Source organism: Triticum urartu, chromosome 6, assembly GCF_003073215.2.
Source record: "Triticum urartu cultivar G1812 chromosome 6, Tu2.1, whole genome shotgun sequence".
NCBI lineage: Eukaryota > Viridiplantae > Streptophyta > Magnoliopsida > Poales > Poaceae > Triticum > Triticum urartu.
Genome location: NC_053027.1, coordinates 523,362,498 through 523,434,586, shown reverse-complemented (window position 1 = coordinate 523,434,586; position 72,089 = coordinate 523,362,498). Strand labels below are relative to the sequence as shown.

Genomic DNA, 72,089 nt, shown 5'->3' with positions numbered 1-72,089 from the left:
TGTAGGCACGGCGAGACGAAATAGGCACGGGCCTGTTACGGAGGGTTTACGGAGTGCCTCCGACATGGCAAGGTTTTATTGGATTATAAGGAAGGAGATTGGCCCCATCCACCTGAAAATCACGGGGCGGTGGAGAGATTTTATAGTAAACCCGGTAACAGTCCCGTAATAGGCCCGTGTGTTTAGCATTTTTGCCGCGAGCATAGTGCCGTGCTGACGCTCGCGTTGCCTTGCATTGTGCACGTGCGTCGCTAGGTTCACTGCATGCAGCAGTAATAATGGAGTAGTAAGCGCATGTACGACCCTTAAACCGTCCGCATCTTGGATCACGGAAATCATTTAACGCGGTCCTGTATCGGTCCGCAGCACGGTCCGGGTGTATTCTTTTTTCTTTTTCTTTTTTCACTTCTGCTTCAGTGCAACCTCCTAAACACATCAAAGGTAAAGATTTCTCCACACCTCTTCATAATAAAGAGTATGATGGTCTTTTCTAAAAAAAATACGTCGCGCCGCCTGACATACTTTTTTTAGGCAAGCGGTGCTTGCCGATTGGGCCAGCAAAGTGGCTGCGCTGCTAAGACATGCCTTGATGCGAATAAAGGGTGCATGTTGAAGAGAGTTCAAAGCCAGTGGAGCTAGCGAGTCCGAGTGATTAGTGAATTAGACGAAATTATAAGAACAAGTGGCAGATCCGATTTATTAAAATGATTTCTGGATTGTTTTCGAACTTGAAAAACTTTTTAAATTTTGCAAAAACGCCAACATTGGGAATCTCGAAACAGTTTTGTAAAAAAGGCACACAATTGGAAACGTTAGCATCTTTCAAAGCAATTTTTTGTAAATTTCAACATTATTTGAAAAACATGAAAAATACGAACATTGTCAATATTATGAACACATCTTTGCAAACGAGAACATTTTGTGAAATTCCCTTACATAGTTTTTGAACTTGAGAACAATTGTGAAAATTGGAACATTTTTTGAATTTGTTAACAAAATTTTCTTCACACTTTTAATTTTTTCGCATCAACAAATGTTCAGAATTTCAGAATTTGTTCGTATTTAAAAAAAATTAGAGTTTCAAAATTTGCTCGTGTGATTTTTTTAAAAATAATTCAGAATTTCTAAAAAAACTTTCTTATTTTTTAAATGTGTTCATAATTTCAAAGTGCGCTTCAAGTTTTCAAAGATTATTCGTGTTTTCAACAAAAAATATCATTTCAAAACATTGTTCACAAATTAAAAAATATTTGCATATTAAAAAAAGTTCATGGACTTAAAAAATATAAGCATTTCCACATTTTGTTTTAAAAATTCGAAAAAGTTTCTATTTAAAAAAATTGTTCATGGACTTTAAAATATATCGGTATTTAAAAAATGTTCTCAAGTTTCAGTGAACGTTCCAAATTTTGCAAACGTTCTGTGCCGCTTCCGTGTGTTCATAAAAGACTCGCGCTAGGTTTAATCTAAGGCAACTGGCAGATGGAGAGGCTATCAACACTTAATCATAGCTCCAGGGTCACGAGATTGAATCCCGATAGCTTGTCATATGTTTTCTTGAATTTTTACGCCATGCACTATTTCGGTTCCTATTAGTGGGTCGGCCCAGTAGGAGTGGATTTGTCAAATGTCCATATTACTCTTTATACGTTTAGGGAGGCGGTTGTACCGAAGAGGGAGTCTTTTCACTTCTTGAGAAAACGTCCTCGAGGCTATTTATTAGTTAGTGGCGACTTTATACCTGATTGAACATGCTCAATTTTGAAAACTAGGAATTGCATTCTAAATGGTGAAGCACGCGGGGGGGGGGGGGGGGGCTCTCCCCCTCTCTCCCGGTGGCGCTGGAGCACCGCCGGGGGAACCATCGTGACAACAATCTACTCCAACAACTTTGTCGCCGTCATCACCAACTTTCTCGCCCTCTATGCAGCAGTGTAATCTCTCTCTTCCGCTGTAATCTCTACTTAAACATGGTTCTTTATGCTAAATATTATTATCCAGTTATGTGTTGCACCTCTATGATGTTTTAGTAGATTCTTTTTGTCCTATGGGTTAATTGTGGTATGGTGTGGTTGATATGAATTATATATTATTATGGTGTTGTTGTATGGTGCCTTCTGTGTCGCGCAAGCGTATGGGATTCACTGTTGTAGGGTGTTACAGTTGTTGGAAATATGCCCTAGAGGCAATAATAAATTAGTTATTATTATATCATATTTCATTGTTCATGATAATCATTTATTATCCATGCTATAATTGTATTGATAGGAAACTCAGATACACGTGTGGATACATAGACAACACCATGTCCCTAGTAAGCCTCTAGTTGACTAGCTCGTTGATCAATAGATGGTTACGGTTTCCTGACCATGGACATTGGATGTCATTGATAACGGGATCACATCATTAGGAGAATGATGTGATGGACAAGACCCAATCCTAAGCCTAGCACAAAAGATCGTGTAGTTCGTATGCTAAAGCTTTTCTAATGTCAAGTATCATTTCCTTAGACCATGAGATTATGCAACTCTCGGATATCGTAGGAGTGCTTTGGGTGTGCCAAACGTCACAACGTAACTGGGTGGCTATAAAGGTACACTACGGGTATCTTCGAAAGTGTCTGTTGGGTTGGCACGAATCGAGACCGGGATTTGTCACTCCGTGTAACGGAGAGGTATCTCTGGGCCCACTCGGTAGGACATCATCATAATGTGCACAATGTGACCAAGGAGTTGATCATGGGATGTGTTACGGAACGAGTAAAGAGACTTGTCGGTAACGAGATTGAACAAGGTATCGGGATACCGACGATCGAATCTCGGGCAAGTATCGTACAGATAGACAAAGGGAATTGTATACGGGATTGATTGAATCCTTGACATCATGGTTCATCCGATGAGATCATCGTGGAGCATGTGGGAGCCAACATGGGTATCCAAATCCCGCTGTTGGTTATTGACCAGAGAGTTGTCTTGGCCATGTCTGCATGACTCCCGAACCCATAGGGTCTACACACTTAAGGTTCGATGACGCTAGGGTTTATAGGGAAAGTATGTACGCGGTTACCGAATATTGTTCAGAGTCCCGGATGAGATCCCGGACGTCACGAGGAGTTCCGGAATGGTCCGAAGATAAAGATTGATATATAGGAAGTATGGTTTTGGCCACCGGAAGTGTTCCGGGCATCACCGGTAGTGTACCGGGACCACCGGAGGGTCCCGGGGGTCCACCAGGTGGGGCCACCAGCCCCGGAGGCATACATGGGCCAATAGTAGGAAGGGACCAGCCCCTAGGTGGGCTGGGGCGCCTCCCACCAAGGCCCAAGGCGCCTCCAAGAGGAGAAGGGGGCAAACCCTAGGGCAGATGGGCCCTAAGGCCCACCCCAGGTGCGCCTCCTCCTCTCCCCCTTGTGGCCGCCACCCTAGATGGGATCTAGGGTTGCCGCACCCCTTGGGGTGGGAACCCTAGGTGGGGGCGCAGCCCTCCCTCTCCCCCTATATATAGTGGAGGCAAAGGGGCAGCCCAACACACGAAGTTCTTCCCCTGTTGGCGCAACCCTACCTCTCTCCCTCCTCGTCTCTCGTAGTGCTTGGCGAAGCCCTGCTGGTGTCCCACGCTCCTCCACCACCACCACGCCGTTGTGCTGCTGCTGCACGGAGTCTTCCCCAACCTCTCCTTCTCCCGTTGCTGGATCAAGGCGTAGGAGACGTCACTGGGCTGCACGTGTGTTGAACGCGGAGGCATCGTTGTTCGGCGCTTAGATCGGAATCAACCGCGATCTGAATCGCTACGAGTACGACTCCTTCATCCGCGTTCTTGTAACGCTTCTGCTTAGCGATCTACAAGGGTATGTAGATGCACTCTCCTTCCCCTCGTTGCTAGATTACTCCATAGATTGATCTTGGTGATGCATAGAAAATTTTAAATTTCTGCTACGATCCCCAACAGTGGCATCATGAGCTAGGTCTATGCGTAGTTTCTATGCACGAGTAGAACACAAGTTGTTGTGAGCGTCGATTTTGTCAATTTACTTGCCGTTACTAGTCTTATCTTGATTCGGCGGCATCGTGGGATGAAGCGGCCCGGACCGACCTTACACGTACTCTTACGTGAGACCGGTTCCACCGACTGACATGCACTAGTTGCATAAGGTGGCTAGCGGGTGTCTGTCTCTCCCACTTCAGTCGGATCGGATTCGATGAAAAGGGTCCTTATGAATGGTAAATAAAAATTGGCATATCACGTTGTGGTTTTGGCGTAGGTAAGAAACGTTCTTGCTAGAAACCTATAGCAGCCACGTAAAAACTTGCAACAACAATTAGAGGACGTCTAACTTGTTTTTGCAGCATATGCCTTGTGATGTGATATGTCCAAAAGGATGTGATGAATGATATATGTGATGTATGAGATTGATCATGTTCTTGTAATAGGAATCACGACTTGCATGTCGATGAGTATGACAACCGGCAGGAGCCATAGGAGTTGTCTTAATTTATTTATGACCTGCGTGTCAACATAAACGTCATGTAATTACTTTACTTTGTTGCTAAAGCGTTAGCCATAGTAGTAGAAGTAATAGATGACGAGACAACTTCAAGAAGACACGATGATGGAGATCATGATGATGGAGATCATGGTGTCATGCCGGTGACAACGATGATCATGGAGCCCCGAAGATGGAGATCAAAAGGAGCAAAATGATATTGGCCATATCATGTCACTATTTGATTGCATGTGATGTTTATCATGTTTTACATCTTATTTGCTTAGAACGACGGTAGCTTAAATAAGATGATCCCTCGCAATAATTTCAAGAAAAGTGTTCCCCCTAACTGTGCACCGTTGCGAAGGTTCGTCATTTCGAAGCACCACGTGATGATCGGGTGTGATAGATTCTAACGTTCGAATACAACGGGTGTAAGCCAGATTTACACACGCAATACACTTAGGTTGACTTGACGAGCCTAGCATGTACAGACATGGCCTCGGAACACGGAAGACCGAAAGGTCGAGCATGAGTCGTATAGAAGATACGATCAACATGAAGATGTTCACCGATGTTGACTAGTCCGTCTCACGTGATGATCGGACACGGCCTAGTTGACTCGGATCATGTTTCACTTAGATGACTAGAGGGATGTCTATCTGAGTGGGAGTTCATTAAATAATTTGATTAGATGAACTCAATTATCATGAACATAGTCTAAATTGTCTTTGCAAATATGTTGTAGATAAATAGCTCATGTTGTAGTTCCCTGTTTCAATACGTTCCTAGAGAAAGATTAAGTTGAAAGATATTGTAAGCAATGATGCGGACTAGGTCCGTAGTCCGAGGAGTGTCCTCACTGCTACACAGAAGGCTTACGTCTTTGATGCACCACTCAATGTGCAAACCCCTACAACGTCATCTGTGGATGTTGTGAACACGTGACAGACACATTCTGATGACTACCTGATAGTTTAGTGCACCATACTTTACGGCTTAGAATCGGGATTCCAATGACGTTTTGAACGCCATAGAACATATGAGATGTTCCAAGAGCTGAAATTGGGATTTCAGGCTCATGCCCGTGTTGAGAGGTGTGAGACCTCTGACAAGTTCTTTTGCCAACAAGACGGAGGAGAATAGCTCAGCTAGTGAGCATGTGCTCAGAATGTCTAGATGCTATAATCACTTAAATAAAATGGGAGTTAAACTTCCAGATAAGATAGTGATTGATAGAGTTCTCTGGCCACTATCACTAAGCTACTAGATCTTCGTGATGAACTATGACATGCAAGGGATGGAGTTGATCCCGGAGCTGTTCGCAGTGCTTAAGACCGCAAAAGGTAGAAATCAAGAAGGAGCATCAAGTGTTGACGGTTTAACAAGACCACTGGTTTCAAGAAGGGCAAGGGCTAGAAGGGAAACTTCATGGATGGCAAACCAGTTGCCGCTCCAGTGAAGGAACCCAAGGTTGAACCCAAACCCGAGACTAAGTGCTTCTATTGTAAGGGGAACAGTCACTGGTAGCGGAATTACCCCAAATGCATGGTAGATAAGAAGGCTGGAAACTTCAACAAAGTATATACGTGTTATTAATGTGTACCTCACTAGTACTCCTGGTAGCACCTGGGTATTGGATACCGGTTCAGTTGCTATTATTGGTGACTTGAAACAAAAGCTACGGACTAATGGAGACTGGCTAAGGGCGAGGTGACAATGTGTGTTGGAAGTGTTTCCAAAGTTGATGAGATCACCATCGCACGCTCCATCTGCCTTCGGGATTAGTATTGAACCTAGATAAATGTTATCAGGTGTCTATGTTGAGCATGAATATGATTAGATCATGTTCATTGCAATACGGTCATTCATTTAAGTTAGAGAATAATGGTTATTCTGTTTACATGAATGATACCTTTCATGGTCATGCACCCTATGTGAATGGTTCATTGAATCTTGGTCGTGGTAATACACATGTTCACGCCAAAATATGTAGAGTTAATAATGATAGTACCACTTTCTCGTGGCACTACCGCTTAGATCATATTGGCGTAAGATGCATGAAGAAACTCCATGTCGATGGATGTTTGGAGTCACTTGATTTTGAATCATTTAACACATGCGAGCCATGCCTCATGGGCAGGATGACTAAGACCCCATTTTCAGGTACAATGAAACGGGCAAGTGACTTGTTGGAAATCATGCATGTTGATGCATGTGATCCAATGAGAATTGAAGCGTGTGGAGGATATCGCTATTTTCTCATCTTCACTGACGATTTGGGTAGATATAGGTATATCTACTTAATGAAGCGCAAGTCTGAAACGTTTGAAAAAGTTCAAGAGATTTCAGAGTGAAGTTAAGAATCATCATAACAATAAGATCATGTTCCTACGATCTGATCAAAAGGGGATTTTCTGAGTTATGAGTTTGGCAATCACTTAAGACATTGCGAAATTGTTTCACAGTTGAAGCCACCTGGAACACCACAAGGTAATGGTGTGTCCGGACGTCGTAATCGAACCCTGTGAGATATGGTGCGATCTATGATGTCTCTTACCAATCTACCATTTTCATTTTGAGGTTATGCGTTAGAGACAGCTGCATTCACTTTAGATAGGACACCATCTAAGTCCGTTGAGACGACATCATATGAACATTGGTTTGGCAAGAAACCAAAGTTGTCGTTTCTTAATGTTTGGGGCTGCGATGTTTAAGGCTTCAGCTAGAGAATCTCGAACCCAAAAGCAGGCAAACACATCTTCATAGGATACCCAAAGGTGACAGTTGGGTATACCTTCTATCTCAGATCCGAGGGCAAATTGTTTGTCGCTAAGAACGGGTCCTTTCTCGAGAAGGAGTTTCTCTCGAAAGAATTGAGTGGGAGGAAGATAGAACTTGATGAGGTTGTCGAACCTTTATTTCAACCAGAGAATGATGCAACACAGAAAGATGTTTTCTGTGGCACCTACGTCTGTTGAATAGGAAGTTAATGATAGTGATCATGAAGCTTCGGATCAAGTTGCTATCGAACCTCGTAGGTCGACAAGGATATGTACTACTCTTGAGTGGTACGGTAATCCTGTCTTAAATATCATGTTGTTAGACAACAATGAACCTACGAGCTATGGAGAAGCAATGGTGGGCCCGTAGTCCGACAAATGGTTATAAGCCATGAAATCTGAGATAGGATCCATGTATCAGAACAAAGTATGGACTTTGGTGGACTTGCCCGTTGATCGGCAAGCCATTGAGACAAATGGATCTTTAAGAAGAAGACGGACGTGGGCGGTAATGTTACCGTCTATGAAGCTCAACTTATGGGAAAGAGTCTTTTCACAAGTTCAAGGAGTTGACTACGATGAGAATTTCTCACCCGTAGCGATGCTTAAGTCCGTCGGAATCATGTTAGCATTAGCTGTATTTTTCGATTATGAAATCTTACATATGGATGTCAAAACAAGTTTTCTTACCAAGTTTTCGTGAGAAAAGTTGTATGTGATACAATAAAAGGTTTTGTTGATCCTAAGGATGCTAAAAGGTATGCTGGCTCCAGCAATCCTTCTATGGACTAGAGCAAGCATCTCGGAATCGGAATATATGTTTTGATGGAGTGAGTGGGAGCACTACAACATTTCTGATAAATATATGTGGATGACATATTGTTGATCCGAAATAATGTAGAATTTCTGGAAAGCATAAACGGTTGTTTGAAGAGTGATTTTCAAAGGAAGACCTGGATAAAGCTGCTTACATATTGGGCATCAAGATCTATAGAGATAGATCAAAATGCCTGATGATACTTTCAAAGAACGCACACCTTGACATGTTTTTGAAGGAGTTCAAAATAGATCAGTCAAAGAAGGGGTTCTTACCTGAGTTGTAAGGTGTGAAGTTGAGTAAGACTCAAAGCTTGACCACGGCAGAAGAAAGAGGAAGGACGAAGGTCGTCCCCTATGCTCTTGTCATAGGCTCTATACGGTATGCCATGCTGAGTACCGCACCTGATGTGTGCCTTGCCACATGTCTGGCAAGAGGGTACAAAGGTGATCTAGGACTGGATCACCAGATAGCGGTCAAAATTGTCCTTAGAGGAATAAGGAAATGTTTCTCGGTTATGGAGGTGATAAAGAGTTCGACGTAAAGAGTTACATCGATGCAAGCTTAACACCTATCCGGATAGCTCTGAGTAGAGATACCGGATACGTATAATGGAGCAACAATTTGGAGAAGCTCCAAGTGGAACATGGTAGCAGCATCTACGATATGACATAAAGTTTTGCGAAATACATAGGGATCTAAATATGGCAGACCCGTTGACTACAACCTCTCTCACAAGCATAACATGATCAAACCCAGAACTCATTGAGTGTTAATCACATAGTGATGTGAACTAGATTATTGAGTCTAGTAAACTCTTTGGATGTTGGTCACATGGCGATGTGACCTGTGAGTGTTAATCACATGGCGATGTGAACTAGATTATTGACTCTAGTGCAAGTGGGAGACTGTTGGAAATATGCCCTGCAGGCAATAATAAATTAGTTATTATTATATTTCATTATTCATGATAATCGTTTGTTATCCATGCTAGAATTGTATTGATAGGAAACTCAGATACATGTGTGGATACATAGACAACACCATGTCCCTAGTAAGCCTCTAGTTGACTAGCTCGTTGATCAATAGATGGTTACGGTTTCCTGACCATGGACATTGGATGTCGTTGATAACGGGATCACATCATTAGGAGAATGATGTGATGGACAAAGACCCAATCCTAAGCCTAGCACAAGATCATGTAGTTCGTATGCTAAAGCTTTTCTAATGTCAAGTATCATTTCCTTGGACCATGAGATTGTGCAACTCCCGGATACCGTAGCAGTGCTTTGGGTGTGCCAAACATCACAACGTAACTGGGTGGCTATAAAGGTACACTACAGGTATCTCCGAAAGTGTCTGTTGGGTTGGCACGAATCGAGACTGGGATTTGTCACTCCGTGTAAACGGAGAGGTATCTCAGGGCCCACTCGGTAGGACATCATCATAATGTGCACAATGTGATCAAGGAGTTGATCACGGGATGATGTGTTACGGAGTGAGTAGAGAGACTTGCCGGTAACGAGATTGAACAAGGTATCGGGATACCGACGATCGAATCTCGGGCAAGTATCATACCGCTAGACAAAGGGAATTGTATACGGGATTGATTGAATCCTTGAAATCGTGGTTCATCCGATGAGATCATCGTGGAGCATGTGGGAACCAACTGTTGGGGAACATAGCATAAATTCAAAATTTTCCTACGTGTCACCAAGATCTATCTATGGAGTCATCTAGCAACGAGGGAGGAGTGGATCTACATACCCTTGTAGATCGCGCGTAGAAGAGTTCAAGAGAACGGGGTTGATGGAGTCGTACTCGTCGTGATCCAAATCACCGATGATCCTAGCGCCGAACGGACGGCACCTCCACGTTCAACACACGTACGGAGCAGCGACGTCTCCTCTTCCTTGATCCAGCAAGGGGAAGGAGAGGTTGATGGAGATCCAGCAGCACGACGGCGTGGTGGAAGTAGCGGGATTCCAACAGGGCTTCGCCAAGCGCTGCGGGAGGAGGGAGATGTGTCATGGGAGGGAGAGGGAGGCGCCAGGCTTGGGTATGGTTGCCCTCCCTTCCCCCCACTATATATAGGGCCAAGGAAGAGGGGGGGCGCAGCCTTGGCCCTTCCTCCAAGGAAGGGTGCGGCCAAGGGAGGAGTCCCTCCTCCCCAAGGCACCTCGGAGGTGCCTTCCCCCTTTAGCACTCTTCCTTTCCCTCTTCTCTTGGCGCATGGGCCTCTTGGGCCTGGTGCCCTTGGCCCATATAGGCCAAGGCGCACTCCCTACAGCCCATGTGGCCCCCGGGGCAGGTGGCCCCACCCGGTGGACCCCCGGGACCCTTCCGGTGGTCCCGGTACAATACCGGTGACCCCGAAACTTGTCCCGATGGCCTAAATAGCACTTCATATATATAAATCTTTACCTCCGGACCATTCCGGAACTCCTCGTGACGTCCGGGATCTCATCCGGGACTTCGAACAACTTTCGGGTTACCGCATACTAATATCTCTATAACCCTAGCATCACCGAACCTTAAGTGTGTAGACCCTACGGGTTCGGGAGACATGCAGACATGACCGAGATGACTCTCCGGTCAATAACCAACAGTGGGATCTGGATACCCATGTTGGCTCCCATATGTTCCACGATGATCTCATCGGATGAACCACGATGTCAAGGACTTAATCAATCCCGTATGCAATTCCCTTTGTCTATCGGTACGATACTTGCCCGAGATTCGATCGTTGGTATCCCGATACCTTGTTCAATCTCGTTACCGGCAAGTCTCTTTACTCGTTCCGTAACACATCATCCCGTGATCAACTCCTTGATCACATTGTGCACATTATGATGATGTCCTACCGAGTGGGCCCAGAGATACCTCTCCATTTACACGGAGTGACAAATCCCAGTCTCGATTCGTGCCAACCCAACAGACACTTTCGGAGATACCTGTAGTGTACCTTTATAGCCACCCAGTTACGTTGTGACGTTTGGCACACCCAAAGCACTCCTACGGTATCCGGGAGTTGCACAATATCATGGTCTAAGGAAATGATACTTGACATTAGAAAAGCTTTAGCATACGAACTACATGATCTTGTGCTAGGCTTAGGATTGGGTCTTTGTCCATCACATCATTCTCCTAATGATGTGATCCCGTTATCAACGACATCCAATGTCCATGGTCAGGAAACCGTAACCATCTATTGATCAACGAGCTAGTCAACTAGAGGCTTACTAGGGACATGGTGTTTTCTATGTATCCACACATGTATCTGAGTTTCCTATCATTACAATTCTAGCATGGATAATAAACGATTATCATGAACAAGGAAATATAATAATAACTAATTTATTATTGCCTCTAGGGCATATTTCCAACAGTCTCCCACTTGCACTAGAGTCAATAATCCAGTTCACATGATATGTGATTAACACTCAAGGTCACATCCCCATGTGACTAACACCCAAAGAGTTTACTAGAGTCAATAATCTAGTTCACATTACCATGTGATTAGCACTCGATGAGTTCTGGGTTTGATCATGTTATGCTTGTGAGAGATGTTATAGTCAACGGGTCTGAATCTTTCAGATCCATGTGTGCTTTACAAATCTCTATGTCATCTCCTAGATGCAGCTACCATGTTCTATTTGGAGCTATTCCAAACAACTGTTCTACTATATGAATCTAGTTTACTACTCAGAATAATCTGGATTAGTATCAAAGTTTGCATCGGCGTAACCCTTTACGACGAACTCTTTTACCACCTCCATAATCAAGAAAATTCCTTAGTCCACTAGTTACTAAGGATATCTTTGACCGCTGTCTTGTGATCCATTCTTAGATCACTCTTGTACCCCTTGACTGACTCATGGCAAGGCACATTTCAAGTGCGGTACACAGCATAGCATACTGTAGAGCCTATGTCTTAAGCATAGGGGACGACCTTCGTCCTTTCTCTCTATTCTGCCGTGGTCGAGCTTTAAGTCTTAACTTCATACCTTACAACTCAGGCAAGAACTCCTTCTTTGACTGATCCATCTTGAACACCTTCAAGATCATGTCAAGGTATGTGCTCATTTGAAAGTACCATTAAGCGTTTTGATCTATCCTTATAGTTCTTGATGCTCAATGTTCAAGTAGCTTAATCCAGGCTTTCCATTGAAAAACACTTTCCAAATAACCCTATATACTTTCCAGAAATTCTACGTCATTTCTGATCAACAATATGTCAACATATATTTATCAGAAATTCTATAGTGCTCCCACTCACTTTTTTGGAAATACAAGTTTCTCATAAACTTTGTATAAACCCAAAATCTTTGATCATCATCAAAGCATACATTCCAACTCCGAGATGCTTACTCTAGTCCCTAGAAGGATTGCTGGAGCTTTGCATACTTATTAGCATCTTTCAGGATTGACAAAACCTTCCGGTTTGTATCACATACAACCTTTCCTCAAAAAAACATCGAGGAAACAATGTTTTGATATCCTATCTGCAAGATTTCATAAATAATGCAGTAATCGCTAATATAATTCCAACAGACTCTTAGCATCGCTGCGAGTGAGAAAGTCTCATCGTAGTCAACTCCTTGAACTTGTCGGAAAACATCTTAACGACAAGTCGAGCTTTCTTAATGGTGACATTTACCATCATTGTCCGTCTTCCTTTTAAAATCCATCTGTACTCAACAGCCTCACGACCATCGAGCTGTTCTGTCAAAGTCTACACTTTGTTTCCATACATGGATCCTCTCTCGGATTTTATGGCCTCGAGCCATTTATCGGAATCCGGGCCCACCATCGCTTCTCTATAGCTCGTAGGTTCATTGTTGTCTAGCAACATGACTTCCAAGACAGGATTACGTACCACTCTCAAGTAGTATGCATCCTTGTCATCCTACGAGGTTTGGTAGTGACTTGATCTGAAGTTTCATGATCACTATCATAAGCTTCCACTTCAATTGGTGTAGGTGCCACAGGAACAACTCCCTCTGCCCTGCCACACGCTAGTTGAAAAGATGGTTCAATAACCTCATCAAGTCTCCACCATCCTCCCACTCAATTCTTTCGAGAGAAACTTTTCCTCGAGAAAGGACCCGATTCTAGAAACAATCCCTTATTGCTTTCGAATCTGAGACAGGAGGTATACCCAACTGTTTTGGGTGTCCTATGAAGATGCATTTATCCGCTTTGGGTTCGAGCTTATCAGCCTGAAACTTTTCCGCATAAGCGTCGCAGCCCCAAACTTTTAAGAAATAACAACTTAGGTTTCTCTAAACCATAGTTCATACGGTGTCATCTCATCGGAATTACGTGGTGCCCCTTTTAAAGTGAATGTGTTTGTCTCTAATGCCTAACCCATAAACTATTATGGTAATTTGATAAGAGACATCGTGGTATGCATCATATCCAATAGGGTGCAGTTATGATGTTCGGACACACCATCACACTATGGTGTTCCAGGCTGTATTAGTTGTGAAACAATTTCCACAATGTCTTAATTTTGTGCCAAACTCGTAATTCAGATATTCATCTCTATGATCATATCATAGATATTTTATCCTCTTGTCACGACGATCTTTCAACTTCACCCTGAAATTACTTGAACCTTTCAATAATTCAGACTCATGATTCATCAAGTAAATGTACTCAACATCTACTCAAACCATCTGTGAAGTAAGAACATAACGATGTCCACTACACGCCTCAGCACTCATTGGACTGCACACATCAAAATGTATTACTTCCAACAAGTTGCTTTCCAGTTCCATTTTACTGAAAAACGAGGCTCTCAGTCATCTTGCCCATGTGGTATGATTTGCATGTCTCAAGTGATTCAAAATCAAGTGAGTCCAAACGGTCCATTTGCATGGAGTTTCTTCATGCATATACACCAATAGACATGGTTCGCATGTCTCAAACCTTTCAAAAATGAGTGAACCCAAAGATCCATCAACATGGAGCTTCTTCATGCGTTTTATACCGATATGACTTAAGTGGCAGTGCCACAAGTAGGTGGTACTATCATTACTATCTTTTGGCATGAACATGTGTATCACTACGATCGAGATTCAATAAACCATTCATTTCAGGTGTAAGACCATTTGAAGGTATTATTCAAATAAACAGAGTAACCATTATTCTCTTTAAATGAATAACCGTATTGCGATAGACATAATCCAATCATGTCTATGCTCAACGCAAACACCAAATAACAATTATTTAGGTTTTAATACCAATCTCGATGGTAGAGGGAGCGTGCGATGCTTGATCATATCAACCCTGGAAACACTTCCAACACATATCGCCAGCTCACCTTTAGCTAGTCTCCGTTTATTCCGTAGCTTTTATTTCGAGTTACTAACACTTAGCAACCGAACCGGTATCTAATACCCTGGTGCTACTAGGAGTACTAGTAAAGTACACATTAACATAATGTATATCCAATATACTTCTATCGACAGCCTTCTCATCTACCAAGCAACTAGGGTAATTCTGCTCCAGTGGCTGTTCCCCTTATTACAGAAGCACTTAGTCTCGGGTTTGGGTTCAACCTTGGGTTTCTTCACTAGAGCAGCAGCTGATTTGCCGTTTCATGAAGCATCCCTTTTTGCCCTTGCCCTTCTTGAAACTAGTGGTTTCACCAACCATCAACAATTGATGCTCCTTCTTGATTTCTACTTTTGTGGTGTCAAACATCGCGAATATCTCAAGGATCATCATATATGTCCCTGATATATTATAGTTCATCACGAAGCTCAAGCAGCTTGGTGGTAATGACTTCGGAGAACCATCACTATTTCATCTGGAAGATCAACTCCCACTCGATTCAAGCGATTGTTGTACTCAGACAATCTGAGCACAAGTTCAACAATTGAGCTTTTCTCCCTTAGTTTGCAGGCTAAGAAAATCGTCGGAGGTCTTATACCTCTTGACATGGGCATGAGCCTGAAATCCCAATTTCAGCCCTCGAAACATCTCATATGTTTCACGACGTTTCAAAACGTCTTCGGTGCCTCAACTCTAAGCCGTTTAACTGAACTATCACGTAGTTATCAAAATGTGTATGTCAGATGTTCGCAACATCCATAGACAACGTTCGAGGTTCAGCACACTGAGCGGTGCATTAAGGACATAAGCCTTCTACTGTCTGCATAATTGCTACTATCAACTTTCAACTAATTTTTCACTAGGAACATATCTAAAAAGTAGAACTAAAGCGCGAGCTACGACATAATTTGCGAAGACCTTTTGACTATGTTCAGGATAATTTAGTTCATCTTATGAACTCCCACTCAGATAGACATCCCTCTAGTCATCTAAGTGATTACATGATCCGAGTCAACTAGGCCGTGTCCGATCATCACGTGAGACGGACTAGTCAACATCGGTGAACATCTTCATGTTGATCGTATCTACCATACGACTCATGCTCGGACACGGCCTAGTCAACATCGGTGAACATCTTCATGTTGATCGTATCTACCATACGACTCATGCTCGACCTTTCGGTCTCTTGTGTTCCGAGGCCATGTATGTACATGCTAGGCTCGTCAAGTCAACCTAAGTGTTTCGCGTGTGTAAATCTGGCTTACACCCGTTGTATGTGAACGTAAGAATCTATCACACCCGATCATCACGTGGTGCTTCGAAATGACGAACTTTCGCAACGGTGCACAGTTAGGGGGAACACTTTCTTGAAATTTTAATAAGGGATCATCTTATTTACTACCGTCGTTCTAAGCAAATATGATGCAAAAACATGATAAACATCACATGCAATCAAATAGTGACATGATATGGCCAATATCATATTGCTCCTTTTGATCTCCATCTTCGGGGCTCCATGATCATCTTGTCACCGGCATGACACCATGATCTCCATCATCGTGTCTTCATGAAGTTGTCTCGCCAACTATTACTTCTACTTCTACAGCTAACGGTTAGCAATAAAGTAAAGTAATTACATGACGTTTATGTTGACACGCAGGTCATAAATAAATTAAGACAACTCCTATGGCTCCTGCCGGTTGTCATACTCATCGACATGCAAGTCGTGATTCCTATTACAAGAACATGATCAATCTCATACATCACATATACCATTCATCACATCCTTTTGGCCATATCACATCACATAGCATACCCTGCAAAAACAAGTTAGACGTCCTCTAATTGTTGTTTGCATGTTTTACGTGGCTGCTATGGGTTTCTAGCAAGAACGTTTCTTACCTACGCAAAAACCACAACGTGATATGCCAATTGCTATTTACCCTTCATAAGGACCCTTTTCATCGAATCCGATCCGACTAAAGTGGGAGAGACAGACACCCGCTAGCCACCTTATGCAACTAGTGCATGTCAGTCGGTGGAAACAGTCTCACGTAACAGTACGTGTAAGGTCGGTCCGGGCCGCTTCATCCCACGATGCCGCCGAATCAAGATTGGACTAGTAACGGTAAGCATATTGAACAAAATCAACGCCCACAACTACTTTGTGTTCTACTCGTGCATAGAAACTACGCATAGACCTAGCTCATGATGCCACTGTTGGGGAACGTAGCATAAATTCAAAATTTTCCTACGTGTCACCAAGATCTATCTATGGAGTCATCTAGCAACAAGGGAGGAGTGGATCTACATACCCTTGTAGATCGCGCGCGGAAGCGTTCAAGAGAACGGGGTTGATGGAGTCGTACTCGTCGTGATCCAAATCACCGATGATCCTAGCGCCGAACGGACGGCACCTCCGTGTTCAACACACGTACGGAGCAGTGACGTCTCCTCTTCCTTGATCCAGCAAGGGGAAGGAGAGGTTGATGGAGATCCAGCAGCACGACGGCGTGGTGGAAGTAGCGGGATTCCAACAGGGCTTCGCCAAGCGCTGCGGGAGGAGGGAGATGTGTCATGGGAGGGAGAGGGAGGCGCCAGGGCTTGGGTATGGTTGCCCTCCCTTCCCCCCACTATATATAGGGCCAAGGGAGAGGGGGGGCGCAGCCTTGGCCCTTCCTCCAAGGAAGGGTGCAGCCAAGGGAGGAGTCCCTCCTCCCCAAGGCACCTCGGAGGTGCCTTCCCCCTTTAGGACTCTTCCTTTCCCTCTTCTCTTGGTGCATGGGCCTCTTGGGGCTGGTGCCCTTGGCCCATATAGACCAAGGCGCACCCCCTACAGCCCATGTGGCCCCCCGGGGCAGGTGGCCCCACCCGGTGGACCCCCGGGACCCTTCCGGTGGTCCCGGTACAATACCGGTGACCCCGAAACTTGTCCCGATGGCCGAAATAGCACTTCCTATATATAAATCTTTACCTCCGGACCATTCCGGAACTCCTCGTGACGTCCGGGATCTCATCCGGGACTCCGAACAACTTTCAGGTTACCGCGTACTAATATCTCTATAACCCTAGCGTCACCGAACCTTAAGTGTGTAGACCCTACGGGTTCGGGAGACATGCAGACATGACCGAGATGACTCTCCGGTCAATAACCAACAGCGGGATCTGGATACCCATGTTGGCTCCCACATGTTCCACGATGATCTCATCGGATGAACCACGATGTCAAGGACTTAATCAATCCCGTATGCAATTCCCTTTGTCTATCGGTACGATACTTGCCCGAGATTCAATCGTTGGTATCCCGATACCTTATTCAATCTCGTTACTGGCAAGTCTCTTTACTCGTTCCATAACATATCATCCCGTGATCAACTCCTTGATCACATTGTGCACATTATGATGATGTCCTACCGAGTGGGCCCAGAGATACCTCTCCGTTTACATGGAGTGACAAATCCCAGTCTCGATTCGTGCCAACCCAACAGACACTTTCGGAGATACCTGTAGTGTACCTTTATAGCCACCCAGTTACGTTGTGACGTTTGGCACACCCAAAGCACTCCTACGGTATCCGGGAGTTTCACAATCTCATGGTCTAAGGAAATGATACTTGACATTAGAAAAGCTTTAGCATACGAACTACATGATCTTGTGCTAGGCTTAGGATTGGGTCTTTGTCCATCACATCATTCTCCTAATGATGTGATCCCGTTATCAACGACATCCAATGTCCATGGTCAGGAAACCGTAACCATCTATTGATCAACGAGCTAGTCAACTAGAGGCTTACTAGGGACATGGTGTTGTCTATGTATCCACACATGTATCTGAGTTTCCTATCATTAGAATTCTAGCATGGATAATAAACGATTATCATGAACAAGGAAATATAATAATAACTAATTTATTATTGCCTCTAGGGCATATTTCCAACACCAACATGGGTATCCAGATCCCGTTGTTGGTTATTGACCGGAGAGTTGTCTCGGCCATGTCTGCATGACTCCCAAACCCGTAGGGTCTACACACTTAAGGTTCGATGACGCTAGGGTTATAGGGAAAGTATGTACGCGGTTACCGAATGTTGTTCGAAGTCCCGGATGAGATTCGGGACGTCATGAGGAGTTCTGGAATGGTCCGGAGGTAAAGATTGATATATAGGAAGTATGGTTTTGGCCACCGGAAGTGTTCCGGGCATCACCGGTAGTGTACCAGGACCACCGGAGGGGTCCGGGGGTCCACCGGGAGGGGCCACCGGCCTCGGAGGCCTACATGGGCCAATAGTGGGAAGGGACCAGCCCCTAGGTGGGCTGGGGCGCCTCCCACCAAGGCCCAAGGAGCCTCCTAGAGGGGAAGGGGGCAAACCCTAGGGCAGATGGGCCTTAAGGCCCACCATAGGTGCGCCTCCTCTCTCTCCCCCCTTGGCTGCAACCCCTAGATGGGTTTTGGGTCTGCCGCCACCCCTAGGGAGGGAACCCTAGATGGGGGCGCAGCCCCTCCCCTTCCCCTATATATACTTGAGGTATTGGGGGCTGCAACATACACGAGATCATCTCCCTCTTGGCGCAGCCCTACCTCTCTCCCTCCTCGTCTCTCGTAGTGCTTGGCGAAGACCTGCTGGAGTTCCGCGCTCCTCCACCACCACCAAACTGTCGTGCTGCTGCTGGATGGAGTCTTCCCCAACCTCTCCTTCTCCCCTTGCTAGATCAAGGCGTAGGAGACATCATCGGGCTGCACATGTGTTGAACGCGGAGGCGCCATGGTTCGGCGCTTAGATCGGAATCAACCGCGATCTGAATCGCTACGAGTACGACTCCTTCATCCGCGTTCTTGCAACGCTTCCGCTTAGCGATCTACAAGGGTATGTAGATGCACTCTCCTTCCCCTCATTGCTAGATTACTCCATAGATTGATCTTTGTGATGCGTAGAAAATTTTAAATTTCTGCTACGATCCCCAACATTTCAAGTGCATAATTATGTGTGCATGGTACCCACTTCGAAGGCATATTAGGCGAACGGCAGAAGCCGAATTGCTAGTCCAATATGAACATTGATCGGTCTTGTTGAATGGAGACCGGCGGCATGATGGCCGACATGGTATGCGGCGTGACAGGGCCGCTGCGTAGTTCGGCTGAGGTAGCCGTAGTATGATCTCCTGTATGGAGGGAGTGTTCCGTGCACTCACCTCTAGGGGTGTGTGTGTCACTTATACCATGTTTACTGTTTTTGCGTCGGGGAAAACTGCTTCTGACCCCGTTGTTCGGTTGGTGAGCCTGTTCGTCATCGCTATCGCCGGGCGGCCTCTTCCCCTTGTGTTCGACATTTAACTTGCCGGCCTGTTTGAAAACCCAACAGCTTTTGTTGATTAGCTGGTTTATTGGGGTGGCCATGGATCTGGCAGGGCCTATTCAATATTTTGTCTAAATTGGATGGTCCGTCTTTGTTTGCCGTAAATGGCTTTTTTCGTTGGCCGGGTTTGGGGCCGCTGAATCCAGCGTTGACCGCTGTGTCCTGTGTGCCCTCATTATTATTGCGACGTTTGTTTTATTGCGTCGTGGCTTTCCATTACCATCCCGCGCTTCGGAGGTGCCCGGATCGCTGGCGCTATTGCTTCTACGGGTGAGCCAGCTGTCTTCTCCCGCGCAAAAGCGGGTCATCAGAGCGGTAAGGGCTGACATAGACTTTGATTTTGACTGACCGAGGTGGCGGGAAAGCCACTCGTCCCGGACGCTGTGTTTGAAGGCCGCGAGGGCTTCCGCGTCCAGACAGTCAACAATTTGGTTCTTTTTAACTAAAAACCTAGTCCAGAGCTTTCTGGCAAACTCTCCGGGCTGCTGGACAATGTGACTTAGGTCATTGGCATCCGGTGGCCGGACATATGTACCTTGAAAGTTATCGCGGAAGGCATCTTCCAACTCCTCCCAGCTGCCAATTGAGTTTTCAGGCAGACTGTTTAACCAGTGCCGAACTGGTCCTTTGAGTTTTAACGGGAGGTATTTGATGGCATGAAGGTCGTCTCCGTGGGCCATGTGGATATGGAGAAGGAAATCCTCAATCCACATTGTGGGATCTGTTATTCCGTCGTATGATTCGATATTCACGGGTTTAAACCCTTATAGGAATTTATGCTCCGTTACTTCGTCAGTGAAGCAGAGTGGGTGTGCGGCGCCTCTATATTGGGCTACGTCGCGATGTAGCTTAGATGGAGTCCGTCTGAGGTTTTTGGCCTGGTCGTGACTAGACTTGTCACGTCCAAATAGGTAGCCGCCATTGCGCATCGAGGCACATCCTCGCGATCCGTAGATCGATCTGGTATGTTCTGCTCTACTATCCAGGTCCCGCCGAGGGTCGTATGTATGATCCCGAGCTGTTCTATCTCTGTTTTTTCTTTGGGTTGAGGCGGGCTGCTATTCGGCTTGAGCTGCCGCTTTATCCCGACTGCATGGTGGTCGGTTAACCGCATTGTCCCGACCGCATGGTACAGGTTCCGGCGCCTCCTCATCGAACTGAGGTAGCAATCTGCGCTTCGAGTAACCCTTGGTTGTGCACTTGAGGCCGTATTCAATGGCTATTAGGATGTCTGTCCATCTATCGTTGAGCAGGTCTTGGTCAACTTGGAGCCATTGTTGCTTCTTTTTCAGGCTCCTTGCAGTGGCCAATAGCCGGCGTTTAAAGCGCTCCTGCTCGAGAGGTTCCTCAGGCAAGATGAAATCCTCGTTGCTGAGGCTCTCCTCATCCTCGGAGAGCGGAAGATACTTGCTGTCCTTCGAGTCTTCGTGTATGGCATGTTCATCAGGGCTATCATGCCCGTCTTCCCGTTCATCCTGTTCGGACGTTGCCTCAACAGGGTCTTCATTGTCTCCGGCATCTTCCGGGGTGTTGTTTTCTCCGGTGCCGGCATTGCTGTCTTTTGCACGACATGACTTAGAGCGGCGCCACTGACGCCGGCGTCTAGGTTGTGTCTTAGGAGGTTTATCCTCGACTGGATCTTCTTTGTCATCACCATTAGTTTCTTTAGGTGTATCCACCGTGTATACGTCGTATGAAGAAGTGACCGTCCAACGTCCAGTAAACTGCGGGTTTTGGCCCTGCTCCTCATCGGCATCGTCGTCTATACCGTCGAGTTCTTCGGAGCCGTAATCGAGCATGTTGGTTAAGTCTTCGACAGTGGCTATGGAGTGGGTGGCGGGTGGGAAGCAAAATTCTCCATCATCAGCCCCTAGTTCGAACCGGATATAGTTCGGCTGTAAGTCCTCCGCCAAGGACATGTTCTTTAATGAGTTTAGCATGTCTCCCAAGGGCGAGTGCTGGAAGATGTCTGCGGCGCTAAATTTGAAGATCGATAAACAATCAAGTTCGGCATCCGCGGGCTCACATGGTTCGGAACTTATGACCGTAGATGAGTCCGGAGTTCCGGTGGCACAGGTGTCGTGTGAGATCAAGTCTATGCGCGGCTCCAACGCCGGGGAATCTGTGGCCTCTGTGGCGGGGTTGAGCTTCTCGTCCTTGGATGGCGCTGTCTGCTCCGGATCTAAGGCCAGAGTGATTACAGGAGCTATCTCCTGGATGCGGTCCGATGGCAGATTTAGGTCATGTCCATCGGGGAGACTGGGAGTGGTTTCCGCGGTATCAAATCCGACGAAGATCAAGTCTCCACGGATGTCCGCAACGTAGTTCAAGATCCCAAATCTGACCTGGTGGCCAGGGGCGTAGCTATCGATCTGCTCCAGATGGCCAAGCGAGTTGGCCCGCAGTGCGAAGCCGCCGAACACAAAGATCTGTTCGGGTAGGAAGGTCTCACCTTGGACAGCATCATTGTGGAAGATTGAAGGGGCCATCAAACCTTTTGGGGACGGCACAGTGGAACTCTCAATGAAAGCACCAATGTCGGTGTCAAAACCGGCGGATCCCGGGTAGGGGGTCCCGAACTGTGCGTCTAAGGTCGATGGTAACAGGAGACAGGGGACACGATGTTTACCCAGGTTCAGGCCCTCTCTATGGAGGTAATACCCCACGTCCCGCTTGATTGATCTTGATGAATATGAGTATTACAAGAGTTGATCTACCACGAGATCGTAATGGCTAAACCCTAGAGGTCTAGCCTGTATGACTAGGCTATGGTAATGAATATCTGTCTCTCCAGACTAAGCCCTCTGGTTTATATAAACACCAGGAGGATCTAGGGTTACATAAGGTCGGTTACAAAGAAAGGAATCTACATGTTTGGTCACCAAGCTTGCCCTCCACGCCAAGGAGAGTCCCATCCGGACACGGGTGCAACCTTCAGTCTTCGTGTTCTTCACAGCCCATCAGCCCGGCCCATATCTAACAGGCCGGATGCTCGAAGACCCCTTAGTCCAGGACTCCCTCAGCACCTTCACAGGGTCTTCTTGGAAGGCGTGGATGGCTCCCAGGTCACCAAACGATGGCATGGCTCCTCCACCGGACGCGACCCAGAGGCCACCTCCATCCCGGCCCGGATGCCCGACGCCTCCGACTCCTCGGAGAGGCCGAGCCCCGAGACCACCGGCCGCTCGTCTGGTATCAATCCAATAGGAGGTTACGCGCGCGTCCCCTAGTACCTGCACAAAGCAAATAACTCCTCGCAACCAACGCGATAAGGGGTTGTCAATCCCTTCACGTCACTTACGAGATGAGATCTGATAGATATGATAAGATAATATTTTTGGTATTTTTGTGATAAAGATGCAAAGTAAAATAAAAGGCAAAGTAAAAAGCAAAGGAAATAACTAAGTATTGGAAGATTAATATGATGAAGATAGACCCGGGGGCCATAGGTTTCACTAGTGGCTTCTCTCAAGAGCATAAGTATTTTACGGTGGGTGAACGAATTACTGTTGAGCAATTGACAGAATTGAGCATAGTTATGAGAATATCTAGGTATGATCATGTATATAGGCATCACGTCCGAGACAAGTAGACCGACTCCTGCCTGCATCTACTACTATTACTCCACACATCGACCGCTATCCAGCATGCATCTAGAGTATTAAGTTCAAGAGAACAGAGTAACGCTTTAAGCAAGATGACATGATGTAGAGGGATAAACTCATGCAATATGATGAAAACCCCATCTTGTTATCCTCGATGGCAACAATACAATACGTGCCTTGCTGCCCCTACTGTCACTGGGAAAGGACACCGCAAGATTGAACCCAAAGCTAAGCACTTCTCCCATTGCAAGAAAGATCAATCTAGTAGGCCAAACCAAACTGATAATTCGAAGAGACTTGCAAAGATAACCAATCATACATAAAAGAATTCAGAGAAGATTCAAATATTGTTCATAGATAAACTTGATCATAAACCCACAATTCATCGGTCTCAACAAACACACCGCAAAAAGATTACATCGAATAGATCTCCACAAGAGAGGGGAGAACATTGTATTGAGATCCAAAAAGAGAGAAGAAGCCATCTAGCTAATAACTATGGACCCGAAGGTCTGAGGTAAACTACTCACACTTCATCGAAGAGGCTATGGTGTTGATGTAGAAGCCCTCCGTGATGGAGACCCCCTCCGACGGAGCTCCGGAAACAGGCCCCAAGATGGGATCTCGTGGATACAGGAAGTTACGGCGGTGGAATTAGGGTTTTGGCTCCGTATCTGATCGTTTGGGGGTACGTAGGTATATATAGGAGGAAGGAGTACGTCGGTGGAGCAACAGGGGGCCCACGAGGGTGGAGGGCGCGCCTGGGGGGTAGGCGCGCCCCTACCTCGTGGCCTCCTCCTTTGTTTCTTGACGTAGGGTCCAAGTCTCCTGGATCATGTTCGGTGAGAAAATCACTTCCCGAAGGTTTCATTCCGTTTGGACTCCGTTTGATATTCCTTTTCTTCGAAACCCTAAAATAGGCAAAAAAAATAGCAATTCTGGGCTGGGCCTCCGGTTAATAGGTTAGTCCCAAAAATAATATAAAAGTGGAAAATAAGCCCAATAATGTCCAAAACAGTAGATAATATAGCATGGAGCAATCAAAAATTATAGATACGTTGGAGACGTATCACCATCCGCCTTAGTCGCACAGTTCGGGACCCCCTACCCGAGATCCGCCGGTTTTGACACCGACAAAGAGTCCATCCAAGGACAAGGACCATCACGCACCAGAGCATTATTTTGAGGACGTCTTAGAGGCCGCCCACTTGATAAAGGGTCAATGCTCAAAACATAATATTCGAGTGAGGTGTATGGTAATTGTAAAAGACAATTTTATAGTCTATTTTTATGTTTTGCTCGAAAGCTTTTGTTCCTCCTGTGCGGCCGTTTTTACACAATCTGAAAGTTTTCCAGTCGTCGGCTTCAGCTCCCTCGTAGGAAGTACGGGGGTGTTCGAAAAAGCATTTGATCACTCTTGACCCAACGTCTTGGTCCATGAAGGAGGTGACAATGCGCGAACCAGGCAATCAGACTAGAGGGCGTTAACACTTTCATTTAGCCATAGGAGTTTTATGGTGGGTCTACGATATAGCCCCTGGTATATACGCGGCTTATTTTTAGTAAGATGCGTTGAAAAAATGATCTGAAAAAGATCCTTCGTATGACACGGAGAGAATCGCTAAAGATTCTGATAAGTCGTCGAGTGGTTGACTAGCTCTCGCCGCATCATGACAGTCAGTTTTCGGCTTTCTCTACTGAGGTGCTTGACCAGATGAACCGGAAGCACAATCGCAGTAGTTCTCCCTTTACTACCCTTGCCGATAGAGCGGAACATAGGGTAGCAAGCACAGGAGCCGGGCAACCCAACTATTGACCCAAGACATGATTCGGAGCTGATGCATATAAGGCCAAACTCGCGACGCCGAAGTACGCTATAAAGTGTTCGGACTTGCCGGCAACTCATTTGTTCCCATACCGAGCCCCTGGCGGGTTATGCCGAGGTGTGTGTGTAAAACAACCACAGGAGCAAAAATTCGGATCGATTAGGAAAAAGTCAATACTGGACACTGGTTACTTTTACTGGAGCTGAGTGATATGCCAATTATTATATAGATAGCAAAGCCGCAACTCTAGCTATTTGACATGCCAGGGGTCGAAGGCTGAGGAAAAAGGCACTTTATAGGCTCGGAATAGAGAGCGCGGTCTACAAAAGTTATTTTGGACCTCCTGTTGCACGTCTGCGCCTGTCCTCAGGTTAAGGGATTCCTTGACAGGAATAACCCTTGGGTGATTGTACGAACCTGAACTCTGGTAGAGTCCTCAGGGTGACCGGCCCTTGAGCTACCTGTAGAGGGAAAAAAAGGAAAAGGGCAGTTAGAAAAGTAGAGGTTATAGGGGTTTGCAGGCCCACCCTCATTGTGCTTCCGCCGATGCCTGGGTATTTCAAGTGCATAATTATGTATGCGCGGTACCCACTTCGAAGGCATATTAGGCGAATGACAGAAGCCGAATTGCTAGTCCAATATGAACATTGATCGGTCATGTTGAATGGAGACCGCGCATGATGGCCGACATGGTATGCGGCGTGACAGGGCCGCTGCGTAGTTCGGCTGAGGTAGCCGTAGTATGATCTCCTGTAAGAGGGAGTGTTCCGTGCACTCACCTCTAGGGGTGTGTGTCACTATACCATGTTTACTGTTTTTGCGTCGGGGAAAACTGCTTCTGACCCCCGTTGTTCGGTTGGTGAGCCTGTTCGTCGTCGCTATCGCCGGGCGGCCTCTTCCCCTTGTGTTCGGCATTTAACTTGCCGGCCTGTTTGAAGACCCAACAGCTTCTGTTGGTGTGATTAGCTGGTTTATTGGGGTGGCCATGGATCTGGCAGAGCCTATTCAATATTTTGTCTAAATTGGGTTGGTCCGTCTTTGTATGCCATGGCTTTTTCCATTGGCCGGGTTTGGGGCCGCTGAATCCAGCGTTGACCCGTTGTGTCCTGTGTGCCCTCATTATTATTGCGACGTTTGTTTTATTGCGTCGTGGCTTTCCATTACCCCCGCACTTCGGAGGTGCCCGGATCGCTGGCGCTATTGCTTCTACAGCGAGCCAGTTGTCTTCTCCCGCGCAAAAGCAGGTCATCAGAGCGGTAAGCGTTGACATAGACATTGGTTTTTCCTAGTCGAGGTGGCGGGCAAGCCACTCGTCCCAGACCCTGTGTTTGAAGGCCGCGAGGGCTTATGCATCGGGACAATCAACAATTTGGTTCTTTTTAACAAAACCTAGTCCAGAGCTTTCTCGCGGACTCTCCGGGCTACTGGACAATGTGACTTAGGTCATCGGCATCCGGTGGCCGGACATATGTACCTTGAAAGTTATCGTGGAAGGCATCTTCCAACTCCTCCCAGCTGCCAATTGAGTTTTCAGGCAGACTGTTTAACCAGTGCCGAGCTGGTCCTTTGAGTTTTAACGGAGGTATTTGATGGCATGAAGGTCGTCTCCGCGGGCCATGTGGATATGGAGAAGGAAATCCTCAATCCACACCGTGGGATCTGTTGTTTCCGTCGTATGATTCGATATTCACGGGTTTAAACCCTTCTGGGAATTCATGCTCCATTACTTCGTCAGTGAAGCAGAGTGGGTGTGCGGCGCCTCTATATTGGGCTATGTCACGACGTAGCTTACATGGAGTCTGTCTGCGGTTTTCGGCCCGGTCATGACTAGACTTGTCACGTCCGAATAGGTAGCCGCCGTTGCGCGTCGAGGCACGTCCTCACAATCCGTAGATCGATCTGGTATGTTCTGCTCTACTGTCCAGGTCCCGCCGAGGGTCGTATGTATGATCCCGAGCTGTTTTATCTCTGTTTTTTCTTTGGGTTGAGGCGGGCTGCTGTTCGGCTTGAGCTACCGCTTTATCCCGACCGCATGGTGGTCGGTAACCGCATTGTCCGGACCGCGTGGTACAGGTTCCGGCGCCTCCTCATCGAACTGAAGGTAGCAATCTGCGCTTCGGGTAACCCTTGGTTGTGCACTTGAGGCCGTATTCTCGTCGCTATTAGGATGTCTGTCCATCTATCGTTGAGCAGGTCTTGGTCAGCTTGGAGCTGCTGCTGCTTCTTTTTCAGGCTCCTTGCAGTGGCCAATAGCCGGCGTTTAAAGCGCTCCTGCTCGAGAGGTTCCTCAGGCACGATGAAATCCTCGTCGCCGAGGCTCTCCTCATCCTCGGAGAGCGGAAGATAATTACTGTCCTCCGAGTCTTCGTGTATGGCCTGTTCATCAGGGCTATCGTGCCCGTCTTCCCGTTCATCCTGTTCGGACGTTGCCTCAACAGGGTCTTCATTGTCTCCGGCATCTCCGGGGTGTTGTTTTCTCCGGTGCCGGCATTGCTGTCTTTTGCACGACGTGACTTAGAGCGGCGCTGCTGACGCCGGCATCTAGGCTGTGTCTCAGGAGGTTTATCCTCGACCGGATCATCTTTGTCATCGTCGTTAGTTTCTTTAGGTGTATCCACCATGTATACGTCATATGAAGAAGTGACCGTCCAACGTCCGGTAAACTGCGGGTTTTGGCCCTGCTCCTCATCGGCATCGTCGTCTATACCGTCGAGGTCTTCGGAGCCGTAATCGAGCATGTCGGTTAAGTCCTCGACAGTGGCTATGGAGTGGGTGGCGGGTGGGAAGCAAAATTCTCCATCATCAGACCCTAGTTCGAACCGGATATAGTTCGGCTGTAAGTCCTCCGCCAAGGACATGTTCTTTAATGAGTTTAGCATGTCGCCCAAGGGCGAGTGCTGGAAGATGTCTGCAGCACTAAATTTGAAGATCGATAAACGATCAAGTTCGGCGTCCGCGGGCTCACATGGTTCGGAACTTATGACCGGAGATGAGTCCGGAGTTCCGGTGACACAGGTGTCGTGTGAGATCAAGTCTATGCGCGGCTCCAACGCCGGGGAATATGTGGCCTCCGTGGCGGGGTTGAGCTTCTCGTCCTTGGATGGCGCTGTCTGCTCCGGATCTAAGGCCAGAGTGATTACAGGAGCTATCTCCTGGATGCGGTTCGATGGCAGATTTAGGTCATGTCCATCGGGGAGACTGGGAGTGGTTTCCGCGGTATCAAATCCGACGAAGATCAAGTCTCCACGGATGTCCGCAACGTAGTTCAAGCTCCCAAATCTAACCTGGTGGCCAGGGGCGTAGCTATCGATCTGCTCCAGATGGCCAAGCGAGTTGGCCCGCAGTGCGAAGCCGCCGAACACGAAGATCTGTCCGGGTAGGAAGGTCTCACCTTGGACAGCATCATTGTGGACGATTGAAGGGGCCATCAAATCTTTTGGGGACGGCACAGTGGAACTCTCAATGAAAGCACCAATGTCGGTGTCAAAACCGGCGGATCCCGGGTAGGGGGTCCCGAACTGTGCGTCTAAGGTCGATGGTAACAGGAGACAGGGGACACGATGTTACCCAGGTTCGGGCCCTCTCTATGGAGGTAATACCCTACGTCCCGCTTGATTGATATTGATGAATATGAGTATTACAAGAGTTGATCTCCCTCGAGATCGTAATGGCTAAATCCTAGAGGCCTAGCTTGTATGGCTATGGTAATGAATATCTATCTCCCCCTCCCCTCCGGACTAAGTCCTCCAGTTTATATAAGACACCGGGAGGATCTAGGGTTACACAAGATCGGTTACAAAGAAAGGAATCTACTTATTTGGTCACCAAGCTTGCCTTCCACGCCAAGGAGAGTCCCATCCAGACACGGGTGTAGTCTTCGGTCTTCGTGTTCTTCACAACCCATCAGTCCGGCCCATAGCTAACAGGTCGGACACCCGAGGACCCCTTAGTCCAGGACTCCCCTCAGCACCTTCACAGGGTCTTCTTGGAAGGCGTGGATGGCTCCCAGGTCACCAAACGATGGCATGGCTCCTCCACCGGACGCGACCCAGAGGCCACCTCCATCCCGGCCCGGATGCCCGACGCCTCCGACTCCTCGGAGAGGCCGAGCCCCGAGACCACCGGCCGCTCGTCGGTATCGAAGAGATTAGAGCGCTTACGCGGCTGACCCCTATGTCGCAGTCCGCACGGAGGGAGAGCGAAGGGGGTGGCCGCCGAAGCAGGACAGTGGACAGCGGGGGGGGGGGGGGGAGGGGGGGGTGGACTGCCGCTGCCCGAGGTGGCAAGGCGCGGCGGTTGTCGTGGACGCCGGGGCCGGAGCGGCACACGGCGGAAGGGGGGACGGTAACGAAGAGTAAACACAGGAGATGCTTGGCTATTCTTCAAAACACAAAAGGGTACAGATGTCGTGATAGAGTTGCCGATCAGGTCCTCGTCTCACGCCACGATCGTCTTCGATGAGACCCACTTCTCATTCTCCACCACCACCAATGAGCGCTCGCCTGACGACAAGGACAACCTCACGTACTCGCTCCCAGAAATCCCTCGCCGGCCCCGTTCGATCCTTCAATCCATCGTTGCAGCAGATAAAAATGCTGCCATGGCAGCCAAAACCCCACTACCAGCTCTGCCCGAAACAGCTGCCATGGCAGCCGAATCACGGCCCACCACCTCTTTGCCCACTGTGGCCTCTGCTTCCTGTTCCGATGACACACCTCCACCCTTTCCGTCACCGGCCGCCCCTACCCAACACCGTGTAATTCCTATGCACACCATGCACCGGTGGCCAGGCTAGCAAGTTCCTTCCAAACAACAATATATCCAAAACAACTCTGTTGTCGTGCTCCGAGATGTTCATTGGCTAACACCGGTGTTCTTGCTGAAAGCTGACTCAACCTTTGTTATGCAGCGACGCAGCGTATTCACGTAGAAGCTTGCTCTGAAGCAAGCATGCATGTGGATGGATTTGCCAAGAGCTGACGTACGTAGTTTGCCATGCACCGTAGTGCTGGCTTCTGCAGCATCGCTCGGCGCGACAGTAAAGCGGAAGATGGTTATGACGTGTAGGACCGCTGAGTCAGTGAGAGAACCTGTAATTCCGGCTTGGATTTTCTTTTCTCAAGTGCGGCAAACAGGTCTAGGATCGGGGTAGGGTTGATATTGACCGGGATTAGAAAGGTTAGGGTATAGATTTTAGGGATTCAAACGTTGAGGTTCGATTCCGACAAACTCTACGAGTTTAAGGTTTAAAACAGACTTTACTCGGGTGTATTTTGACGAAACAGTCTTCCCCGGCCCGTGGTGAAGGAGGCCACGATCCGCACCACCACGAACGTAGAGAGTCAAATGGGCAATCTCCACCACGAACGGAGAGAGTCAAATGGGCAATCTCCAACACGAACATCCGTGCATGTCTGGTTCACAGGGCCGCCCGATCCGTTTTGTATCTTTTTTTAAGGGCGAATCCGTTTTGTATCTGTATTAACATTAACATGCAATAAAGCTCCCACATTCCCTAAAAAAAAGCTGATAATAATTATCTCATGCCAGGCATGCCGGCGATATGCTAAGCTCAGCTTAATTACAATTATTTCATGCCGTGAATGCCGTATGCTAAACTAATGCCGTGAATGCCGTATCCCTCGCGCCCTGCCCGTTTCGTGTCGCCATGCGGGCGCCTTCGCCTATATAACGCGAGCTAGCACTCGTCTCCATGCACAGGATATCATTCGCAGCGAAGATATATTGCACCCTACAGCTGATCATCTCCACGTCGTAGCCATAGCAGCTTTAGCTTCACATACATACACACACATACATACGTAGGCATGGGCACCAGCAACGCCCGGCGGCTGATGGTCGTGTCGTGCCTGGCCGTCCTGGCGCTCGCGGCCGGGGCGCGCCGGCCGAGCGTCCACCACGCCGCCGCACCAAGCGCTGCGGCGCCGGCTCCCAGCAACGGCGGAGTAGAGGCGAAGGTCGGCGGGTTCGCGAGGGCGGACGGGGCGCGGTTCACGGTGGGCGGCCGGCCGTTCTACCCGAACGGCTTCAACGCCTACTGGCTCATGTACATGGCGTCCAACCCCGGCGACCGGAGCAAGGTGCTCGCCACGCTTGACCAGGCGTCCCACGTCGGCGCGACGGTCATCAGGACGTGGGCCTTCAGCGATGGCGGCAGCAACCGTCCGCTGCAGACCACCCCCGGCGTGTACAGCGAGGACGTGTTCGTGGTACGTACTACTGTTAGATAGATGGACTCTCGCTAATCTTGTTAACCAATATATACCAACATGTTGTCAAAAAAATAACCGCATGCTCCTTTTTTTGACGGAATAATCACCACAATGTTTAAATTAAGATATTTCCCTCAAAAAATGTTTAAATTAAGATACATATCCGACGTCAGATTTTTACGTCAAAATCTAACGCCTTCAGGTACGTCGGATCTTGATCCAACGCATGGCAAATACCCTCCTGCAGCGTTTTTGTGTCAATCTTTTATACCACATGACAATTTTCACTTTAGAACATGGAAAATCCCTATACAACAACTAACATGGCAATTTTTTTGTTTCTGCATGACAATTGTGGAGCAGAGCGTTTGTTGGGATTTGCCAAAAATCAGATTTTTAGCATTCCCCTAAATTAAATGGTATTGCTAATTAAACAACATTTTTTGTCTCATCATTGATGTCCATTAAATTTTTTCCATTTCATACCTTTGTGGTAAAAAGTTTCCTAACATATAAGATGGACCTGTTTAATTACATGGACATTAGATGTGGATGTAAATTTATCTGATACGAAACTGCACCAATTCATGATGACAAATACTAACATTAAGATGACATGTTTACATGCTGAGAGAAACATCTTCAAAACATCCGTGGTTTGAAAAAATATCTCGAAAAACATATGTAATTAATCTCTTTCATATACTTTCTCTGACGGTATATATGCAGGGACTAGACTTTGTGATCGCCGAAGCGAAGAAGCGAGGGCTCTACTTGATCCTGAGCCTGGTGAACAACTGGGGTGACTTTGGCGGGAAGAGACAGTATGTGCAGTGGGCCAAAGACCAGGGCCACAACCTGGGCTCCGACGATGACTTCTTCAGGGACGCCCTCACCCAGCAGTTCTACAAGGAGCACGTCAAGGTCCGGCCGTCCGTCCTTGAAGGCACTCCCCTAAAATAAACTGATCGCATGCACTGCATGTTCCACTGCCGTGACGTTAAACCTCGATCATGATTAGCATCTTGTGTATGCACCGTATGTATATAGGTCGTATCATTTGTGTGTTTTGTGTGTGTGGAACAGAGGGTGCTGACGAGGATCAACAGCTTCACGGGGGTGGCGTACAAGGACGAGCCCACCATCTTTGCATGGGAGCTGATGAACGAGCCCCGCGTCCCGACCGACCCCTCCGGGAAGACCATGCAGGCCTGGGTGGCGCTCATGTCCTCCTACGTCAAGTCCATCGATGACAAGCACATGGTGGAGGTCGGCCTCGAGGGGTTTTACGGCGAATCCACGCCGGAGCGCAAGCGGTTCAACCCTGGCGGAGACTCCGCCGGCACCGACTTCATCGGGAACAACCGCATCCCCACCGTCGACTTCGCCACCATCCACTACTACCCCGACGTGTGGTAAGCAAACGATAGCCACACCCAAATTTCCTCTCAGCTCTGATAACCGATGGATTTGTGTTGACCGTGCGTGTGGCTTGTGTGTGTCAGGCTGCCGGGTTCGACCGGGGAGCAGCAGGTGGAGTTCTGGAAGAAGTGGATGGCATCGCACATCGAGGACACGGCAAAGGCGCTGCGGAAGCCGCTGGTGGTGGCTGAGTTTGGATGGAACTCCGTCGGCAACGCGGTGACGGCGCGGGACGACTACTTCCGCATGGTGTACGACGCCATCTACGCGTCTGCGAAGAGGGGCGGGCCGTGCGCTGGGGGCCTCTTCTGGCAGGTCTTGGCGCCCGGGATGGAGAGCTGGACCGACCGCTACGCCGTCGTGCTTGAGCGCAGCTTCACCACCGCCGCCATCGTCTCCCAGGAGTACGCTAGGATCGGCAGAATCACGCCGTGAGTCTAGCTTGAGTAGATGCATCCACGGGTGCGTTCCGCCTCGCCCGCGCGTTGGGGGAACAGCCTGCAGGAAGCAAGGACCCACGAGTCGTGTTAGGATAGTTGCAATCGTCTAATTAGGTCAAGATTGCTCACAAATAAGGCTAACATATGTAGTGGCATACCAAGGAATGAGGTCCCCATTATAACATATTACTAAAGATTAAAGGTTTTCTAAAAGGACCCATCTTTTATCTCTTCTCTACTTATATATATTTATGTGGACCGCAATACTTGGCACACGGGTGCCATATAGATAAAACTACCACACAACTTTTTCCTTCCTTTTAATTACATGCATGATTGCATTAGGATGAATCACACTCATTTCATGTGCATTCTTTTCTCTAATTACATGCATGTATTCAAGGACAAAAGCTGATGTCATCCGAACTCTCCTATTTCTGAAAATTCAAAATGTTTTGTAGCTCAAACCGCCGGTCTAATACAAAACCGTTCTCACAAAAAAGATTTGTCACGACGAGATCTTCGAAAATAGATCCCATATTGGTATGTTTCGACAACTTTTTTCGGGTCAGAAGTTACCGCGCCTCGGCTACATAAGTTACCACGCATGTGGTATGCAACTTACCGTGTTATTTTCACACAAGTTACCGAGGTATGTTTTTCAACATCTTTTTTCTCTTCTTGGTTAAAGTTACCGCGGTGTTTATACGTAAGCTATCGGATATGTGCTCTTACCATGATATTTTCATATAAGTTCTCGGGGATACGTTTTCCAATATTTTTTTCCGCCGTTGGTCTAAGTTCCCGTGGTGTTTGTACGTAAACTATCGGGTATGCGGTTAGTATATTACCGTGCTATTTTCACAAAGAGTTACCTGGGGTATGTTTTTCAGCAAAAAAATTCCCTTGATCATAGTTAGTGCGGCAAGTTATCGGGTGTGCGGTTCATATATCACCTTGCTATTTTCACATAAGTTATCGGGGGTATATTTTTCAACAATTTTTCTTCCCTTGGTCATACCGCGATGTTTGTATGTAAGTTATCGAGTATGTGGTTCTTATATTACCATGTTATTTTCACAAAAGTTATTGAGGGTATGTTTTTCAACAACTTTTTTTCTTTCGTCAAAGTTATCGTGGTGTTTATACGAAAGTTATCAGATCTACGATTTGTATATTGTCATGTTATTTTTCACATAAGCTACTGGAGGGTATATTTTTTAATAACTTTTTTTCCAACCCGCAAAAATTACCACGATATTTGTACATAAGTTATAGGGTCTGTGGTCCGTTATTAACATCAATCTAGGTGGAAATTTTTGCAGAAATATAACATGTTGGTCGCTCAGATTGGTTGTGCAGCCATTTGTAAGTGTTATGGAAGCACACAAAATTGATGATGAGTTAAACTAAAGCAAGATGCAGTGTACACAAACATGCAGATATTTTTGCTCCATTTTCTTTCTAACAAAGTCTGCGTACAAAGTACTAAGTACTAGTACTGACCCTCTCTTTAGCTTCAACGAGAAATGAACCAGACTGTATCTACAAGCGCTACTACATAAGTTCAGAAACAAACACATTCATGCACTGAGGCCATAGCTGCTGCAGTTCCAGCTTCACGAGAGACGTCTCTGCAGGATCACGAAAAAACTAGCACTAGTTCTACCGACTAAATGAAGTAATAAACTCCGGCACCACCGCTGCTTCTGCCCATCATTTTGTGTCCAATTCTATTGATTAACTGAACTCCAGCATCACGAAAGCAACCATGAACAAGCAAACAACTCACGGTGAGTGACGCGGACGGGCCTAGGATCGCAGCCCAGTTGAGCGAGCACAGCATCAGGGACTTCATTCATCAACCAATCGATTTGATCGGCGCTAGTCTACTACCACTATAAAAGGAAGAGAGGGGCAGATCCAAACAATCACATCCATCCATCATCAAAATCTAATGGCCCTTAATTCTTTTGTGTTTAACACTGCAAACCACGGATCAAGCCACAATCATCGATCGCTAATCTGCCCCGCAGTAAAAAAGAAAGAAAACCGCCCGCATGACCTTCTTATCCTCCCGCACGACCTCCTCCTCCTCCTGCGCCGTTCGCCTCCCGCAGCCGCGCTCACCGCTGCCTCGCACCGCCGGAGCCACGGGAAGCCGCCGCAGGTCGCCGGGATCCTGCCCCTGCCGCGGGTCGCCGCCTCCCCAGCCGCGGGAGCCCGCCCCCGCCGCGGGTCGTATCTTCCCCAGCCGCCGGAGCTCGCCACCGCCGTGGGTTGCCGCCTCCCTAGCCGCGGGAGCCGCCCCCGCCGCGGGTCGCCGCCTCCCCAGCCGCCGGAGCCGCCCCGCCGCGCCCTTCGTCGCCATTCCGCCGCAGCTTGGGGGCAATATCGCGGGAGGGGTCGTGCCAGCGGGCGCTCCGTGATGGACGCGAGCATGGGCTGTTGTCACCGCCTGCTGCTCTCCTCCGCTGCACCACGAATGCGAGCTAGGGTCTCCGTCGTCGTTCCTCCATGAAGCCGGGAAAGCCAACACCGCCGCAGACGATGTGGGGCTACCCGCCAGCTCTGGTAGCTTCCAACGAGCATGTGCTGATGTGCCTGCTCCGCAACGGTCATGCCCCGCGCTTGCTGACAAGGTAAGGGTGCTTTGGACCGGGGGCTTGCAGTAGTAGATTGGCCAGAACTACATCCATGACTGCTTTGCGAACACAACTGCCATATGTATTCCGATATGAGGCGACATTTGTTTTGTCTATCTGCCTGATGAGAGATTATTTACACTTTTCTCAATTGGGCTTGTGCATGAATTAGTGGATGCACACGATATGCTTCTAGATGTAAGTTTACATATTGAGTTATTCAGTTGTGTTAGGAAATCAAGCTCTAGGAGATGAGTTAGTGGTTGTTTTTGAGCACTTTATGAATTTAGCTACGATTTTATGATGTTGCAAAAGACAATTGAATTTTATGAAAAACATCTCTGGTATTTTGTTCGAATACAAACTAGATGCTTCGTTCTTGCATACCTTAACCCAACAATGAAAATATAAGTGTGAAGTCCTATTCATTTCTCACTATAGGTTGTGGCGCTGTACATAAGTAATTTTGTCTTTCTTCTTTCTTCTTTGTGAGACGATTTGGAGTTAGGGAATTTTTCTACTCCCTCCGTCCCATAGCTTGAAAAATAATCTTATATTGTGGGGTGGAGGGAGTATGAACTAAAATTTTAGTATAGAAGTAATGCTGACTAAGGTGGTGAAATCCTTCGTCTGAGATTCTCTGATTGAATCCCATGATTATATCGCCAGACTTTAGGAGATGAGTTTATTTACATACATGCTTTGAGATTATATCTTTGTATTCACCATCAGTGGCTGGAGCACACATTTCCTTTTGTTTATCAATTATATATTTTCTATCCAAATTCAGGATTCTAATCGCGTTCAGGTTTTAAAATAGTTGCTAGGGAGCATGCTTATAATCTTTGTGCAGACCAGCGAATCAACAACACTTGTTAGTTTTGTGTAAAGAGAAATGTAATAAAGAAGCCAGAATTTTCCTGAAGGTTTCTTAGTTTAAGGAAACAACAAAATTAACCAATCTATTACCTAAGGTGAGCATGAAGACACTTTCATACTATGCCTTAGTAGTATGGAATATGTATGTTCCCTTTTTGAAAGTTTTCTTAAACTAATTAGTGCCCCATTAAATTATTCTCAGTTTTTCAGTTTACATGTTTTTATCAAGTCAAGCAGGATGATATCTCTGTTGTTCTCATGACATTTAGGATGCTTGAAACTTTATTACCTTTTGAGCGAAGAGCCGCCTTTGTTTTCAAACACTACCTGGGCAGAAAATCCGTACCAAGCGTTTGTAGAGAAGCATATGGGAGCTAAGATATGAAAAAAGAGACTTTGTTATTTATTTAGTACTGAAATGCATAACATGGATGCTAGAATCTAATTTTTCGTTGTATATAATATGAACAACGTGATTTTTTCCAGGTCATAAATTGCTTGGAAAAATGCAACATCGATGCTAGAATCCTGACGAGACTATGGCCGGTGATGTAGATTATTTTGTATGCTAATGGTGCCGTGGCGGCTGCATGGCGGAGGGTTGCACGCTCGACTTTGACGTCGCCGTCTTCAACAGGGAGAAGATGTCCCTCGCTGGCCATGACAAGGTCCGCAGTCCGCACCTGCACTCCTTTTCGGCTTTTCCCATTCCTTCTTCCTTTCCAGGAATTGGCTGAAGATGTTTTTTTGTTTTGTGTGTGCCTGTGCAGTATATGGTGGCGGGCGGGCGGAACCTCTTCGCACTGCTCCTGGAGGCATCAAGGGTGACAAGCCCTCTATAATGATCGAATCGGGCTCCCAGGTTCAGTCCCATCTTCGCTTTGCTCCCTCATTGCGCAGTTTCTCTCATATCTGTCGAGATTTACTATTATGTCTCTCTACTGCTATTTTACTAAATAGTGTTCTTGGAGCATCAAAGCCAACTGCTTTACTGCATTGAAAAGAAAAATAATTTGATATGTTGAGTTTACCTCAATGAAAACAAAAGGAATTTAATATTGTATACGGTGTTACATGTCACAATATGTTTAGTTCCTGTTAGTTCTGTTTATTTGCATCTTCTGCTTTCAGTCCATGGACACATGCAACATATGCAGAACCACAAAGTAGGTGCAATCTGATGTTCCCTTGGTAGAACCTGATTTGAGAAAATAGTACCCAATGTTCGATGCTTTCCACTCTCTTTTGGTCATTATTTTGTGATTCTGTAAATAAAGGGAAATTGTTTTCGGATCCCCCTTCCCGGCACCGCACTCATCATGCAGTTTAATACAACTTTTGATATATCTTGCATGTTTGAAACTATTATATTGTACATGAATATATGAGAACGGATGTTTGGCTCTCGGCCTCCATGGAGGACTTTTTTTGAAGAAAAAAAAAAATCAAAATTCGTTTTTTTTTCAGTTTCAAAAAAATCTGAAAAAAATCATGACCCCTTTGCAGTGTTTCTTTGGAACACTGGATTCCACTACCACGTGCAATCATTTATTAGGTAATATCTGGACCTGTACACACCCAGATTTCGGGGATTTATAATGCGAGTGATTTATTATGTTACTTGAATTGGTGTATGTAATCTGGTTTTGTTGGGGCTTGGTTTTCAGTTATTCCAACAGGTCCTGGACTTTCCACGCGCTCAGACAGCAACATTCTTTATCCAACGGGTTAAGTGATTTTATCCATCTGAATATTGTGTTATCATTTGTTTTAATTCAAGTGATATTACGCATGTAGCTTGCTGGGTATATTTTACAATAGTTACCTTTGGAAATTTCTTAGAGATTATAGATGGACAGGGACAACATTGCAGATACGTTGCAGCTGGGCACCATGATCATTGCCCCCATATCTCCTTTTTATGTTATGAAGATATACATGTAGGTTTCCTTTTTGGCAATTTTTGGAGATCATAAATGATATTAATATTAGAGAAAAGTATTATGGTTGTACTGCAATTTGCAAGGTTTCTTGTGTCTGTGTGTACAAACAGATCAAATCTTATTGAAGTGACTTTGATTAATTTCCTTTTCAAAGTTATTGTTGGGCCAGCTATTGACCTCTATAAAACATTTATTTTCACTTCTCTTTTGCTCCCAGGAAATCTGGTGCAAGCCCCACTACAGTTTTATATAAAGATGTTGGAGGCACCATCGGAAAGAGACAAGTCTGCGGTAAATTTCTCCCTGATACAGTAATAGTGTTATCTGTAGTCTTAGAAAGAAAATCAACATTTACTGTTATCTGAAATGCATGTTTTCTTAGTGTTTTCTAAGCATTTTCTGGTCATCAATTGACTTATCATCCTATCTTTTTGTAAACCATGGAATTTTTAAAGTTCAAAAAAGCATGTACATCAACTATTTCACTTCACAGTGATAGTTGGATGGAGGGCTTGTGACACAGAAAACCTCTTTTGTGGATCTAACAACAAAAATATGTTTCCAGTATTTCTTTGGATATGGAAACATTTTTGGATCGTCACCTAGAAAATAAATTGGCACAAGCTTACTGAGAGTTGCAGGTCAGCGTGCGCTAAAAATATTTAAATTTAAAAGAATCTTTCTGAGGTAGTTTGTGGTTCCTATTTTTCTGGTCATGCTTTTTTGAAAATAACTTCTAGTCATGCTTGCTTTTATACTGCTTGTTGAAAATTCACTTTTACTATTAGAAGATGATAAATCAGATTCATACTGGAGTTCACTTTTCTTGAACAGAAAACAGAAGGATCAGGTTGTACCTGATAGAATATATGCCTATAAAATGAAAGGATAATAGATTCCTAAGTACTAGAGCTGTCATACCATTCCAGGAAGTTAATTCTTGATGTCATTCCAGAAAATAGAAGGATCAATACAATGTTCTCGATGATCATTTTATGTGTCCTTTTAGGTAGCAACGCCAAATAGTAGGGCTTCATCTTAGTACTGATCAATAGGAGCATGTTTGAACTATTGCATAGGTAAAAATAATTTCTTCATGACTTCTCTTATGCTCCCAGTGAATCTTGTCCAAACTCCACATCGCTGTCACTGAACAAAGTTGGAGGTGCAATTGAAAGAGACCAGCCAAATTCTTCTTCTGGGTATTAAAAAGAAAACATGGCTAGAGATTTCATGCCATGTCATTCCATTTATGTTCGCTTGTGTCATTATCATATCTGATTACATGATTGACATTTATTTCATAATTAGCATATACTTCGAGACATGATATGTTTTGCTTTATTTATGGACAACAATATACGTTTACTTATTGTGATCATATAAGTGAACAAACATAGCCAACGGTTAAAGTTCATATCTACTATGTATATATATTTTTCATTCACACATGTCTCACTGCCTTTTAAGCACTTAGAGAGCAGAACTGGAGATTGCTCTCATTAAATGTGAACAAGATTGATGTTCTTTTTTTCCCGCAAAATAGTAAATACTGTGTTCTCTTGATTGTTTTTTGATTTTTCGGCTTACCTGAATCTAAGAAGTCCGACCATCAATTAATGAGAGATTTTTGCTTCTATCATTCGTGGAACCATAGAAATGAAGTACAGACCGCGCCTCAGCCAACACTTCACAATCTTTTTCCCCAAAGCAAACAGTATCATTATTTATATATTCTAAATTAAAATATTTTTGCTTGTGTGCTCAAGTAAAATTTTACTGCTTAAAGGAAAAAGAAACCATTTTATCACTCCTACAGTTCACAGGGAGAGAGAACAAGAAAACCTTCTACCACAATCTTGTCTTCCTACTTACTTTTACTTACCAAGAAGAAACAACAATAAAGGAATCTTTTAAGAAAATGGATAAAAGATCATTTTCAGTTAGTAATGTACAACTCCCAACTTGTCTCTTTTACTTCTTTTTCTGTGCATGTGCACCCTATTGAATGGTGTTGTACTTGTACATACTGGAATTGCAGGCAAAACAATGTGATGGATGGTCTATAAGATTATCTGGTTGAATTCATCTCCAGGGTAAAAGAAGTCAGGCAATGTGCATGATGTTTGATTGGAAATAATATTGCTTTGAAAATGTACGAATGCTTTCTTGGCATCTGACATTGCAGAATCAAACATTGATGCATACTTTGTAAATTCTCTTGGGGAGAAAAAGTATAATTTGCAAGTTGCAACATTGATCCCAAAATACATGGTGTTCACACATATCTATTTTATGTAGTTTGTGATAAACCAAAATGTTGAGTCTTTGAAAGTACCACTAATGACCTCTATTTATGTGGAGATAAGTTATGAAAAATTTTATGAAAAAATGACATAAAACAACTTTGAACCTATATGATGTAAGGGCCTGAAAACATTTCGGGCCTATATGATGAATGTTACCTTGGCTGTTTTTTTGTGTGTCATCTTATACTACCATCAACAACTATAAGTATACGGTAGTATGAGACATACACACAAGGTGTATTTGATTGAGAGTGGATGTATCTTTGAAAAGAGCATTAGCAGATACGTGCGTTGCACGTGCAAGTTTACTAGTTACTGCTAGGCCAAATCAGCCGGGAACCCCTCCCCTATCCCACCCGACGAAGCAGGAACCCGACTCTGCTGGATCGATTCCCTGCCGCCCACGAAGGGAACCGCCTGGCCGCAGGGGCAGGAGCAAACGGGAACGGGTGAAGAGCTCGTCCTGACTCCAGGGCCATACTTGAGAATTTGGGGGCCCGGTGCAAAATCAAAGTTCAGGCCCCAGTAATTTTAAAAATATACGGTAAGATGTTTTTAAGATATACCATATGCGCAACATACTTTTTCCAAGAACTATGTGTTGCAAAAAAAACTATATGTTGCAAAAATGCAAATTTATGAATTAATCTCTTCTAATATGTATTTTAGTTGGAACAAGCAAATTTTCAAATTTATCTGAATTAAAATATTCAAGCACAGTTTATTAAAAAAATCCTCTTTATTCCATTTTCAATAAAATGAAACCACGAAAAAAGACTGCAATCCTTTGGTTGTTGAAGTTCTATTGTAACAAATCAGAAAAAAAATCCACATCCACATGTTTATTTTTTGTTACTAGACATATGTACTAAATTGGAGATTATTTATTTTGTTTACTTTCTAAGAGATGTTATATGTCCAATTTTAATTGTTGCAACTGCTATGGTCCAGTGTACATGTGTATTATGTGTTCATAAATAATGCAAATATGGAATATATTAAAATAGTAGATTTTGAATGAGATATTTTCCTTCATACATAATTTACCTATAATTAGTCTTATATTTTCACAGCAAATGAAATCACTAGTTTTAAATACAGATGGCAGTATTTCGACTGTGTCGTCAAATGCTCCATCAATGCTGCAATTGGAAAGACCAAAAGAAAATGGGAACCACTAGGGATCAGACTACTGATCCCTAGCGTTCCACCAGACCAGCCCGTGGCTGTTGGATTAGAAGCACACAGGCCGTTAGATCATGTGCGGAAAGGACGCTAGATTTGGGAACGTCCTCCTTTTATTACGGTGCTTCCTGTAACCGCTCCCGTATTAGTAGCCAGTTAATTTGTACGAGCCTCGCTTCTCAGGGCATGTACAATGGTTGATAAGATAGTTTTATCTTAAGTTTTGCATATAATTTAGAGATGATAAAAAACATGTCTATAATGAGTCATTTCTTAGCCTTATCTTTAATCCTAAAAATATGGTGAGACATATTGTGCTAAGAGATCATCTCTTGTCTTATCTTAAATAAGAGAAGACAAGCCTTTTCTTATGATTTCTCTCCCCTCCACCTCATCATTTATCCTACGTGGCATTGCTAAGATAGAACCATTGTACATGCCCTCATAATCAAGTTGCCTATGATGCTTCTGCTTCCATCGTTCAGTCAAGAAAAAAAGCAAGGATGTCTCATCTGATACTAGTAAAATTTCATACTTTTTCATGTCGAAAGAAAATACTTTCTTATTTTTGAAAGAAATATTCTATGATTTTTGGATGCTAGTATTTTTTGTAACTAGATGATGCCCCGCACGTTGTTGCGGGAATGTTTGCAATATTTCAATGAGATTTTGATTATATGGAATATGAATTCTTGAAACAATAGTTTCTGAAAGTATATAAGAATTAAATATAAATAGCATAATAAAATGGAATTTTACATGCATGCATGTTGTAGTGGATTTTTAATATGCATAGTTGCATGTTGAGGTGGACCTTTTCTTATGCATGTTGAATGATGAGGTGGCATACTTGTATGTTGAGAGAAATATTTTAGTGGGGGCTAGCTATTTAGACATAGAAGATTGCTCTGATGTAATGAAAACTTGTAACCAGTGTGACTTTATTTTTGTATCCAACACACCAAAAATTTGCTTCCACTAACGACACAACTTCTTCTAATGCAATCTAGCAAAAAATTGTGTCAAGGAACCTTGCTTCCATGTAACAAAAATTTGCTTCCGAGGCTTTTTTAACATGGAAAAAATTTGAGTCCCATATTTTTTTATTATGTTTCCAACTCAAGAAAAGTTTGCTTCCATCCATTACAAAAGTGTTTCCATCATAATACTGATTTGCTTATAACCAAACATATATAAGTTAGTTTTTGTACTTCGTCTGTTCATACAACATGTTTCAGACGCGCCACAACTTCTTGCTTCTTTCAAGTTGCCGATACTACAATGCTTCCTAAGTTCATATTGATATCAAATAAACACTGTCGATTGTTTGTTCTAACAAAACAATGCTTCCAACAGAAATAGTATTTGCTTCCTGTGATATCAGCATTTGCTTCTGTATACAAAGAATGGTCAAGGGGTTTCCTTCATGTCGCCACACTGCCACCATGGTCCACCTTGATGGCGACGGCACATGCGCGAGGGATACTCCAGACGGACCGCGATAAAACATAGGGGCTGTCGTGTAGGTGGCTGCGACGTGGAAATGGCGGCCACGAGCAGCGAAGACGACATTGAGGAGGCACATGCAGTATGGGCTCCCCACGGAGTGCTCTTTGCCGCTGGTGAAGGGTACCATGGATGGTCGTCGATGGGGCACCATGATGAGGAAGATGGACTGTGGTTGCAGAGAAAGGCCGTGGAGACCTTGCGCGCCTGACGTCCTCCAGCATGGTTGAAATGCCACAAACTCTATGCAGCGAAGAAGCACATGTATGAAACATACTATGCATCATTGATATTTGGAAGCATCATATTCATGCAATTCAACACAACAGAAGAGGCAGTGGTTACAACCGGAAGATGCCGAACTTGAGAAGCATTATTGTAGTGCCAATTCGTCTACACATAAGAAGCACGTATTATATAGTATATATGAAGCACCGAATCTCCGGTGAAATCACCACACATGTGAGACCTAATGGAAGCATAGAAATCTAAAAACGAAAATTAACATCCTTGCCGCAAAGGTGCATGTAGGTGCTGAAATTTGTGATAACTATCATCCAGCATAAAAAGAGAATTTTGTGTCCCTACATCAACTTGATCTGGGATAAACCATGTTATCGTCAGACAATGATTTGAGTAAAAAAAAGTACGCTCTAGTAGCATGCTATGTTTGCAGCATTGTACGTACATAATGCAAAAAAACTGAACCTAGGGCATGCAGATTGAGGACGCATGCAAATAGTAGGTGAAGTCTACCGCACATAGTGCCGCCGGTGCCAAGCTGTGCTCGCACACCATGCGGCTGAGCTGTTGCAACCGTGTCCAACTCGGTGCCTACTGCAGCTGCTGGTACTCTAGCCGCCGGGCGATCCTGCCGGCAGCCTGCTGAGGGGAGACGCGCTGGTGAGATGTAATGGTGGCCGCATGGAGGAGTGGGCGCGTGCATCCGATCTGGGTGGCGATGGCACATAGATCAGGGGCGACGCGATGGAATCGGGAGCTCGACGTGGGTTGGAAGCAGGCCGATTAATTAGGGCCGAGAGATTTGAGAGAGATATACGGGGGTGCTTTGAAGTTTGAACAAAACTTTTCTGAGAGATAATGACCGCGGGATGGAAAAGGAATGAACGGCCCACGATTGGTCTGAGGTTTTTCTCGTATCAGACGTGTGACTGGGAGCGTTTCCCAAAGAAAATACTGGAAAAACATGCGTTCCCCACGAAGTAATTAATGGAGAGAAGAACAAAAGACCTGACCCGACTCTCAAGGAGTAAATACTCCCTGTAGTGCTCTGTCTTTGTTGGCTAATTTCTTCATTAATTAATGGATACCTGCAGTAAAAAATATTTTGGGGGCCCCATCTTTTAGGGGGCCCTGTGCAGTTGCACATCCCGCACATGTGCCCCGTACGGGCCTGCCTGACTCGACGACATCCCTATTGGCCGACTCGACCTATGCCATACGAGGGAATAAGGTAACAGGACAGAGGCAGGAGAGCGACGACGTGCGGATGTACCAGTGCCCCACGGAGGGCTGGACCACAACGACGGACGCCGACGGGGAAGACGGCCGCCGACGCGCGGAGTGGCGAAGGCGCGCAGCGGGAATTGCAGGTTGCCGCGAAGCACGACCTCAAAGATCTCGGGGCACAGTGCGGTCGAGCGTATCGAGACGGAGAGGCTGCTCGCAGATGTGCGATCTCAAACGAACGGCATTCAGGTCATGTGGCAGTTTTGCAAAAAAATATTTGGGTTGCCAAATACATATTTCGTATATTATTACTTAAAAAACGTAAGGTTACATTTCTTTCACTTTCTCTCCACCACTCCTTCATCCAACCTCCCACCCTCCATCGCTTATCCCTGGTTTCCCATCCATAGGACTATTTTTTTTGGTTCGTATAGACAAGTAAAGATCCATCAATATATTATATTTAGCCAGTTTAAGAAAATACAGAAACATTATTTTAGTCAGTTTAAATATATTATATGTAGTCAGTTTAATCACAAGCAAATACCTATTTTGCCAGTTTAAGAAATGACAGAAACATTATTTTATTCTGTCCATTTCTTTTGCATCAAGATTTGCCCTGTATAGTCATCTTATTGTTTAAAAAAATATTTGGTCCCGTGGCAACATACGGGCACATACCTGATGTATTAAAAAGGTTCATCGGTGGTGGAAAACACTCCAAACATAATTTAATTTTGGGATAAGTATGTTTTTCGTCCCTGAACTCCCACAAGAATTTAAAAATCGTCCCTCAACTTCGAAGCCAGCAAAACTCAGTCCTTCAACTAATCAAACCAGATAATATTCATCTCTTATAAAGCTTCGGGTTGTTTGAGTAAGACATGAAACCAATTTTGACCACCATGTCAGTTAAGTGACCAGAGGACCCTTGCACCTCTATATGTTCCGCATACTCCGTCCATCCCCTTTTTAACAAAGCCTAAACCTAGAGCGGGCGGCGGCGGTGGTAATTCACTCATCGGTTGCGGGGGACGGCCTAGCACATGTCTATTTTTTCAATACACATATGCATTTTTCTTGTACATGCGCAACGTTTTTTCTGGTAAAGATTGAACATATTTCAAAATATATACAAAATTTCCAAATACATGTATATGAACATTTTCTTGAATACCCACCACATTTGACATCCCTAAATGATACAAACATATTTATTAGTAAGTGACAATACATAACAAGATAAATCTGAAAATGTTTATTACAAAGGTAGCAACAAAACTTAAAATTGCAACCATTTGCTCATTTATTGATTTATCACGAGACTCTTCAACAAACACCGTGATAAGGTTTCTGTCAGTCCTGCAATCCACTATAAACAAATCATGAACATACTGCTGTTGGTGATCGTAGCAGAAATTTAAAATTTTCTACGCATCACCAAGATCAATCTATGGAGTAATCTAGCAACGAGGGGAAGGAGAGTGCATCTACATACCCTTGTAGGTCGCTAAGCGGAAGCGTTACAAGAATGCGGATGAAGGAGTCGTACTCGTAGCGATTCAGATCGCGGTTGATTCCGATCTAAGCGCCGAACAACGGCACCTCCGTATTCAACACACGTGCAGCCCGATGACGTCTCCTACGCCTTGATCCAGCAAAGGGAGAAGGAGAGGTTGGGGAAGACTCCGTCCAGCAGCAGCACGACGGCGTGGTGGTGGTGGAGGAGCGCGGGACTCCAGCAGGGCTTCGCCAAGCACTACGAGAGACGAAGAGGGAGAGGGGTAGGGCTGCGCCAACAGGGGAAGAACTTCGTGTGTTGGGCTGCCCCTTTGCCTCCACTATATATAGGGGGGAGAGGGAGGGCTGCGCCCCCACCTAGGGTTCCCACCCCAAGGGGTGCGGCAGCCCTAGATCCCATCTAGGGTGGCGGCCACAAGGGGAAGAGGGGGAGGCGCACCTGGGGTGGGCCTTAGGGCCCATATGCCCTAGGGTTTGCCCCCTTCTCCTCTTGGAGGCGCCTTGGGCCTTGGTGGGAGGCGCCCCAGCCCATCTAGGGGCTGGTCCCTTCCCACTATTGGCCCATGTATGCCTCCGGGGCTGGTGGCACCACCTGGTGGACCCCCGGGACCCTCCGGTGGTCCCGGTACACTACTGGTGATGCCCGGAACACTTTCGGTGGCCAAAACCATACTTCCTATATATCAATCTTTACCTTCGGGCCATTCCAGAACTCCTCGTGACGTCCGGGATCTCATCCGGGACTCCGAACAACATTCGGTAACCGCGTACATACTTTTCCTATAAACCCTAGCGTCATCGAACCTTAAGTGTGTATACCCTACGGGTTCGGGAGTCATGCAGACATGGCCAAGACAACTCTCCGGTCAATAACCAACAGCGGGATCTGGATACCCATGTTGGCTCCCACATGCTCCGCGATGATCTCATCGGATGAACCACGATGTCAAGGATTCAATCAATCCCGTATACAATTCCCTTTGTCTATCGGTACGATACTTGCCCGAGATTCGATCGTCGGTATCCCGATACCTTGTTCAATCTCGTTACCGGCAAGTCTCTTTACTTGTTCCGTAACACATCATCCCGTGATCAACTCCTTGTTCACATTGTGCACATTATGATGATGTCCTACCGAGTGGGCCCAGAGATACCTCTCCATTACACGGAGTGACAAATCCCAGTCTCGATTCGTGCCAACCCAACAGACACTTTCGGAGATACCCGTAGTGTACCTTTATAGCCACCCAGTTACGTTGTGACATTTGGCACACCCAAAGCATCCTACGATATCCGGGAGTTGCACAATCTCATGGTCTAAGGAAATGATACTTGACATTAGAAAAGCTTTAGCATACGAACTACACGATCTTTTGTATTAGGCTTAGGATTGGGTCTTGTCCATCACATCATTCTCCTAATGATGTGATCCCGTTATCAACGACATCCAATGTCCATGGTCAGGAAACCGTAACCATCTATTGATCAACGAGCTAGTCAACTAGAGGCTTACTAGGGACATGGTGTTGTCTATGTATCCGCACGTGTATCTGAGTTTCCTATCAATACAATTCTAGCATGGATAATAAATGATTATCATGAACAATGAAATATGATATAATAATAACTAATTTATTATTGCCTCTAGGGCATATTTCCAACAGTCTCCCACTTGCACTAGAGTCAATAATCTAGTTCACATCGCCATGTGATTAACACTCACAGGTCACATCGCCATGTGACCAACATCCAAAGAGTTTACTAGAGTCACTAATCTAGTTCACATCACTATGTGATTAATACTCAATGAGTTCTGGGTTTGATCATGTTATGCTTGAGAGAGGTTGTAGTCAACGGGTCTTGCCATATTCAGATCCCTATGTATTTCGCAAAACTTTATATCGTAGATGCTACTACCACGTTCCACTTGGAGCTATTCCAAATTGTTGCTCCATTATACGTATCCGGTATCTCTACTCAGAGCTATCCGGATAGGTGTTAAGCTTGCATCGACGTAACTTTTTACGTCGAACTCTTTATCACCTCCACAACCGAGAAACATTTCCTTATTCCTCTAAGGATAATTTTTGACCGCTATCCGGTGATCCACTCCTAGATCACCTTTGTACCCTCTTGCCAGACATGTGGCAAGGCACACATCAGGTGCGGTACTCAGCATGGCATACTGTATAGAGCCTATGACAAAAGCATAGGGGACGACCTTCGTCCTTCCTCTTTCTTATGTCGTGGTCAAGCTTTGAGTCTTACTCAACTTCACACCTTACAACTCAGGTAAGAACCCCTTCTTTGACTGATCTATTTTGAACTCCTTCAAAAACATGTCAAGGTGTGCGTTCTTTGAAAGTACCATCAGGCGTCTTGATATATCTCTATAGATCTTGATGCCCAATATGTAAGCAGCTTTATCCAGGTCTTCCTTTGAAAATCACTCTTAAAACAACCGTTTATGCTTTCCAAAAATTCTACATTATTTCGGATCAACAATATGTCATCCACATATACTTATCAGAAATGTTGTAGTGCTCCGACTCACTTTCTTGTAAATACAAGTTTCCAGCAAACATTGTATAAACCTAAAAGCTTTGATCACTCCATCAAAGTATATATTCCGACTCCGAGATGCTTGCTCTAGTCCATAGAAGGATTGTTGGAGCCAGCATACCTTTTAGCATCCTTAGGATCGACAAAACCTTTTATTGTATCACATACAACTTTTTCTTATGAAAAAATCGTTTTGACATCCATCTGTCAGATTTCATAATCGAAAAATACAGCTAATGCTAACATGATTCCGACGGACTTAAGTATCGCTACGGGTGAGAAATTCTCATCGTAGTCAACTCCTTGAACTTGTGAAAAGACTCTTTCCCACAAGCCGAGCTTCATAGACGGTAACATTACCGCCCACGTCCGTCTTCTTCTTAAAGATCCATTTATCTCAATGGCTCGCCGATCATCGGGCAACTCCACCAAAGCCCATACTTTGTTCTGATACATGGATCCTATCTCGGATTTCATGGCTTCTAACCATTTGTCGGAATACGGGCTCACCATCGCTTCTCCATAGCTTGTAGGTTCATTGTTGTCCAACAACATGATACATGATATCTAAGACAGGATTACCGTACCACTCAGGAGTAGCACATATCCTTGTCGACCTATGAGGTTCGATAGCAACTTGATCCGAAGCTTCATGATCACTATCATTAACTTCCTATTCAACAGACGTAGGCGCCACAGAAAACATCTTTCTATGTTGCATCACTCTCTGGTTGAAGTAAAGGTTCGACAACCTCATCAAGTTCTATCTTCCTCCCACTCATTCTTTCGAGAGAAACTCCTTCTCGAGAAAGGACCCGTTCTTAGCGACAAACAATTTGCCCTCGGATCTGAGATAGAAGGTATACCCAACTATTACCTTTGGGTATCCTATGAAGATGTGTTTGTCCGCTTTGGGTTTGAGCTTCTCCGGCTGAAGCCTTAAGCATCGCAGCCCCAAACATTAAGAAACGACAACTTTGGTTTCTTGCCAAACCAATGTTCATACGACGTCGTCTCAACGGACTTAGATGGTGCCCTATCTAAAGTGAATGCAGCTGTCTCTAACGCATAACCTCAAAATGAAAATGGTAGATCGGCAAGAGACATCATAGATCACACCATACCTCATAGGGTTCGATTACGATGTCCGGACACACCATTACCCTGTGGTGTTCCAGGTGGCTTCAACTGTGAAACAATTTCACAATGTCTTAAGTGTTTGCCAAACTCATAACTCAGAAATTCTCATTGATCAGATCGTAGGAATTTGATCTTCTTGTTATGATGATTCTTAACTTCACTCTGAAATCGCTTGAACTTTTCAAACATTTCAGACTTGTGCTTCATTAAGTAAATATACCTATATCTACTCAAATTGTCAGTGAAGATGAGAAAATAGCGATATCCACCGCATACTTCAATTTCTCATTGGATCACACGCATCAGCATGTATGATTTGCAACAAGTCACTTGCCCGTTTCATTGTACCTGAAAACGGGGTCTTAGTCATCCTGCCCATGAGGCATGGCTCGCATGTGTCAAGCGATTAAGTGACTCCAAACATCCATCGACACGGAGTTTCTTCATGCATCTTACGCCAATATGACCTAAGCGGCAGTGCCACAAGAAAGTGGTACTATCTACATCTTTTAGCGTGAACATGTGTATTACCACGACCGAGATTCACTGAACCATTCACATAGGGTGCATGACCATGGAAGGTATTATTCATGTAAACAGAATAACCATTATTCTCTAACTTAAATGAATAACCGTATTGCAATGAACATGATCTAATCATATTCATGCTCAACGTAGACACCTGATAACATTTATCTAGGTTCAATACTAATCCCGAAGGCAGATGGAGCGTGCGATGGTGATCTCATCAACTTTGGAAACACTTCCAACACACATCGTCACCTCGCCCTTAGCCAGTCTCCGTTTAGTCCGTAGCTTTTGCTTCAAGTTACCAATAATAGTAACTGAACCGGTATCCAATACCCAGGTGCTACCAGGAGTACTAGTGAGGTACACATTAATAACACGTATATACTTTGTTGAAGTTGCCAGCCTTCTTATCTACCATGCATTTGGGGTAATTCCGCTACCAGTGACCGTTCCCCTTACAATAGAAGCACTTAGTCTCGGGTTTGGGTTCAACCTTGGGTTCCTTCACTGGAGCGGCAACTGGTTTGCCATCCATGAAGTTTCCCTTCTAGCCCTTGCCCTTCTTGAAACCAGTGGTCTTGTTAAACCATCAACACTTGATGCTCCTTCTTGATTTCTACCTTTTGCGGTCTTAAGCACCGCAAACAGCTCCGGGATTAACTCCATCCCTTGCATGTCATAGTTCATCACGAAGATCTAGTGGCTTAGTGATAGTGACTAGAGAACTCAATCAATCACTATCTTATTCGGAAGTTTAACTCCCACTTGATTTAAGTGATTGTAGCACCCAGACATTCTGAGCACATGCTCACTAGCTGAGCTATTCTCCTCCATCTAGTTGGCAAAAGAACTTGTCAGAGGTCTCATACCTCTCAACACGGGCATGAGCTTGAAATCCCAATTTCAGCTCTTGGAACATCTCATATGTCTTATGGCGTTCAAAACGTCATTGGAATCCCGATTCTAAGCCGTAAAGTATGGTGCACTAAACTATTAAGTAGTCATCAGGATGTGTCTGTCGGGTGTTCACAACATCCACAGACGACGTTGTAGGGGTTTGCACATCGAGTGGTGCATCAAAGACGTAAGCCTTCTGTGTAGCAGTGAGGACACTCCTCGGACTACGGACCCAGTCCGCATCATTGCTTACAATATCTTTCAACTTGGTCTTTCTCTAGGAACGTATTGAAATAGGGAGCTACAACATGAGCTATTTATCTACAACATATTTGCAAAGACAATTTAGACTATGTTCATGATAATTAAGTTCATCTAATCAAATTATTTAATGAACTCCCACCTAGATAGACATCCCTCTAGTCATCTAAGTGAAACATGATCGGAGTCAACTATGCCGTGTCCGATCATCACATGAGACGGACTAGTCAACATCGGCGAACATCTTCATGTTGATCGTATCTTCTATACGACTCATGCTCGACCTTTCGGTCTTCCGTGTTCCGAGGCCATGTCTGTATATGCTAGGCTCGTCAAGTCAATCTAAGTGTATTGCGTGTGTAAATCTGGCTTACACCCATTGTATTCGAATGCTAGAATCTATCACACCCGATCATCACGTGGTGCTTCGAAACAACAAACCTTCGCAACGGTACACAGTTAGGGGGAACACTTTCTTGAAATTATTGCGAGGGATCATCTTATTTAAGCTACCATCGTTCTAAGCAAATAAGATGTAAAACATGATAAACATCACATGCAATCAAATAGTGACATGATATGGCCAATATCATTTTGCTCCTTTTGATCTCCATCTTCGGGGCTCCATGATCATCGTTGTCACCGGCATGACACCATGATCTCCATCATCATGATCTCCATCATCGTGTCTTCTTGAAGTTGTCTCCGTCATCTATTACTTCTACTACTATGGCTAACGCTTTAGCAATAAAGTAAAGTAATTACATGATGTTTATGTTGACACACAGGTCATAAATAAATTAAGACAACTCCTATGGCTCCTGCCGGTTGTCATACTCATCGACATGCAAGTCGTGATTCCTATTACAAGAACATGATCAATCTCATACATCACATATATCATTCATCACATCCTTTTGGCCATATCACATCACAAGGCATATGCTGCAAAAACAAGTTAGACGTCCTCTAATTGTTGTTGCAAGTTTTTACGTGGCTGCTATAGGTTTCTAGCAAAACGTTTCTTACCTACGCGAAAACCACAACGTGATATGCCAATTTCTATTTACCCTTCATAAGGACCCTTTTCATCAAATCCGATCCGACTAAAGTGGGAGAGACAGACACCCGCTAGCCACCTTATGCAACTAGTGCATGTGTCGGTGGAACCAGTCTCACGTAAGAGTACGTGTAAGGTCGGTCCGGGCCGCTTCATCCCACGATGCCGCCGAATCAAGATAAGACTAGTAACGGCAAGCATATTGAACAAAATCAACGCCCACAACTACTTTGTGTTCTACTCGTGCATAGAAATCTACGCAATAGACCTAGCTCATGATGCCACTGTTGGGGAACGTAGCAGAAATTCAAAATTTTCTCACGCATCACCAAGGAATCTATGGATAATCTAGCAACAAGAGGGGAAGGAGAGTGCATCTACATACCCTTGTCGATCGCTAAGCGGAAGGGTTCAAGTGAACGGGGTTGATGGAGTCGTACCCGTCGTGATTCAAATCACCGAGTGATTACCGCATCAAGCGCCGACACGGCGCAACTCCGGCGACCCAACGTGCCGACCACCATAAGAAAAAAAAAGAGGAGGTAGAACACAAGTTAAATTTTTTTTATTATTTTTTCCCCTCCTCAACCAAACACAAACGACCCTTGAACAAAAATTTTTCTCCACAAAGGCCCCCCACCAGGGGAGCACAAGGCCGAGGTATAGGGGAAAGACTCACAATACCAACAAACGCGAAAAACAAGCAGCAACGACACGAAAAAAAAAAAACAAAACAACAAAAAAAAAAAAAGAACAAAAACAAAAACACAAGAAAACCACAAACAAACATAAAAATCAAAAACACAAACGAACACCAAAAAACAAAAAACAAGACAGAAACAAACAAAAAAACGGAAAAAAAACAAAAGAAAATAAAAAAATAAAACGCATGGTAATAAAGACGAGTGGATGGTAGGACGATGGAACCTCCAGCAGGGCTTTCGCCAAGCACTACGAGAGACGAGGAGGGAGAGAGGTTGGCTGCGCCAAGAGAGAGATGTCTCGTGTGTCTTTGCAGCCCCCAATACCTCAAGTATATATAGGGGGGGGAGGGGCTGCGCCCCCATCTAGGGTTCCCTCCCTAGGGGTGGCGGCAGCCCCAAAACCCATCTAGGGTGCGGCCAAGGGGGAGAGAGGGGAGGCGCACCTGGGGTGGGCCTTAGGGCCCATCTGCCCTAGGGTTTGCCCCCCTTCCCCTCTAGGAGGCGCCTTGGGCCTTGGTGGGAGGCGCCCCAGCCCACCTAGGGGCTGGTCCCTTCCCACTATTGGCCCATGTAGGCCTCCGGGGCCCGTGGCCCCTCCCGGTGGACCCCCGGACCCCTCCGGTGGTCCCGGTACACTACCGGTGATGCCCGGAACACTTCCGGTGGCCAAAACCATACTTCCTATATATCAATCTTTACCTCCGGACCATTCCGGAACTCCTCGTGACGTCCGGGATCTCATCCGGGACTCCGAACAACATTCGGTAACCACGTACATACTTTCCCTATAACCCTAGCGTCATCGAACCTTAAGTGTGTAGACCCTACGGGTTCGGGAGTCATGCAGACATGGCCGAGACAACTCTCCGGTCAATAACCAACAGCGGGATCTGGATACCCATGTTGGCTCCCACATGTTCCACGATGATCTCATCGGATGAACCACGATGTCAAGGATTACAATCAATCCCGTATACAATTCCCTTTGTCTAGCGGTACGATACTTGCCCGAGATTCGATCGTCGGTATCCCGATACCTTGTTCAATCTCGTTACCGGCAAGTCTCTTTACTCGTTCCGTAACACATCATCCCGTGATCAACTCCTTGATCACATTGTGCACATTATGATGATGTCCTACCGAGTGGGCCCAGAGATACCTCTCCGTTTACACGGAGTGACAAATCCCAGTCTCGATTCGTGCCAACCCACAGACACTTTCGGAGATACCTGTAGTGTACCTTTATAGCCACCCAGTTACGTTGTGACGTTTGGCACACCCAAAGCACTCCTACGGTATCCGGGAGTTGCACAATCTCATGGTCTAAGGAAATGATACTTGACATTAGAAAAGTTTTAGCATACGAACTACACGATCTTGTGCTAGGCTTAGGATTGGGTCTTGTCCATCACATCATTCTCCTAATGATGTGATCCCGTTATCAATGACATCCAATGTCCATGGTCAGGAAACCGTAACCATCTATTGATCAACGAGCTAGTCAACTAGAGGCTTACTAGGGACATGGTGTTGTCTATGTATCCACACATGTATCTGAGTTTCCTATCAATACAATTCTAGCATGGATAATAAACGATTATCATGAACAATGAAATATAATAATAACTAATTATTATTGCCTCTAGGGCATATTTCCAACATGAAATACCCAGGGCATCGGCGGAAGCACAATGAGGGTGGGCCTGCAAACCCCTATAACTCTACTTTTCTAACTGCCCTTTTCCTTTTTTTCCTCTACAGGTAGCTCAAGGGCTGGTCACCCTGAGGACTCTACCAGAGTTCAGGTTCGTACAATCACCCAAGGGTTATTCCTGTCAAGGAATCCCTTGACTGAGGACAGGAGGCGCAGACGTGCAACAGGAGGTCCAAAATAACTTCTTGTAGACCGCGCTCTCTATTCCGAGCCTATAAAGTGCCTTTTCCTCAGCCTTCGACTCCTGGCATGTCAAATAGCTAGAGTTGCGGCTTTGCTATTTATATAATAATTGGCATATCACTCAGCTCCCAGTAAAAGTAGCCAGTGTCCAGTATTGACTTTTTCCTAATCGATCCGAATTTTTGCCCCTATGGTTGTTTTACACACACACCTCGGCATGAACCGCCAGGGGCTCGGTATGGGATCAAATGAGTTGCCGGCAAGTCCGAACAGCTTTAAAGCTGTGACGCCCCCGATTCGACCGTACACTAATCATACACACAAACGTGTACGATCAAGATCAGGGACTCACTGGGAAGATATCACAACACAACTCTACAAATAAAATAAGTCATACAAGCATCATATTACAAGCCAGGGGCCTCGAGGGCTCGAATACAAGAGTGCTCGATCATAGACGAGTCAGCGGAAGCAACAATATCTGAGTACAGACATAAGTAAACAAGTTTGCCTTAAGAAGGCTAGCACAAACGGGGATACAGATCGAACGAGGCGCAAGCCTCCTGCTTGGGATCCTCCTAACTACTCCTGGTCGTCGTCAGCGGGCTGCACGTAGTAGTAGGCACCTCCAGAGTAGTAGGAATCGTCGTCGAACGGTGGCGTCTGGCTCCTGGGCTCCAACGTCTGGTCGCAGCAATCGAGTATAGAAAGGGGGAAAAGAGGGAGCAAAGCAACCGTGAGTACTCATCCAAAGTACTCGCAAGCAAGGAGCTACACTACATATGTATGCATTGGTATCAAATGGAATAAGGGTATCATATGTGGACTGAACTGCAGAATGCCGGAATAAGAGGGGGATAGCTAGTCCTATCGAAGACTACGCTTCTGGCCACCTCCATCTTGCAGCAGAAGAAGAGAGTAGATGGTAAGTTCACCAAGTAGCATCGCATAGCATAATCCTAACCCGATGATCCTCCCCTCGTCGCCCTGTGAGAGAGCGATCACCGGTTGTATCTGGCACTTGGAAGGGTGTGTTTTATTAAGTATCTGGTTCTAGTTGTCATAAGGTCAAGGTACAACTCGGGTCGTCCTTTTACCGAGCACGGCTATTCGAATAGATCAACTTCCCTGCAGGGGTGCACCACATTTCCCAACACGCTCGATCCCCTTTGTCCGGACACACTTTTCTGGGTCATGCCCGGCCTCGGAAGATCAACACGTCGCAGCCCTACCTAGGCACAACAGAGAGGCCAGCACGCCGGTCTAAATCCTATGGCGCAGGGGTCTGGGCCCATCGCCCATTGCACACCTGCACGTTGCGAACGGCCGGTGAGCAGACCTAGCAACCTCCATTACAAAGGAAGTTGCGTTACGCGGTCCAACCCGGCGCGCCGCTCAGTCGCTGACGTCACGAAGGCTTCGGCTGATACCACGACGTCGAGTGCCCATAACTGTCCCCGCGTAGATGGTTAGTGCGTATAGGCCAGTAGCAGACTCAGATCAAATACCAAGATCTCATTAAGCGTGTTATTCTGAAATAACCACGACGCCGACCAGGGCCAGGCCCACCTCTCTCCTAGGTGGTCTCAACCTGCCCTATCGCTCCGCCACAAAGTAACAGTCGGGGGCCTTCGGGAACCCAGGCCCACCTCTACCGGATGGAGCCACCTGCCCCTTCAGCCCCCAACATCGAATCACTGCGGGTACTCCTACGAGCCGACCCGACTTTAGTCACCACCTGTATAGCTGTATATATATGTATAATAGTATACCGTGATCACCTCCCGAGTGATCACGGCCCGATAGTATAGCATGGCAGACAGAAGAATGTAGGGCCACTGATGATAAACTAGCATCCTATACTAAGCATTAGGATTGCAGGTAAAGGTAACAACAGTAGTAGCAAGGACAGGCTATGCATCAGGATAGGATTAACGGAAAGCAGTAACATGCTACACTACTCTAATGCAAGCAGTATAGAGAAGAGTAGGCGATATCTGGTGATCAAGAAAGGCTTGCCCTGGATATCTCTAGAGCAAGAGAGAGTAAACGGTCCGGCAACCACCGTAAAGTCCAACCGTACTTGAAGTAAAGCAACCCAACAGGTGCAAATCACCAAGCGTCTCCGATGTACTTAATAGACGACGCGAAAAGACGGGGAAAAAACACAATACAATACAATGCAACAATGCAAAGCGATAGCATGACCTACACAGAGCAATAGGATGTCTAGGTGTGCCCTAACACGGACGAAAACAGTCAAAGAAGTACCGAGTGAAGGGGAAAACCTCACGGAAAGTATTCCCAGAAGCTAGGTTTCTGCAGTGTCTCATCGGCACAGAATGGACCGAAGCAGGAGAGCAAGTGAGAGTTCTGCTCCATAGCTCGGGACTGCGTGAAGCAAGGAAAAAAAAACCACAAATAAACAACACAAACATGTGTGGCGGACAAACGGGCTGTGTATTCGGATTCGTCATCGTTCGTTTGAGCAACTTTCATGTTGAAAATAATTTAATCCGAGTTACGGATTAAAAGATATGATTTTCTAAAGATTTTATTAATTTCTGGAATTTAATTAATTATTTAATTTAATTCGAAAGTGGATTTATGACATCAGCATGGGTCTAGTGGGGCCCACCTGTCATACTCTATTAGGTTAATTAGGGTTTAGTTAATTGATTAGGTTAATCTAATCATGATTAATTAGTTTAATTAATTCTTTAATTAATTAATTAAGATTAATTAATTAATTATTAATTATTAATTTTATTTATCTATTTATTTTAAATCCTTCTTTTTTTAAACGTTTTGGGGCCGGGCCCCATTTGTCATAGAGCTAGGGGGAGGCCATAGCGGATCGGGTGCGGGCGACGGGCGCCTGGGCGTGGGCGAACCCGCCTGGCATCGAGGGAGCCCGCCCAGGAGGTTGCGGCCGTGGCGACGGTCGCCAGAGACTAGGAAGGTGGCGCAGGAGCAAAAAAAACAAAAAAAAAAAAAAAGAAAAACAAAAAGGAAAAACAACGAGGTACCAAAATGACACGAATGGAAAACCGATGACAGGGGAAAAGACACAAGGCGCAACCGGAAGGCACACGTGGACGAAAACAGGACATGGCCGACGTCAGGAAAAACTACGCGATAAGGGAGGACTGAGAGAAACGCAAGCGAAGCAGCAAGTCGGAAAGGCGCAGAGAGCAGCGCGAGAAGAGGCGACGCAGCTGCTAGGGCGAGATCACGAAGCAAAATAGAACAGCGACGCGGGGGAGAGATCCCGCAGGGGAGAAAAAAAGAGACAAACAAATCTAATAACACGTGCGAACGGCGCGAGCAGAAATAACGGCCAGACGAGTCAAAGAACGAAAAAGGACGGGCAGCGCCAGACAGAAAATAAAGGACCGCCGCAGCGACGCGGGACTGCAGGCGGTGAAAGGTACGATGCACCGCTAGCAAGAAAAATAAAACACAAAACAAGCGCCAGTAGAGCACGCACAACACAAAACAAAATAGGGGCAAAAAAAGCGCGGCCAGCGTAACGACATGATATTCAACGCCGAGCGGTCGCGAACAACAGAAGACAACGAACTGAGACTGGAGGCGCGGCGGCGTGCGAGGGTTGCGGGCATGCGCAGGCCGCAGCGGGCGCGAGGCCAGCACCGGGCACACGCGGACATGGGATGGCGCGGGAGCTCGGGCACGGGGCTGTTTCTCGGCCTACGGTAGGAGGAAGAAGAAGGGGGTGAGGAGGGGCTCACTACGTGTAACACCCCGGATATAACTTTCCCTATTTGTACTCCAACTCTTGCCGTTTCCGGCGTTAAGTTATATTTATTTCCTCGGGTTCGGGTTTTTGTCTCCGTGTGTTGTTGTCGTTTGTCATGCATCTCATATCATGTCATCATGTGCATTGCATTTGCATACGTGTTCATCTCATGCATTCGAGCATTTTCCCCGTTGTCCGTTTTGCATTCCGGCGCTTCGTTCTCCTCCGGTGGTCATTTCTAGCTTTCTTTCGTGTGTGGATTAAACATTTCCGGATTGGACCGAGACTTGCCAAGCGGCCTTGGTTTACTACTTTACATAAAAAAAAAACACCGGTACGAAACCGAACAAAAAAAACAGCCAATAGATATAACCAAGTCTCTTCATTGAGACTTCTTGAATACTCCACAACGAAGATTGTAACCGAAGGGAACCGAAATAAGGCCTGTTGTGTGTGCAAGGACCCAAACCCCCTCCTAATTTGGACAACCAAAACCCTACACTCTGCATCCACATCATCAATAGAGCAGAATCTCGATCACGATCGCAACAAAAATGACTCAATCTGGACTCCCTAGCTCACCTACTATGCAATATATAAAATATCTCATCCCCATCCGAAACACGGGTGAAACCCTAGTCCCCCTCCTCCTCCAGCCGCCAGACAAAATCCGGACGGCCGGACGTGTCCGATTCAGCCGCCGTCGCCACGTGGCGCTCTGCGATTCGCGCCGCCACCGCGCCCACTTCGCCGCGTCTGCCCCGCCCGCGCGCCGGCCCGCCGGGGCCCAGGCGGGGCCCTCCCGGCCCGACTCCTCCCGCCGCCCGCACCGACCGGGCGCGCCTCCCGCGCCACTCGCCGGCGTCCTTCGGCCTTCGCCGCGCCGCCGCAGATCCCGGCTCCGGCGAACTCCGCCGCGGCCGCCCAGCTCGCCGCGCCGCCCGGAGGCCGGCAGCCACCTCGCCGCCTCGCGGCCGTTCCTCTCCGCCGCCGCACCATCGCCGCCCTCGGGTCCCCGCGCCTCCCCGGCCCCCTCTCCTCCCAGGTGAACAGGAACTCCGGCGAAGACCCCGGCCATCTGTAACGCCCTCGATGCGGCTATAGCTCCCACGTGTCGAGGCACGACTTAGAGACATAACCGCATTGAAAGCAATGTCGCAAGTCAGGCAATCATTACAACATCCCATGTAATACATAATAAAAGGGGATACAACATAGTTGGCTTACACTCGCCACGTCACATCAGAGTACATAAATAACATTCATCATACAAATCACTCATGGCCCGACTACGGCGCCAAAATAGAAAAGACCCCCAACATGCGACAAGGCCCTGAATCGATAACCCCAACTAGGCACCACTACTGATCGTCGGGAAAGGAAACATAATAACGCTGAGAGTCCTCGTCGAACTCCCACTTGAGCTCGTACTCGTCACCTGGAGCGGAATCACCTGGACCTGCATCTGGAGTTATAGTATCTGTGAGCCACGGACTCAGCAATCTCGCACCCTCGCGATCAAGACTATTTAAGCTTATAGGAATGGATAAGGCAAATATATGTGGAGCTGCAGCAAGCGACTAGCATATGTGGTGGCTATCTTATTCGCAAAAGAAGAGCGAGAAGAAGGCAAAGCACGAGCGAGATCTAGAACAACCTGCGCAAGCATTACTCCAACACCGTGTCCACTTCCCGGACTCCGCCGAGAAGAGGCCATCACAAACACTCAGTTGATTCATTTTAATTAATTAAGGTTCAAGTTATCTACAACCGGACATTAACAAATTCCCATCTGCCCATAACCGCGGCACGGCTTTCGAAAAGTTCAATCCCTGCAGGGGAAGTCCCAACTTAGCCCATGACAAGCTCTCACGGTCAACGAAGGAATAGACCTCCTCCCAAGACGTTCCGATCAGACTCGGTATCTCGGTAACTCAAGACACTTCGACAGGTTAAAACAAGACCAGCAACACCGCCCGAATGTGCCGACAAATCCCGATAGGAGCTGCACATATCTCTTTCTCAGGGCACACTCAGATTGTCCTAGGTACGGGTAGGCCAGCCCAGAGTTGCCCCTGGTGGCCACCGGTAGCTGACAGGTGGACCAACACTCAGAGGAGCACTGGCCCGGGGGGGGGGGTTAAAATAAGATGACCCTTGAGTCTGCAGAACCCAAGGGAAAGAAAAGGCTAGGTGGCAAATGGTAAAACCAAGGTTGGGCATTGCTGGAAAAGCTTTAATCAAGGCGAAATATCAAGGGGTTCCCATTATAACCCAACCGCGTAAGGAACGCAAAATCCGGGAACATAACACCGATATGACGGAAACTAGGGCGGCAAGAGTGGAACAAAACACTAGACGAGAGGCCGAGCCTTCCACCCTTTACCAAGTATATAGATGCATTAAGATAACATAGGCAATATAATGATATCCCAACAAGTAAATAAAAGATGTTCCAACAAGGAACGGCCTCCAATCTTCACCTGCAACTAGCAACGCTATAAGAGGGGCTGAGCAAAGCGGTAACATAGCCAATCAACGGTTTGCTAGGACATGGTGGGTTAGAGGTTCAATCATGGCAATTGGGAGGCTGACAAGCAAAAGGTAGGCATCGTAGCATTGGCATAGCAAGAGCGAGCAAACTAGCATAGCAAAGATAGTAGTGATTTCGAGGGTATGATCATCTTGCCTGCACAGTTGTCAAAGTTGACTGGATCCTCACAAGCAAACTCAACGGGCTCCTCGGTAGCGAACTCGTCTCCCGGCTCTACCCAAACAAGACAAACAAGCAACAAGGATACAATCAACCACGTGCAAGACCAAGCAATATGATGAAATGATGACATGCTATGCGGGATGCGATGCGGGATGCAAAATGCAAGATATGACAGGAAATGCATGAACCTGGCCTCAACTTGGAATTCCAAGGGTGCCACTGGATAGAGGGGATGAAATCGCTTGAAAACGATATAAAGATCATTGGAATCGGAGTTACGGTTTGGAAATGGCAAGCGTTTTAAGATATGACACCGGTCTGCGATTTACAGCAAGTAGGCATCTAAATGCAACGAAATGAACATGCTACAGCCACCAAACATGAAAACAAAATACATGGCAGTGATGTACACAAGATGGTTAACAAAACACTAGCACTGAGCCATAGGCAAATTCATCCATTAAGAGGTTCAAACAAGCATGGCAAAAATGAATATGCAAAACAGATTCCAGACTTAGTGAAATTAACACTAGCCTGAAATTTCAGATCACGAAGCCCTCTTCGGAGCAGCAAAACAACATGATAGATAACCTGAACATGACAAGTAAGAACATGGCATGGAGCTACTCAACAAGCTTAACAAAACACAAAAAGTGACCTGGGGTCAAAAGGGTTCACAAAATACTCTACCGAGCTCACGAACATAGCTCGAACACAATCAGTTTTCAGACTTAGTGAAAACTGAGACATGCAGAAATTTAACTCACGAAGGCATGTAAACGAGCTCGATGCACTCACCATGGTGCAAGTCATAGCAAGGCAAGCATATAACCAGCAACAAGGCACAATATTCTAGCTGCACATGGCAAGAACAAAGGCATAGCATGCATGGAACACTAACGGTAGCATCGGCAAAATCGCAAACAAGTTGACGATCTGCCCAGATTAACAACGAAGCAAAAGTTGAGCTCGATTGAGTCAACCTAGATCACTCCACATATGCAAACAAAGACATGGATGGATATAGCATAACATAAATATCAAAACTCCTTTACTGATCTTCCTCAAAAGAGGCACGGATCACTAGGAAACAAGCTGGACATATAGCATCATGAACTAAAATATCCCAGACTTAGTGAAAGTCACCAAGTCCCTGAAATCAGCAATCTCAGATACCTCTCTTCGCAAGCTTGCACAAGACAACACACACATCCTAAAAATGCATGGGTGGCACTTCTGGAAATAAGACAAAATGCTTAACAATTCATTCCAAAGGGGCACAGGCATATCATGCACGGATTAAACATGGCAAAAATGACAAAAGTCTATGATGAACTAACGGATCTGCAATTTAACTCACGAAGCCTCCTACTAACAGCATTTTGGGAATCAAGATGACCTCAAATGCAAATGATGCAATGGAATGGAATGATGTACATGTCGAGACGAAGATTTTGATATATCATATGCCCAAAACGGAGCTACGGTTGCGGAGATACAAGCAGTCAAAGAATGCATAAAAATATGGAGATTAGGGTTTCGGGGAGAGGTCAACCGGATCTAGATCCGGATCTCGCGGCACTGTTCACGCCGGGTCACTGTAGCACCGGAGCTCGGGCTCGCCGGAAACGGGGCTCGCGGCGGCGGAGGAGAGGAGGGGCCCGGCCGGGCCCGCGCCGGTGGGAGGCGCGCGGGCGGCGAAGCGGCGGGGCCGAGGCGGCGGAAGAGGCGGCGGGGCCCGAGGCGGGGCCGGGCGGGGCAACACCAGGCGTGGTGGCTCCGGACCACGAGAAGCACGAAAGCAAAACTACAAAAAGGGCGGCGAGAGGAGCAGGTGCGCCGGGCGGCCAGGAAACGGTCGGGCCACGACGCCACCACTACCTGCCAGAGGGCGAAGAGGGGAAAGGGGCCGGCGCGCGGGCCAGGCGACCCGCCACCACACGGACACACCAAAACACGGCAGCGATGCTGGCGCGGCCAGATGGCGGCGCGTGAAAGTGGACATGCAGGCAAGGCGAGGTCGGAACAACACGGTCGAAGCAGACAGAAAAGCGCCGCGAGGAACGTCCAGCCGCGCGGGCGAGATGAATCTGTATTGGGTTTGGACGGGGGAAGAAGACGAGATCCGAAAATGGAGGGGGTATATAGGCATAAGTAGCTAGGAGAGTCCAAATGAGGTGCGGTTTTCGCCCACGCGATCGTGATCGAACGCTCTAGGACATGGAGCAGAGTTTGGTGGGTTTTGGGCCAAATTTGGAGGGGTGTTGGGCTGCAACACACACGAGGCCTTTTCGGTCCCTCGGTTAACCGTTGGAGTATCAAACGAAGTCCAAATGATACGAAACTTGACAGGCGGTCTACCGGTAGTAAACCAAGGCCGCTCGCAAGTCTCGGTCCAATCCGGAAATGTTTAATCCCCACACACGCTAGAAATGGACCACCGGAGGAGAACGAAGCGCCGGAATGCAAAACGGACAACGGGGAAAATGCTCGAATGCATGAGATGAACATGTATGCAAATGCAATGCACATGATGACATGATATGAGATGCACGAAAACGAAAACAACACACGGAGACAAAGACCCGAACCCGAGAAATAAATATAACTTAACGCCGGAAACGGCAAGAGTTGGAGTACAAATTGGGAAAGTTACATCCGGGGTGTTACAACACTCCACCACTACGAAAGGATCTCGTCCCGAGATCTAGGACTGAAAGAACGCCGGGTACTCAGAACGGAGGTGATCCTCGCGTTCCCAGGTAGCTTCACGGTCGGAATGGTGTGACCACTTGACTTTGAGAAATTTGATTGACTTGTTGCGAGTCTTGCGTTCAGTCTCTTCAAGAATAGCAACTGGGTGCTCACGATAAGAGAGATCTTCTTGGAGCTCAATGTCCTCGAAGTTGACGGTGCGGTCAGGAGTCTTGAAGCACTTTCGAAGCTGAGAGACGTGGAACACATCATGAACATTTGCAAAGTTTGAAGGAAGCTCGAGTTGATAGGCGAGGTCGCCTCTCTTGCTGACAATCTTGAAAGGTCCCACGTATCTAGGGGCAAGCTTCCCTTTGATACCGAAGCGACGAGTACCTTTCATAGGAGAGACACGGAGGTAAACATGATCTCCGATCTCGAAAGCCAAATCACGGTGCTTACTATCATAGTAGCTCTTCTGGCGGGATTGGGCTGCTTTGAGGTTATCACGAATGACTTTGCACATTTCTTCTGCCTCTGTGATTAAGTCATTACCCAGCAGCTGACGTTCACCGTTTCAGACCAGTTGAGAGGGGTACGACTTCCTGCCATACAGAATTTCAAATGGGGCCTTGCCCGAACTTGCTTGAAAACTGTTGTTGTATGAGAATTCAGCATAAGGAAGACAATCCTCCCACTTCATGCCGAAGGAGATCACACAAGCCCTGAGCATATCTTCAAGAATCTGGTTGACACGCTCGACTTGACCGCTTGTTTGAGGATGAAAGCTGTGCTGAAGCGGATGTTGGTGCCCATGGCCTTCTGAAAAGAATCCCAAAACTTGGAGGTAAAGATGCTGCCACGGTCTGAAGATATCACTTGAGGAATACCGTGCAGAGAGACAATGCGAGAGGTATAGATTCCGCCAATTGAGCTGCAGTGATGACTCTTTGATAGGCAGAAAGTGAGCCACTTTAGTGAGTTTGTCGATGACAACGAATATAGCATCATTGCCACGCTTGGACTTTGGAAACCCAGTCACGAAGTCCATTCAATGTGGTCAAACTTCCATTCTGGAATGGCAAGAGGTTGGAGGAGACCAGCTGGCCTTTGGTGTTCTGCCTTCACTCTTCTGCAGACATCATCATCACACATGAGCATCTCGCTTCATTCGAGTCCACCAATAAGCTTGCTTGATGCCTGATACATCTTCGTACTCCAGGGTGGATGGAGAGGAGAGAATTGTGAGCCTCGTTCATGATCACTTTACGAAGTTCACCTTTGGGTACAACAATTGATCCTCGAAGAAGAGAGTGTCCTTGTCATCAAGGCGGTAGCACTTGTACTTGGGTTGACTCTTGGCAATCCCAATCTTCACCTTTTTCACCATAGCATCAAGAACTTGAGCCTCGCGAATCTGATCTTCCAAAGTAGGAGAGACTTGAAGGTTGGCGAGAAAACCTTGAGGAACAACTTGCAGATTGAGTTTGCGGAAAGCTTCACAAAGCTCAGGTTGGTAAGGCTTGAGAATCAGACTCTTGCAGTAAGCCTTCCTTCTCAAAGTGTCAGCAATCACATTGGCCTTGCCTGGAGTATACTCGATACTCGGATTATACTCTTGAATCATTTCGACCCAACGAGTCTGCCTGAGATTGAGATTAGGATGAGTGAAGATGTACTTGAGACTCTTGTGGTCAGTGAAGATGTCCACTTTTCTTCCCAATAAGAGATGTCTCCAAGTCAAAAGAGCATGCACAACTGTTGCCAACTCGAGCTCATGAGTGGGGTAGTTCTTCTCGTTGGGCTTCAACTGGCGAGAGGTATAAGCCACAACTTTCTTCTCTTGCATCAACACTGCACCAAGACCTTGAAGAGAGGCATTGCAGAAGACCTCGAATGGTTTGGATTCATCAGGAGGAGTCAGAACTGGAGCAGTGACCAATTTCTCTTTCAAAGTGTTGAAAGCCATGTCACATTCCGGAGACCAAACATACTTGACGTGTTTCTGGAGAAGGTTGGAAAGAGGCTTTGCGATCTTTGAAAAGTTCTCAACGAACCTTCGACAGTAGCTTGCGAGACCAAGGAAGCTGTGGAGTTGCTTCACGTTCTGAGGTGGTTCCCAATTCACAATTGCAGACACCTTCTCAGGATTTACCGCTATGCCCTTGGCAGAGATGATATGCCCAAGATAGAGAACCTCATCGAGCCAAAACTCGCACTTTGAAAACTTGGCGTAGAACTGATGTTCCCTGAGCTTATCGAGCACCAAACGCAAGTGCTTGGCATGATCTTCCTTGTTCTTCGAAAAGACCAGAATGTCATCGAGATAGACCAAGACAGTCATTTGTGTAGGCGTTGAAGATGAAGTTCATCATGCGAGAGAAAGTCGGAGGAGCATTGACGAGGCCAAAAGACATGACAGTGTATTCATATGAACCATAGCTTGTTCTGAAAGCCGTCTTGGGAATATCTTGCTCACGGATTCGAATCTGGTGATAGCCCATACGGAGATCAAGCTTGGAGAATACTTGAGCACCTTCGAGTTGTTTGAACAACTCATTGATGTTGGGAAGTGGGTACTTGTTCTTGATAGTCTTCTTGTTCAATGGACGGTAGTCAACACAAAGTCGGTCCGTTCCATCCTTCTTCTTCACAAAAAGAACTCCACAACCCCACGGAGAAGAACTAGGTCGGATAAGACCCATTCGCTCTTGAATATCGAGTTGCTTCTTCAGCTCCTTCAACTCTTCAGGTCCAAGCTTGTAAGGACGTTTGCAAACAGGTTCCGTGCCAGGCTCAAGATCGATCACGAATTCAACTGGCCGGTGCGGAGGCATTCCTGGAAGCTCTTCTGGAAAGACGTCTTGATATTTACAAACGACTGGAATTTGAGAGATGGCATCCAGTTCACCCTTCTCATTGAGAGAAAACAAACGGATGGTATCATCCCGAGCGGCAAAGACAATTAAATCTCAGACGAATGAGTCAATTGAATCTGCCTGGCAGCACAATCAAGCTGAGCCTTGTGCTTAGAAAGCCAATCCATCCCGAGAATAAGATCAATATCTGAGTTACCAAGGACCATTGGAGAAGAAAGAAACTTGTAATCGCCCAACGTGATAGTAACATCTGGAACCTCCAAACTTGCACTCAAACGTTTGCCGGGAGAAACGATATCCATTTGTTTGCCCAAATGAGAAGAAACGAATTCATTCTTGGCAAAAAAATGGCTTTGACATGAAACAATGTGATGCACCAGTATCAAAAAGTACTTTTGCAGGAACATCGTCAACAGTAAGGTTACCCATGATGACATCTGGCGAGTCCTCTGCTTGAGCTGCGTTCAACAAGTTGACCTTGGCGTGCTTGGGGCTATGCTTGACCACAGCTGTACTTGCCGATCTCACGGGAGGAGGAGGAGGGAGACGCCTCTGATTGAAGCATTTGTTGGCATAGTGACCCTTCTGTTGGCACTTGTTGCACGTGACCTCTGAAAGCGGACGGTGATACAGAGCACTCGATCTTGGAGCTTGAGACGAAGTCTTGTTCTGAAAGCCAGGGTTGGGTGGGTGGGAAGATCCACTGCCACCTTTGCTCTTCTGCTGATAAGGCTGACGGAACGGAGGAGGAGGAAGCCAATACTTCTGATGCTTAGCCACTTGAGTTGAGGAAGAAGGAGTAGCATCTATGACTCGCTTCTTGGAAGCATCGCACTTTAGTTGAGCAGTCTCTTGCTTCATTGCCATGTTGTAAAACTCATCGTACCTCCTGGGCTCAAAGAGGACAAGAGCTAGCTGGATTTCTTCTCTGAGACCACCCCTAAACTAGTATATCATGCTCTTCTCATCAGGGACGTCTTGCTTAGCAAAGCGGGCGAGCTTCTGAAACATCTTGTTGTACTCGTAGACAGACATAGAGCCTTGCTTCAGGTTGCGGAATTCCTCACGCTTGCTTTCAACCACACTCTGGGGAATATGATGAGCTTTGAAGACTTGACGGAATTCATCCCAGGTAATCACACGGCCTCCTCTGGAATCTGTGTACTGCTGAAACCATTCTGCAGCTTGGTCTTTGAGTTCGAAGGAAGCGAACTTGACAAAGTCCTCAGGCCTGACGTTATTGCACTCGAAATGCTTGCCTATGCCCACGAGCCAATCATCAGCGTCAGTTGCCTCAACACAATTGCTGAAGGTCTTTGGCTGGTTAACAAGGAACTGGTTGAGTGTAGCAAAGTGATTCTGATTGCTGCCCTGGTTCCCTTGGTTGCGCTCTTGAAGAAGTTGCATGATCAGCTGCGTGTTTGCATTGGTAGCGGCCATCACAGCTTGCCATGCCTCCGGAGGTGGAGGTGGTGGTGGCGGATCAGGATTCGGAGTCGTACGCGTTGGAGGAGCCATCCTGAAGAGGTTGACATCCATTAGCACATTGATAGACAAATATTGAAGCTGAATCAAACAGGTTGAAATTGCAACATAAAGTCTTCACATCCGAGCAAAATGAACGAATGCATTCCAATTGAAATGGTCACATATCCATAAATTGAGAAGCCACTTAGAATTTAGGTAGAAGAATAACACCGGGTACAAACAACGAGGGATGGAATCACATATGACGTCGAAGCAAAACGAATGCCACAACTCGAAATAAAACCAGGGTTGGCTTGCGGAATAAGCCGGAAACAAATTACATGATAAATTTCGTCCGAAAAGTTTTCGTGGTGGGACCTACACGGGCTCGATCGTACAGCACCATCATGTACAAGGCAGTGCACATGACATACGAAGCGTCCCCGAGTTAGCATAGCCAAGGACTCTTTAAGACACAACGAGACCACTGTAAAATCGACCGTGAATAGACGAACCACTAGACGTCGAACCCCAATTTCATATCATACATCTGTGGGAAAAGATATCCTAAAAGGCTACTTGAAAATTCCCCACCTTATGAAATTCCCGGAAATTTTCCCGGTTATGCAAATCAGGTATTGGGGATACAGGGGAAGCATAATATCTCACCAAGCTAGCAAATCTACATCCAGCTGTATCCATCCTTCAACACATAACCAAGAAACCTTCGGAAACCCATCTATCTCAACCTTCGAAAAGCATCCGTTATACAAGTTATGGCGATAGTCCCGAACTCCCGCCCCAGTACTGGGTGGCGTCAAGGTTATCTCACCAACGAACTGCATAAAGGATATTTTCGATGTCGCGCACAAATCTCAAGTACACCAGAATTGCAACGATAAAATTGTGACGACAACACCTCAGAGCTCAACTCCCCGGGACACTTCCACTAAACCCCTGACAGGAGGCACCAAGTCAATGTTCTCATCATAAAACCATCGGAACGATTCCAAGATACCCGCGTGATCCTAAAAAAAATTTAGTGAAATTTGAGAAGAGAAGAGTCAAAACTCTACGTCAGGATGCCTTACCAGAGCGATGAGGAGACTGGGAAGTAAAAAGAATTCCTAATTTCTCCAATATATAATTCCTAAAGACTCAAAACATTTTTCTAGACACAACTCGGCCGCTAAAAACGATCAAGCAATGGGGCTCCTAAGGTCGGGGAAGGCTCTGATTACCAACTTGTCACACCCTCTATGCGACTATAGCTCCCACGTGTCGAGGCACGACTTAGAGATATAATCGCATTGAAGGCATATGTCGCAAGTTAGGCAATCTTCACAACATCCCAGGTAATATGACAATAAAAAGGGAGATAACATAGTTGGCTTACACTCGCCACGTCAATCAAGTACATAAATAACATTACATCATCCAAACACTCATAGCCCGACTACGGCGCCAAAATAAAAGAGAACCCAACATGCGACACGGTCCCAATCACCCCCAACTGGGCACCACTACTGATCATCGGGAAAGGAAACATAGTAACGTTGAGAGTCTTCGTCGAACTCCCACTTGAGCTCATACGCGTCTCCTGGAGCGGAATCATCAGGCCCTGCATCTGGTGTAATAGTAATCTGTGAGCCACAGGGACTCAGCAATCTCGCACCCTCGCGATCAAGACTATTCAAGCTTATAGGTAAGGCAAGGTAAAATATGAGTGGAGCTGCAGCAAGCGACTAGCAAGTATGGTGGCTAACTTATTCGCAAAAGAGTGCGAGAAGAGGAGGCAAGGCGCGAGCGAGAAACTAGCGAGCAACCTGCGCAAACATTACTCCAACACCGTGTCCGCTTCCCGGACTCTGCCGAGAAGAGGCCATCACGGTAACACACTCGGTTGATTCATTTTAATTTAATTAAGGTTCAAGTTATCTACAACCGGACATTAACAAATTCCCATCTGCCCATAACCGCGGGCACGGCTTTCGAAAGTTCAATCCCTACAAGGGAGTCCCAACTTAGCCCATGACAAGCTCTCACGGTCAACGAAGGAATAGACCTCCTCCCAAGACGTTCCGATCAGACTCGGTATCTCGGTAAGTCAAGACACTTCGACAAGTTAAAACAAGACTAGCAACACCGCCCGAATGTGCCGACAAGTCCCGATAGGAGATGCACATATCTCTTTCTCAGGGCACACTCAGATGAGCGCTCCGTACAACTAAAACCAAACCTCGAGTTTCCCCGAGGGGGTGCTGCACAGGACTCTAGTTTGGACCAACACTCAGAGGAGCACTGGCCCGGGGGGTTTAAAATAAGATGACCCGCGGGCTCCGGACACCCGAGGAAAAGAGGCTAGGTGGCAAATGGTAAGACCAAGGTTGGGCATTGCTGGAAAAGCTTTAATCAAGGCGAACTATCAAGGGGTTCCCATTATAACCCAACCGCGTAAGGAACGCAAAAATCCAGGAACATAACACCGATATGACGGAAACTAGGGCGGCAAGAGTGGAACAAAACACTAGGCGAGAGGCCGAGCCTTCCACCCTTTACCAAGTGTATAGATGCATTAAGATAACATAGCAATATAATGATATCCCAACAAGTAAATAAATGTTCCAACAAGGAACGGCCTCCAATCTTCACCTGCAGTTAGCAACGCTATAAGAGGGGCTGAGCAAAGCGGTAACATAGCCAATCAACGGTTTGCTAGGACAATGGTGGGTTAGAGGTTTGACATGGAAATTTGGGAG

At 46.2% G+C, this 72,089-nt stretch overlaps 2 protein-coding genes and 1 long non-coding RNA gene across 9 annotated transcripts in view; 2 read left to right on the top strand and 1 right to left on the bottom strand.

Annotated features, from left to right (window-relative positions):
* Positions 1–34, bottom strand: part of LOC125512638 (putative mannan endo-1,4-beta-mannosidase 9) — a 2,674-nt gene extending 2,640 nt beyond the window's left edge. The window contains exon 1 of the mRNA XM_048677736.1: positions 1–34. This exon is cut by the window's left edge and continues 484 nt beyond it. The gene's annotated coding sequence lies outside the window, so the exon portion shown is untranslated.
* Positions 35–30,943: 30,909 nt separating this feature from the next.
* On the top strand, positions 30,944–33,310 carry LOC125512637 (putative mannan endo-1,4-beta-mannosidase 9). Its single transcript, XM_048677735.1, has 4 exons — positions 30,944–31,439; positions 32,172–32,366; positions 32,529–32,857; positions 32,948–33,310. Exons 1-4 carry the CDS (start codon positions 31,038–31,040, stop codon positions 33,297–33,299), a joined length of 1,278 nt encoding a protein of 425 aa, XP_048533692.1. The 5' UTR covers positions 30,944–31,037; the 3' UTR covers positions 33,300–33,310.
* Positions 33,311–35,350: 2,040 nt separating this feature from the next.
* On the top strand, positions 35,351–41,041 carry LOC125514839. 7 transcript variants are annotated; one of them, XR_007286640.1, is made up of 8 exons: positions 35,351–35,946; positions 37,315–37,496; positions 37,599–37,690; positions 38,335–38,383; positions 38,496–38,768; positions 38,989–39,062; positions 39,890–39,973; positions 40,813–41,041. It is a non-coding gene; the product is annotated as an uncharacterized LOC125514839 (long non-coding RNA). The 7 variants fall into 7 exon arrangements; XR_007286637.1 differs by having other exon boundaries at positions 35,352–35,946; positions 38,496–39,062; XR_007286639.1 differs by lacking the exon at positions 39,890–39,973 and having other exon boundaries at positions 35,353–35,946.
* Positions 41,042–72,089: the final 31,048 nt, after the last annotated feature.

What these genes read in the sequence shown, in the direction of transcription:
- LOC125512637 (XM_048677735.1), top strand. Translation starts at nt 31,038, where the DNA reads ATGGGCACCAGCAACGCCCGGCGGCTGATGGTCGTGTCGTGCCTGGCC. An exon ending in TCTACAAGGAGCACGTCAAG is followed by an intron (nt 32,367 to 32,528) that starts GTCCGGCCGTCC and finishes TGTGTGGAACAG; the next exon opens with AGGGTGCTGACGAGGATCAA. An exon ending in CACTACTACCCCGACGTGTG is followed by an intron (nt 32,858 to 32,947) that starts GTAAGCAAACGA and finishes TGTGTGTGTCAG; the next exon opens with GCTGCCGGGTTCGACCGGGG.